Here is a 58,517-nt window from a genome sequence, read left to right on the forward strand (position 1 = left end):
TTGGCGGGAAACTACTGTTTCTTCCCAAACTTCCCCCATCCTTTGAGGATTCAAATGGGGCTTTTCCAAATCCATTCTTCACTCATTCAAGGTCTCATAAGATGGTTCTAACCTAGATCTAGGTTAGATTTAAGGAATGGGAAGCCATCTTACCTTCTTTGCTCAAGAACACCTTCAAAACCCCAAAATCACTTCAAATCCACAATGCTTCTCCAACCTTGTAAATACTTCTTCAAATCCTTCAAGATCAACACATAAATCATTTATTAAACCTTAGATTCATCATTTCAAGGGGGATTTACAAGATCTCAAGAAACCCTACCCAAATCAAGGGTTTTACTTGAGTATGGTGAAAGTTTAAGGAACCCAACCTTTGCTCACCTCTAAACGTAGATCTAGTGTTGGAGATCACTCTTCCAGCGTCAGAATGGGAAGATCAAGCCTCGGTGCCGTTGACATCCATCTCTTCTTCCTCTTCCTTCTCTTCTCCTCTTCTTTCCTTTCTTTTCTCTCTCCACTTTACTCTTCTCACCAACGTCCGAGTGTCATAAATGAGAAAAGAAAAGAAAACCATAAATGTTATTTATACTTCTTAAATAACTAAGTAATTCACATGGGTGGGTCACTCAGGTGGGTGGATGCGCCCACCTGTCCACCCACTTGAGGGCCAAAACTTGGGATTTTTAACAGAATTCGGCCCACGGCACAAATCTCACTCTTGGCATACGATGTAATATACGTATGCACCTTAATATACGGCTACATACCTGCTTTATCCTTACATGGCCTTATGATAGGTGCACGTACACGGCTTGGGTACACCCGTCTCTTCTGGCACTGGCTCGGACTTGTCGGGCCAGTCGGTGTTTAAGGTCACCTTTGCCATCATAGTTCACAAGGAACCCGCTCTAACTCTCTCCGGTTCGGGTCCTGCATGGTTAAACCAGGTCAACCGTGTAATCAGATCGGGTTTAAGAAGTAGGGTATTACACTAAAAATAGCTAATGACCATCAAAACGTGCCAAGCCCAGGAAAAGGGGGCCCATCATAGCCCCATAAGGGCTAGCCTAGGATGAGATACAAACGAAGATTGGATTTTGGAGGTGACCCGAAACCCAAATATCGGCCTCAGCAGAGATAGGCCAAGGAGAGGTGCATTTCAGTTAAAGACAGAGTGGGATGTTCTCTACCTTGAAGGTCAGAAAAGGAACGAGTCCCAATCAGGGAATGCATAGGGCAATCCTTAGAAAAGGGGCCGCTTCAAGATCATCTTCACACATATAGGAAAGGAACAATGGTTGTCCAAGGAACCCATACTTACGAGTGGTATGACCAAGAGTGGATCACATTGACTATTAGCGTACGGCCAGAGATCCTAAGTTCCCTTTTGGTTAGGGACAAGGTATAACTAGGACCCAGAAAAGGAGATGGCAGAGGTAGCAAGCTTCTATCCGGAGGGAAAAGATAGCATGATTAGCTCCCCAAGTCAGTAAAGAACAAGGGAAGAAGAAAGAAGGCACATGAATATCGGTTATAACAACACAGCAGACCGACAAAGGGCTAGAAGACCAACCTAAGGACTAGGATGGAGATCTGCCATGGCACTTAGGGGCAAGGTGTTGACCCCAACCCTAGTACAAAACGGGTGGTCAACTCAGAATTTAACCCCGAGGAGTCCGACCTAAAGAGAGAAAGCAGTGGAAATTTTGAAGAATTTGTTGGTATGATGTTCGGATCAGTGTAAGCCTAAGTACCCATCAACATGGTGTACATACTTCCCAAAGTATTCTAGAATCATCCAGCTCACATAGAAGAACTCAATTCTAATGAAGAGGACCAACTTCCAAAAATTCTAGGGATGGATTTGGCTACTAAAGTGACTGAGAAGATAGAAGTCAGCTAGAGCAGGCCTCTATCCCTATAGCCGACACAAGGGATGACTAAGGCATCGTTTGACCGGCCAACCAAAGAAATGATCCAGCATTTGAAGCCACTCTATGTTACCATAACTATAGATGGAAAGCCTAGCTCGAGGATACCAGTAGACAATGGCATGACGGTCAATATACTATCATCAAAGATGATGGTTGAATTCCAGCGGAATGAAAATGACCTTATCCTAGTGGATGTGGCCATGATAAATTTCTTTAGAGGAGCAAGTTCCCCAAGGGGCATCCTACTAATTGAGATGAAGATTGGAGGTCAAAGCTCTATGACTGCATTCTTCATCATAGATGCGATGGTAAATTACAACGCATTACTGGGGTGTGATTGGATTCATGTTAATAGCTACGTTCCATCCTTATTGCATCAATTCCTCATGTTCTAGAATGAAAGGGGTCAGGTGGAAGTAGTCATGGCCAACAATCGACCCTTTTTAGTTAATGTCAGTTTAGCTGACACCATGTTTTACCACTGGGATGTATCCCCAATTAAGTTCTTGGAACCAGACGAGGAAGGCATGTCGACTATCATGATGGTCAACCGATTTGGTGCGTGGATAGCATTATTAGGAGGCTGCCAGTAGGAAGCTTATGCTTGTAGTAGATGCAACCCAAGATAGAGAGGGAAGCCATTGAGAACACACTCAGGAGGCAAGCAATAGACCAAATCGAACACTGATTGGCAGATGCACCGACAGTCATGGCCAATGAACAGTAATATAGCCTGAGCCTTAAGGTCAGAGACCTACCACAAGCGCCACCAAACATGGAAGAAACATTGGCCAAAGTCGAGGATCCTCTACAGGAGGCAAATCTGGGTATAAAATTAGACAAAAGCATATCTTTGTAAGCAAATTGTTATGACCAAAATTTAAAGAAAAACTTGTAAAACTCCTAATGGCTAATAGAAGTTGTTTTGCTTGGGATTATTCTGGAATGCCAGAATTAGTCCATAGGCTCATAGAGCATCAGTTGCCCATCAAAAGCGGGTAAAGGCCATATAAGCAACCCCCCCAGGTGGATGGCTAAGGAGGTCATCCTGAAAATAAAAGACGAGATTGAGCGATTGCTCAATGTTGGTTTCATAAGAACCACCAAATATGTGGAATGGCTGTCAAATGTGGTCCTAGCTAGAAAAAAGAATGGTAAACTTAGAGTGTGCATTAATTTAGGGATTTGAACAAGGCCACACTTAAAGATGAATACCCAATGCCTGTGGTCGACATTTTGGTGGATTTTGTCTCCAAACACCAGATCCTGACATTCATAGATGGCCATGCAGTTTACAACCAGATATTCAAAGCCGAAGAAGATGTTCCCAAAATGGCATTCCGATGCCCAGGGACATTAGAGACCTATAAATGGGTAGTGATGTCATTTGGCCTTAAGAACGCTGGAGCCACCCATCAAAGGGCCATGGATGTCATAATCCATGACATGATTGGACGTTTCCTAGAGGTATATGTAGACGACGTGGTGGTCAAGTCCCAAAATGAAGACGAACACCTTGACCATCTGGCTAAGGCATTCGACCGGATGAAAATTCATGGTCTAAAAATGAATCCCCTAAAATGCACCTTTGGCATGTCTATAGGTAACGTTCTGGTATTTCTAATGCATTAGAAAGGCATAGAAGTGAATAGGAACAAGACTCGAGCCATAAGAGAGGCTAGACCTCCTCGCAACAAAAAGGAATTGCAAAAATTTCTCAGTCTAGTCAATTTCCTTAGGTGATTTATTCCAACTCTAAGAGAAGAGTGAGATCTTTTTCCCTTTATTAAAACTCAAAAGCAAGGAAGAATTTAGGTGGGGAAAAGACCACCAGGCCGCATTCGAGGAATTAAAGAAATACTTGACCAATCCCCCTGTATTGAAGCCCCAGCGAAAGGGGATCCCATTAAAGTTGTATGTATCATAGTTGGCTTACTAGCACAAGACAATGAACACGATCATGAACAAACCGTGTATTATTTAAGCCGCTCTTTGAATGACACCGAAATAAAGTATACGGCCATAGAGAAGCTATGTTTGTCATTATATTTCTACTGCACCAAGCTACGATACTATTTGATCCCGATGACAGTAAACGTCTTATGTCAGATGAATGTGATTAAGCACATGTTTAATAAACCTATGGTGCAAGGAAGGATTTACAAGTGGGCTATGTCCTTAACTGAGTTTACCTTACAATTTGTTCCTTAGAAGGCCATAAAGGGATAGGCCTTAGCGGACTTTCTAGTTGACCATCCACCGTTGGAAATGTCACAAGAGAATATGATCAGTTTGTGGCCTTGGAGGATATTCTTCGATGGATCAAGAATGGAATAGTCAGCTGGAGCAGGAGTGGTAATCATCTCCCCACATGGCATGGAGACACATCTGGCCTTTCAGTTGTGTTTTAGTTGTTCCAAAAACCAAGCAAAATATGAGGCCCTACTAATTGGCCTAGAAACCCTCATAGGGATGGACGTGCCAGTGGTTGAAGTATTCAGAGACTCCCAATTAGTGGTTAAGCAGATCGCTAGAGAGCATTGGTGTGAGAGCAAGTCAATGGGTGAGTACCTAGCCAAAGCCAAAGCCTAATCAAAAGATTCAAAGCCACATCTCTCAAGTATGTCCCAAAAAGGGAAAACTCAAATGGCTAATAGTCTAGCTCAGGCCACTTTGGGAGCAAAGTTGGGGGGAGGTCAGTGTGAGCAAGTGATAATCCTCCAAAGGAAATTGTTCTCATTAATTATAGAATAAACACCAGTAGAGGTGAATAGCTTGGAAGATTTGAAACCTGACTGGAGAGCACCTTTATTGCAGTTTCTGCAGAATCCCAATAATAAGACTGATCGAAAGACCAGATACCAGGCCTTAGGGTATGTCGCCTTAGAAGGTCAGATTTACAAGAAGGCGGAGGATGGCCTATTGTTGCAATGTGTAAGGGTAAACGAATCCTTACTAATCATGGTTGAAATACATGAAAGGTTCTATGGAGTACATCAGGCAGGCCCAAAAATGCAATGGCTAATCAGACGATATGGTCATCATTGGCCAACTATCTTGGATGATTGTTTGAGATATGCCAAAGGCTGTCAAGCGTGCCAAAGGCATGGATCAATCCAATAGGCTCCAACGGCTGATTTGCACCTTATTGTTGGACTATGGCCATTTAGGGAATGGGCCATGGGCACCATTGGAAAGATATACCCTTCTTCCAGTCAGGGGCATAGTTCCGGCTGGTCCCAACGAACTATTTCACCAAGTGGGTAGAAGCCATTCCCCTTAAGGTGGTAAATCAAACAGATGTGATTAAGTTCTTGAAGCAAGGCACCATTCATAGGTTTACCCTCCCTGAAACCATAAACTGTGACAACGGGAGTATGTTTATAGGGGACCTAGTGCTGGAGTTTGCTAAGGAGCATGGAGTCGTTGTCATCCACTCAACCCCTTATTATGCCCAAGGAAAGGTCAAGCTGAGGCGGGTAACAAGGTTTTAAAATCAAACTTGGCTAAGGTCATTATTGATAATCCTTCTTCCTGGGCCAAGCTGCTATCTGAGGTCCTTTGGGCTTACCAAACTACCAAACAATCAGGAATGGGAACCACACCTTTCTCTTTGACATTCAGTCACGATTCGGTGTTACCCATGGAGATTACCATGAAGTCATTATGGGTTGCACGCCAGCATATCTTAACGGCATTCGAATGCAGTGAGGCTATGCAGACCTTATTGGAGGGCCTAAGTGAAGAACATGTCAAGGCACTAAACTTCATGCAGGCTCAAAAGGCCTTAGTGGTTAAGGCATACGACAAGCGTGTTAGGCCTAAGGAATTTCGAGAAGGTCAATTGGTTTGGAAGGCCATCTTGCCAATTGGGACTAAGATTAGCCCATTTGGTAAATGGTCCCCTACATGGGAAGGACCGTTTGAAATATATCAAACCCTTAAAGGAGGAGCATATATGCTGCTAGATCTGGACTGATAGATTCAGCTAAAACCAATCAATAGGAAATACTTGAAAAAGTACCTCCCAGCTATGTGGGAACCAGTATAGGTAACGAGTGATTCACTCAACCGTCTCAGCATCGACATGTGCAATTTTGACTGACCAAAAAGAAATAAGAGAATGAGGGAGAACGGATTTCATTGCCAAGAACCCAAAAATAGTCCGAAACATGAAGAGAGTGTATTCAAAAAAAAAAAAGGGGGGGGGGAGGAAAAGATGTTCCAAACACACTAAAGGGCATCCCACTTAGATTCCTCTGGCACGCAGGCCTAAAAATTAAATCGGTCAGCCATTTGTGACCAACCAACCTCAAGCCCGTAACTAATCTGAGACAGGGTGTGATTAGCCTTAAATAGGTCCCTTTCCCATGACCTGACTCATGGACCAGAGGCTTGCAAACCCTTAGCCAGAGAGGATGTTTCCTCAAAAAGCCTTAGGAACTCCCCAATGTTAAAGTCCATCAGTTGCATCTTGCTCCTTCTCCCTTTGGAGATGGTTGATCTCTCTATCCACGGTCTTGATCCTTACCTTGGAGGCAGTGGCAGTCGCCCTTAGACCCTCTAGCTTGGCTTGTCCAATGTCTACTTTTGGGGAGGAAACCTTATGCCCATTGAGAAGCTTCTTAATAGATTCTATGATCTCAACCACTTTAGAGATGGAGTTGCCTATCAATCTACTCACATCTTTGAGGTACTTCGCCCATTCCTGTTACTTCACCGAGAGGTTATAATTGGCCAGAAGCTTGTCAGCAACGCACTTTATGTCAACCGTTTTCCCATGCTTCCATATTTCCTTTGTAGATAGGCTAACCAAAGACTGATAAAGGCCCTTTGCCTGTGCAATATAGGAAGGGATAGAGGAAGATTCACCTGAAGCTGTTGTGGAGGACAGAGGTTGAGAAGACAGTAGAACAGTCAGCCGAGAAAGCAAATTGTCAAAATCTGGGAAAGGAGGGAAAGTCTGCACACAAAAAAAAAAAAAAAAAAAAAAAAAAAAAAAAAAAAAAAAATACAGGGGTTAGTTACTCTCTCTTATGAAAATAGAGATCGGTCAGCGAGAAAGTAACTTACTTCTTTAAAGCCCCGGAGGAGATGAAATTATATAACTTACTTCTTTACTTTTAAGGACACCATAAACCTCAAAGGTATAAGTATGATGATGCAAGGGCACAATGGTTTCTTCTTCAGACCTCTGGGATGGGGAGTTGGATATAAGCACTTCGGACCTAGACCGCCTAGATGCCATAGAAGCCAACTTGGTTAGAGTGGCCGCCGGTTGTTTGCCTCTTCTCAAACTTTTCAGGAAGACTTGTTCTTCTGGAGGGTCACTCGTTGGCAGGTCAGATGGTTCCTCGACGAGCTAGGCTTCGTCGGGGGCTTCAAAAGATTCCTGAGCAGTACCAGTAAGAACGGAAGCTAAACAACAATATATGCAGTCAGATAAAGTGAAATCATTGAAAATCAAAGGGAAAAGAGAAATAAATATACCAAGGCTAGGAAAGTACTCGACCACGGTCATGTGGTCTCTTACACTATGCCACTCATGGTCAGTGGCCAATAGACCTGAAAAGGAAACACTTTCCATGGCCTCATAGGATGAGATGTTCACCATGTAAGTGATAGCAAGGTGCATCTGGTCTCCATCGATCGTGTGAACTTGCAATTGAAACAGTCATACTTTATGGGAAGGCCACAGAGTAGCTTACTTGCATTCTCTAGTCACGCCATGTATTCATGGCGCTCAATGTGCCTTAACTTCTTTACGGCCTTCTAATGTTTTTCCTTTGTGGCCTAGGTCATACTTGGTGCGAAAAGTTTTCTCATACTCTATGATGGAGTTGTAAAGAGACTTACTTTTGGAAGACCAAAGGTAGCAGTTCTGATCAGCCTGACGCTGTATTTCAGAAAATGAGGCTGTATTAAAACCGTCACTATTAGCGAAAGTAGTAGAAGCACAGTCAGAGAGATCTGCATCCATATCCCCAACGTAGTAGGACTACCACCAAGATTGAAAGTCGTTAGTCATGGAAGGAGACAACTTGAACTAAAAAGGGATGAATTCAGAAAGAACTAGGGCTTTGACCTCTGTGATTCTCTGAATATCTTCTTCATTGAATAGCATGGGATGGTCAAGTTCTTGGTAAGTTAGGGATTAGTAACAAGGATAGGGAGAGATTAAATAAGGCTGAACTAGCATTCTACGAAGTGAAGATTGTAGCACTCCATGCCGCACATATTCTTCTTGGAATACCGGAGAGTAATTCTAAAATTTAGGTCACAGCAGTTCAGGTAACTAGCCCACAATATAGGCGTGGTCAAAGGATCACGAATAGTAAGGGCCAACCATTCGGGTACATTGTTGAGAGAATGGAAAGGAATGAAAAACTCGTGAGGATAGCCAAGTGGAAGATTGGAGAAAATCAAAATATACCGCACGAGGAGGAGGAGGAGATGGCATGTTCTCGAAGGAATAACCCATGATGGGGGATGTGTTCTGAACTCGAAGAGGGTAAATCTTAGGGAAGTATTCCCTGAGCCACAGTTGAAGAACCCAGAATGGGTCACCTCCACTGGTGAAGTACTCCTTGAGAACCACATTGCACCCATAATACAAGGCAAAAAGGACTAAAGAGGAAAATCCACAGGACGGCCATCAACTATGGCATTGGCCAACTTCAAGAAGGCCTTGGAGATTTTTTCAGCCCTCAAATAGGTCATGCAGAGGCACAGCCAAGAGAGAAAAAATGCCACGTACTCTCGTCTGGAAATGGGGCCAGCCTTTCCTCTATAGGTCATTCTATAGTAGGGTAGGTGCAACGATTAGCAAACTCTAGACTATGATCGTCAGCAAAGCCACTAGTGGCTCCATTGAATTCTTCACCCAAAGGGCTCAGACCCAGCAAGGCCCTATATCCAAGAGAGTGGGACTTAGCATATACCGCAAGGGAAGTGGAAAGTATTGGTAGAGTGTGACCAAAAGAACATGGCTTCCTGAAGAAGGTGACGGTAGGGAGGAATGAAACATTTGATCAGTTTTATGGCATGAAAAATTCCCAGGGAATGCCATTTAGCAGATTTGACCATAGTCATCTATTCTACCCACTAGCTCTAGCCCTCCTAGTAGTGAGTCCAGAAACGGTACAACGCTTTGGGCTTAACCTCATCCCTAACAGGTTCGGATTGTTAGAAGAACAGTTCCTCTCTCCTATGGTGAGGAAAATTTCTGACCTTGAAGATAGGAGAAGGCAGGACAGGACAAGGAACATGAAGGAGTCATAAAAGGTGAGTACCTCAAGCTGGATCAATTAGGCACGAACGGAGTCCCTCGTTTGTGCCAACTGGTCCTCCAGGCGTGGTTCGTCATGTGGGGAAACAAAAAAACCCATGGTACTCTCAAACAAAGGAAGAGGGAGCAATAACAAAAAGAAAATGGCTGAGGATTACAGAAGATGATGAATAGTACCCATGGGTACTATTTGCTTTTAAAGAGAGAATGGTAAAAACCTTGCTAAAACCACACCAACTGAGGGACACGTAGCAACGTGTCCCTTGCAAGAATGGAAGTTGATTGATGTACATACAAACGGAGTAATTATCACCCAAGGTTTAAATTTTTTTTGAAAAAAAGATTAAAAAGCCAAGGGCCTAATCTATGGTAACCTGATCCTAAAAATAGACCTAAACACGTGGGGCATTTAAGGAAGGTCACATGGGAATATGATCAGACAGTACTTTGGCTTCAGAATTTTGTGAGCCGTTACTAAGTGACTGTTGGCCCCTGACATCTACATAATCCACCCACACGTTTTGCCAAAGGATGGCGTCGCATGGTGGATTATGAGGGACAATTTTTTGTGCCAAAATTTGAAATCATATGCCTAATGACGTGATAAAGTGGTCGTACGCAGAAGAGAAACGTAGGTTGAATGTGACGAGAGGTCCTTTACCCATAAGCAACGAGGCACCAGCACGTGAGGGCAGTTGAGGACATGTGCATAAAAAACTACCGTTGTGGGATAGGTGTCATGGGCACATTGGAGCCTAGCTTAACAGGGGAAGTGGGCTGGTGGTGTACATGGAGAGATAGTTAATCCACAAGTTATATAAAGAAAAAAAATCAGCCAAAAGAGGGATTCAGCCAATTACACAACAACCCAATAAAATGCAAATTTCTTATTTCCTTGTCATTTTTTAGAATCAGATATAGACTAGGACTTTTTTTTTTTTTTTCAAATTTCCCTCACAACGTTCATACATTGGACTTTAGTGCTTTGTATTCAAAAATCCTTTGGACAAATATTCTATCGTTCCATGTCCATTGGTGCTTTTTGATCTTTCAAAGTCCCTGGAGCGATCGGGGCAAGAGGAGAACCCAAATCGTTTGATCGAAGTCAGGTTTTACAAGCGAATCCGATCAAGAAGGCTTCTGGCCCACCCAAGCAACCTCCGACATAGTCAATTAACCGTAATGCATTAGGGAAGAATTCCGTGCCAACAAACTCATTGGAAGATTAGTGTGATTGGGAGTTGTTTGTCTACATTAGAGCATAGAGTCAAGATTAGAAGAATGAAGAAAGTTTCCGATCTGGTTGATTTCGCCGATTCAATATCGATTCCTCGTTCCATGGTACAGAGTAGTGCATGTATTACTACAGGGGAGTTCATGATGAGAAGGGAAAGAGTTCAAGTTCTTTTAAGGTATGATACTATAAGAAATAAGGGGTTTAGTGGTGGTAAAAGCTTGATAAGCTCTTTTTTGACAGTTTTTTTCTCCACAAAAAATTTCCTGCTAAATGTGAAATATATATATATATATATGGTAATGTGTGACAGATATCGGCATGTGATGTTGTCGCTCGTATATATATCATTTAAGGTGGGAATTTGTACCACCACTAAAAATAAATCATTCGTGTTGGTAACTTTCCATTGTTAATTTTATTAAATTTATTACTTCAGACAGTAAAGAAATGGCATTTGATAGTCGTTTTACTACCTCTAAATTGTATTATATTAAAAAAAAATACTTTTAATGGGTGTTAAAAAAAAATAAAAACTCCCCACCTTTGGTCCCACATCCTTGAGCCTTATCACCTCTGTTAGCCCTAACCCTAACCCTCACCCCTATCCCCACACCCCTCAATCCCTACCTAACTCTCACTTCCACTCTATCTCTCCTTCTCAACCCCTATCCCATGTTCCCGTAGCAACCCCAAACCCCATACCATTCACCACTACCCCAAGTTACACCATCCCTCCCTCCCTCCCTCTCCTCTCCTCTCCTCTCCTCTCCCATACCCTGCAATCCCACCCTTTGTGCCTATCCTAAACCTCTACATATGGACGAACCCCCACCCTTGCCACCCACCAACCCATGCCACCACTCTAGGCTACACCCTAGTAGCCCCAGCCCCCCACCCCCACTCCCACTGCCTCCTTGCTCTCCCCCCATCTCCCTCTTCTATCCCTTGCCCCCTCGCTATGGACACCGCCCCTGCATTTCACTCCCCATTAGTCACTGTTATGGACATGCCTACATTCTTATAGTTGGTTTTGATAATAAAAAATATGTGAAGGTATTTCACAATTTGCCTTCAAGTATTTTTTTGTAGAGACTTCATATCAAAGATCAAATTTGATGAATGAAAAAAAGAAATGAAGATTAAAGTCATCAAATGATAAAAATAGAAGACCAAGAAGTAAAGAAGTAAAACTCAAGAGAGAGCGGGAGTATGAAATCTCCAAAGGTTAAAGAAACTACCTGAAAGTAATATAAGAAGAATACCAAAGGCCATTTGCAAGATGTTTGATAGAAGCCTTGAAGATCTTAGTTCAATGTAATAGTGCACACACCATTCACAAGCACTACACTCCATCTCATAAGCATGCATTACATATTGCATTTTTTATTTTATATTAACTTAGAATGACTTTAGAAAGTACCTATGACTAAGTATCAAGATCTTAAAATGGTTAGGAACATGTTAGCTATAACATATCTTAGGAAATTGTTGAGAAAATAGAAATGACCATATTCAAGGGAATTTTGGGCAACCTTAAAATAGGTATCAGAAGGTGATATCTTCCGAAGTTCTAGAGATTTGAATTATGAAATTCAATAAACTTGGAATCAGGCCAATCTGATCTCGGACGAGAAAATTATAGCCTAAATACTGATGAAATGTCAGTTTTCCAGCATACAAATCAAAAGTTGGGAGTGAGCAAACCTAATGGCGGTCGACCGGGCTTCAATCAGTACCCTACCAACAGCTCTTTAACCAGTAGTTTTTTTCAGCGGCTCTTTTTGGCGGTCGCTCTTATGGTGGTTGACTAGTAGACCCAAAAAGTGACTGTTTGAGTGAGATTTCTTACCTATTTTTCATCCCTAATCTCACCTATAAATACCTAAAATTCTACTCATTAATAAACAACTAATCGTAACTTTGAAGGAGCATTATTTGAGCATTAGAAGTGAGATTGGACTACACCATCTTTTGATTTCAAGTTTTTTCATTTTTCATTCAAGAGGAACTCAAGGTTCTCTACAAATCTTCATCTACATCTTGGAATTTGCATTGCAAGCATTAAGAAGACTTCAAAGATATATAATTTTATATCATTACATTTCATTTAAGCACCACACAAGAGGTAACTCTAAACCTTTCTATCTCACTTTAATTTGGTTTCGTCTAAGAGTTAGGTTAACTCTAGAATTTGATACATTATTTACACATTGTTCTAGACAGTACTTAAACAAGTGTGTAGGACCCTCTCATCCTTAAGAGATTGTAAGGACTCTCTAATCCTTAAGAGATTGTAAGGACCTCTCATCCATACCAGATTGTAAGGACTCTCTCTTCCTTGAAAAAGATTATAGGGAACCCTCCCATCATTGAAATAGATTGTAAAGGACCCTCTCATCCTTGAAAGAGATTGTAAAGGACACTCTCATCCTATAAAGAGATCCTCTTAGCCTTAAAAGAGTCTATAAAAGTTTTCCTTCCTGTCTACTGTAATGAAAGGAAAAAACTAGTGGAATACCTTAAGTGAAACTTGTAGGGAGCAGACTAGACTCAAATTAAGTCGAATCACTATAAACCTTGGTGTTATGTGATTATACTTAACTTTATTATTCCGCACTTTTAATTTACAGTCGCACTTGAAAACTTTAACCAAAGAATTTTTCAAACTCCACTAGCAAAACCTACTCACCCCTATGCATTCCCCTCCACCATAATCCCTTGTTGTTGCATCTCCCTCCCACTTTTCCCTTACACCACCCACAATCACCATGGCCTCCTCCTCCTCCTCCTCCCTTGTCCCCACCCCCTGTTTTTTCTAACTCATAACCTCCACCTATTCCCCGACCCACGCACCCTACAACTCCCTTCCCATTGGCCTCCCCCTTCCTTGCACCAAAGTAACCCTCAGCTCTTATGCTTTTTCGACCACCTATCATTCCCTCACCCTGCCACCCACAACTCCCTTCCCCTCTAGAGCCCCCACCTCTATGTTGTTCCCACTCCACCACCTCCCCCAGTCTCTCACAGGGACTTCATGTAAAAAAATCCCAACAAATTTTGAGCGGGTTTTATAAAATTACCTTTCATGTTGGTCTACTAAAACCATTGGCAGATAGGAATTTTAGTAGTGGTACCACCTCCAAATGTACGTATCATATACATTTATGTTTTTGCTACCATTATTTTTAAAAATTTTAAAAAGTGTAATTATTATTAGTGCCTATGTTTTAAAAGCCATTAGCTATCAGTATATATAGTATGGAAAAAATTTGGTTGTTCCCCTAGTTGTAGCCAAGTAGCTGCATCTCCCTCTATTCACAGCCAAAGAAATGAAATATTTCACCTCCCTCTTGGGTTTACAAATATCCTCATAGGTTATAGTATTTTCAAAAATACTCTTCAAGATTCTATTTCTTTGGTTGCAAGTAGGGATTGTAGTAGCCATTAGTGGTGTAAAAAATCGTCACTAAAGTATAAATCTACCATTATCTTTTAATTAAAAAAAAAAAAACAGGCATTTAATGGGGATTTTGAGGGGGGGGGGGGACCAACATGTAGAGCTTTTAGTGGTGGTTAAGAAAATCCCACAACTAAAGATGACTTTTTCTATTATACTTTTTTTGGAGAGAGGGTTGAATACACCACAAGCTCTAGGTATACTAGTGGGCAATAGACATAAGCTCCCACTAGGATACCTATGGTGTGACTAAGACGTGCTATCCTAGCAGGAATGGTGTGACATGGGGATAGCCTTGGTAAGGGTATTTTGACTAGAAAAGGGGAGAGAGGCAGCCCGCACTAAGCTCAGCCTTAATCTCCTCAATTTTTAATTAAAGAAAGAGGACTAAATTCCGAGTACAAGTTATAAGGGTATATCTTCATTTATAGTAAAAAGACAAAAATCTCATTGTGGTAATAACAATTTTAAGTAAAGAACACTTAGTGGGTGTACTGCCCCAAAGAGGGGGTTCCATTGAATATTTTTCCTTTTATTGTTAAGTAGTGCGAAATCTTTGTCAACCGCGTGATTATTAATTAATCATTGTTATGTAGCAAATACCAGCAAGTCAAAAAGAATTAGGGAATAGTGCATTATGGATTTATTATTGATTAATCTATCACATCAATTGGACAAACCCTTTATATAATAAGGGTCGCATTTACTTTCTTGTCAAACTAGTCATTTTGCTTTATATTCTTTAACAATCTTTTACTTATACAAGTTTCAGATAGGATTCAGAGAACAAACTAGCTGTTCAAAATCTCAATGGCTTTATGAGTGCCTAAGAATACTTTTATCAGCCACATGACAGCTCCATTCATGCTTGAACTTTGTGAAAATGTTGTCGATGGATGACTATTCATGTGGTAACCTTCGGAATGAAGCATTACCATGGCACAGAAATATTTTAAGGGAGGCAGTGAGTGGCAGTGAACATTTGACAGCTAAGGTGCATGCTAGGGCCCTCTCAGCCGTTAGATCCTCACTGCGGCATAGGTAGGTCATAATTAGGTGTACTCTTATTGCTTAGAGTTAATTAAACCCCTTTAGCCTCAACATTTCCAAAGAAAAAGGGGTTTTCTACAGATTTTTTTTTGGTGGAGGGAAGTAAATCCTATTCAACCTTTTAGTTATATTTGGAATTTCATTTGCCTCCCAAAGAATGAAGAAAACTAAATATAATTTGAATTTTAGAGGAAGGTACCTCTCAAATATCAATTCCATTTCAACCTTCCTATTATAATTAGATATAAACCTCCCCAGATTATATGATGAAAAAAAAAAAGTATTGAGGCTGCAAGTCGGACCCTTTTCAAAGGTTTGAAGTAGGCATTGGACTAGACATGGAGTGTGAAAGAAATCTGAAGTCAGATTATATGATGACAAAAAAAAAGTATTGAGTCCGCTAGTCGGACCCTTTTCAAAGGTTTGAAGTAGGCAATGGACTAAGGGTGGAGTGTGAAAGAAATCTGTAATGATTCTGATAACTTACATAACATTCTTCTAAACATCAACACTAGCTTATGAAGCAGTATTCCTCTATTTTTAAATACCGATAAACCCTTTTTTTTTTTTTAACTCACTTTTGTCTCGGGCAATCTAACAACCTATTGCTTTTGCTTAAAGGTATTGCTTACAATGTCATGGAACAAAAAAATCAACATCTAAAATTCTAGTACTAATAGTGATGTACAAAGTTATCATTTTAACAAATTTTCTTTTCTCTAGAAAAAGATAGCAACTTCTGAGAGTAGTTCCAGTTCACATATGAGAATGTACGAGAATGATTCTAATCCATGGATATAAAATCATTTTTCTCTCTCTTCATTTAATAGATTCCATATCCATGGATCAGGAGTGTACGAGAACATTCTCGTACCTGAACCTGATCCATTCACCCCCGCCCACAAATTTGGAATTAGGGTGGTTCAGTCAAAGCTTGTGGAATTTGCCAAACAGGCCTTAAAAGCCAAGTTATTTTAGTTTAGTGACACAACTACCCCACCATGTGCAGGCCACCACCACCATATATAGTAAAGTGAAAAAGGACGAACCCATTACGCATTTTAATTTTAGGTCTTTCAATTTAAATATATAGGCAGCGACCGATTTAGTTGACATAAGAAGATGCTTCAATCGTTCACACTCTTCACATTTCAGCAACCCATAAAATTACCCAAATGCCATTCTTAACCTCCACTTAGTTGAAGAGCTGCGAGGCCATCCTCTCATGAAATGATAGTCCATGTAAGTGGGAAACCAAAGTTGATCTCTCTCTGTCTCTCTCCTCGTGTCACACACACTGGTTTGTTAATTGTGAAGCATTAACAATGGACATGTATAAATAGAGAGAGTCTTGAGGCAGTGGTTTGCACCTAAATCCCATCTTCTATCTTCTTCATTCTCTGAGAGAGTAGTGAAGAGAGTAACCAATGGCTTCTTATTCCTCCTCATTTATTAGAACCATCACTATCTGTGTGTTTGTGGTCCTGGTTGTTGGGATGGCCTCTGCTCAGCTATCATCTACTTATTATAACAGTTCATGTCCCAACGCCCTCTCAACCATCAAGTCTGCGGTCAATTCTGCAGTGGCCAATGAACGTCGAATGGGCGCTTCCCTTCTTCGTCTACATTTCCATGATTGCTTTGTCAATGCAAGTTCTCTCTCTCTCTCATTTTGACTTTCACTAGCAAGAAATCTGTATTTGTATTTACACAAGTGCGGAATATATTATTGACAACAACTGTGTCTGTGTATCTGTATGTCCCACAGGGTTGCGATGCATCTATTCTGTTGGACGACACAGCAAACTTCACCGGAGAGAAGACGGCAAAACCGAATAACGGATCAGTCCGAGGATTCGATGTGATCGACACCATCAAATCCAAAGTTGAGAGCATCTGCCCTGGTGTTGTCTCCTGTGCTGATATTGTTGCCGTTGCTGCTCGTGACTCTGTTGCCGCTGTAAGTCCCTGACGACCATGTTGAGACAAAATTTAGCTGCTGCCCAGTTGCAGTCAAGTAGTCCTGTGGCACCCAGAGAAATAGAATATAAAAAAGTATTTTGGAAAATAGCATAACTTAGGAAGGTTTTTGTCATCCTAAAAAGAAGTGAATTATTCCATTTCTTTGGCATCAACAGGGGTTGCAGCTACTTGGCTATAACCTGGATAGCAGTCAAATTTGTTTTGACCAGCCATAGCCCATACTAGGGATGTCAATTCTAGGTTTGCACCATTAGCCCCACAGTCACTCGATCGCCTAAAAGCTCGACTCAGCCCGCCACTTTAAGATCCCTTTTAAGACCCCTATCATGGCTTGAATAGTGATATCTGGATCGAAGGTTGGTACCTGACTAATGCCTAGCTATGAGAACTGATTATTTAAACAGACTAGTCATGGAGTGGGGTCTTAAAGTAGGGAGACCGATTAGGCTTGACCATAATCGGCCCAAACCGACTGATTGTAAGGGCATTAATCAATTTGGTTCCAGTGTAGATTGTTTGATTTGGTTCGATGCAAGATTTTTTAGGTAAAATCAAAACAGAATCATATGATAAACAATTTCATACAATAAAATCGAAACCATTTATAAATAGTTTCGGTTTAAACGGTTTTCTTATGTTCCTAATTTTTTTTTTCCAAATAACTTCTTAATTAACCTCAAAATTTTTAAGTGAAATAGATGTAAATTTTAACATTAAATTGAATTGTTATATTGTTATATGCTTTTTTTTTAATAGTTGTTTTATGTAAACTTAAATTTTTTTTTTATTGAAATGTATATAAACTTAACATTGAATGACTTAAACTTACTATGTATAAGTTAATCGCTTTAACGGTCTACTTAAATGATTTACTAACGGTTTAAATTTTAAAATCAAAACCAAATCAAATTATAAAAGGTTTCAATTTTAAAATCAAAACCGAATCATTTATTAAAATGTTTTATGATTTCAATGTAAACGACTCAATTCTATTTCAGTTAAACCATTTCAGGTTCGAATTCACATTCTCAACTGATTGACACCCATAGCAGCTAGGACATATTTATATTATTGGAATAGATTCTAAAGCGAGAAAATAGAGAAGAATGCATACAGTTATTTTTACTTTCCCACTCTCTTTTATACTTATGATGCAAAGTTAATTAATTACTACCTTTTGGCATTGCAGTTGGGTGGCCCTTCCTGGACTGTTCAGCTAGGAAGAAGAGATTCAACCACAGCAAATTTAAGCACTGCAAACAGTGACATACCTGCACCGACCTTGAATCTTAGTGGGCTCATCTCTGCCTTCTCCAATAAAGGTTTAACTGCTAAGGAAATGGTGGCTCTCTCAGGATCTCACACCATAGGCCAAGCTAGGTGCACAAATTTCAGAGCTCGCATCTACAATGAGACCAACATAAATACATCCTTTGCATCATCGCTGAAGTCGAATTGCCCGAGCAACGGCAGTGACAACAATCTCTCCCCCCTTGACGCCATAAGCCCAACTAGCTTTGATAATGCTTATTACAAGGACCTGGTGAGCAAGAAGGGGTTGTTACACTCCGATCAACAGCTCTACAATGGTGGCTCCACAGATTCTCAAGTTACTACCTACAGTAGAAGCTCCTCCAGTTTCTTAACTGATTTTGCAAATGCGATGGTGAAGATGGGAAACCTCAGTCCACTCACGGGGACTAACGGGCAGATCAGAACCAATTGTAGGAAGACCAACTAATACCGATCAGCCCTTCTTGTCCAGCTTTACCTTTCCTTCTTTTTCCTAATCTTATGGTCTTTGTAACTTTTTTCCCCCTTGGTTGTATTACAAGAGTCCAAATCCTCTCCAATACGCTGGACGTCCAACCTGACATCTAGGGCTCGGAGTATCCCAGTACACACCCCTTAATAAAAATAAGAATTTATTAGGCTGGAATTCTAGTTATAAGCATACTAGAGACCCATTTTGTTGTTGAGATGCAGAGAACAGGAAATATAAGATATAGGAAAAGTATCTCTGCTACGTCTAGACTTTTTTTTTTTTTTTTTTTTTTTTTTAAATGAATAAAAAAAAACTGTGTTTGGGTGTAGGCTCAGAGACCCCTTGCACATATGATACAAAATAAGGAAAAGTTGTTACATCCATGACTATAGTGGGCTTCTTCAAAAATCTATCTTAAACCATCTAATTTGGATGAGAATGAGGTGGCTCAACATCCATTGCCCAAAGGAGGGAAAGCACCCTTAGCCAAGAAAATCCTAGGTTCCTGTCCTCAAGGTTTTCCATAGCTATAGACACAACAAAATTTCACCACAGGAAGGGTATTGACAACGTGAAAGGAATCTTCAGAATCTCATCCGAAAATCTCAATTCTGACAATATATATATATATATATAAATATATACACACACACATGTATGTACACCGGATTGCATTTTTCAGAATTGCAATTATCCATTGCAAGGAATTTACTTTGTACAGGTAATTGCTCAATACCCAAGTAGATTCCAAGTTGATATGACAAGTGCTTTTGGGTGCTTATGCATGCGAATTGTCTTAATCCCAAATCTCTCGAATCATTAAACACATAAGGATTTACTTGTTACTACATAATTTACCTTTCTTCTTCTTTAAATCCCTTGTTTCACTCCGATAGTATCATAGATCGAGATGGATGTAGAGGAAATGAACGCATTTCATATATATATATATTTTTTTTTTTAAATGATCATTTTTTCCTGATATCATTAAGCACCCTAACCTTTTCGAAATTGAGCAAAACTTCTAAGATAAGTGCATTTTTATTATGTTAAATTCAAATCCAGATTTTGATCAAAGACCACACCGCAAATATATACTATAACTATGATTTAAAGTGACAGCCAACAATTATGCTTTCACTAAACATTCTAAAAAATGATCAGAAGTGGAAGATCTTACACCAAGTTACTTAATTTTCCTTCCCGTGCTTTGTGAAAAAATTAATTATGAAAATGAATTTCAAACCAGAAAGAAAACGAAATTTCTCATCCTTGTTTTATAGGGATTGAAGGTTAGTATTTTCTGTTCTTTCTTGTTCCGGCTGGGGTTGAACCTGAGTTTGTCTGCTGAATGAGGTTAAGAACGGGAATCCAAAAACGAGTGTTATGTTTTGATGGTGAAATCGCAGGTGTTATTTGTAACGTACCGGCCCCATTAATCTTACACAATATTATCCTCTTTGGCGCATGAGTCTCAAGGCTTAAAAAAGTGTTATACCATGTTAAGGAGACTAAAGGTTATTAACTAGGCCAGTATTCTTTGTGGAAACACCTCATCGATCTCCCAGGCTGGTCTGGTACTTGCCATATTCTTGGGTACCACAATTTCTCCCCTTTCAGCACAGCATCCTCGTTGTGGTCCCACACGCTGTCGGGGTCTACTCTGATACCATTTGTATCGCCCGGCCCTATTAACCTTGCACAATATTGTCCTCTTTAGCCTATGGCCCTTAAGGCTTTAAAACGCGTTGTGCCATGTTAAGGAGGCTAGAGGTTATTAACTAGCTCAGTAATCTCTCCCTCAACGATGTAGGACTAAAGTTTGCGCACCCTCACCGATCTCCCAAACTCCTTGGTACTTGCAGTATTCTTGGTGGGGGCACCTCACCGATCTCCCAAGCAGGTTTGATACTTGGTTTATTCTTGGGGTTGAACCTGAGTTTGTCTACTGAACGAGGTTAAGAATAAGAATTCAAAATCGAGTGTTTCATTTTGATGGTGAAACCGCAGGTGTTATTGCCAATCTTCTACAACCTATTTCTCCAATCTAGATTATTGTGAGGACCGTTTTTGGAGATTTTAATATGACATTAAGATGCTACGGACATGGCACTAGACTGGCTATCAATCAATTCTATCTGATCTGGGATGAATTTAACTTAAACAATAATTACGAAGCTGAAACTCTTTGTTGGGTCTATAAAGACAATGATTGTATGATGTTCACCATGACGTTCTGTGTGGTTGGTCCCAACTGAGAATCCAAGTTTACTTGTATAGGTTTGAATCTGATCTGCAATAGAAAATCTTACTTGTTTCGATTTGAATCTGATCTGTGTTTAAAAATTTTACTTATTTAAGTTTGAATTTGATCTGTGTCTGTGTGAAAATTTTACTTATTTAGGTTTGAATTTGATCTATGCCTGTGAAGAAATAAGGATTAGGATGCTTTGATTTTTTATTTCTATTTAATATTAGGATACTTTGATTTAAAATTTGCTTAAGAATTATATGATCGTTTCTATTGTGAACTATAGAATTCATTCTTTTCATCCTCTCTCTCGTCCAATATCTCCTTCAGTCGATCAGGAAAAATAAATGATTGTTAAGGATAGTTCTCCATGTACTATCACAGATACTAGTGTCTCTCAGTCCAACTGTGTAATCAACTTATGTGCAGTTTATTAGTTTGTTACGATTCATTTCTTGACATCTGTAACAATATATATATATATATATATATATGTAATCGTTCATTATCAATAGATTAACGAAGAGACTACAAGTCTTACGTGGTATCAGACAGTTCTGTGCTTTGAACTGGAAGTTGTTCAAAATGAATTTCAAACTAGAAAAAAAAATGAAATTGCTTATCCTTGTTCTATTAAATGGGATTGGAGGTTATTATTTTCTGTTTCATTTTTCTTCCAATTTTTTTTTTTTCATTTTTCTTTTCACACTTTGCATTCCTCTTCTCAAATGTCGTATGCCGAACCAAACCCACTCCCTCCCTTTCCTTTTGAACAACTTCTAGTTACGACTGGGGTAGAACCTGACTTTGTCTGTCGAATGAGGTTTAGCACAGAAATCCAAAATCGAGTGTTCGATTTTGATGGTAAAACCGTAAGTGTTATCACCAACCTTCTATAATATATTTCTCCAATTCAAATTATTGTGAGGGCAGTTTTTGGGATTTTAATATGACCTTAAGATGCTATGGGCTCAGCACTAGACTAGCCATCAGTCGATTCTATCTGATCAGGGATGAACTTCGCTTAGACAATAATAATTAAGAAGTTAAAGCTCTTTATTGGGTCTATGAGAACAACGATCATATGATATTCACCATGACATTCTGTGTGATTTATCCTAAATGAGAATCCAAATTTACTTGTTTAGATTTGAATCTGATCTATGTCTGAAAATTTTACTTGTTTAAGTTTGAATCTGATCTGTGTTTGAAAAAATTTACTTATTTGCGTTTGAATTTGATCTGTGCTTGTGTGAAAAATTACTTGTTTAGGTTTGAATTTGATCTGTGCTTGTGAAGAAATGAGGATTATGATGCTTTTATTTTTTTATTTATGTTTAAGATTAAGATGCTTTGATTTAAAATTTACTTAAGAATTATATATGATCACTTCTATTGTGAACTATGAAATTCATTCCTTTCACCTTCTCTCTCTTCTAATATCTCCTTCATTCAATCAGAAAAATTAATGATTATTAAGGATAGCTCCCCATGTATTGTCATAGATATTAGTGTCTCTCAATCCAACTTTGTAACTAACTCATATGTAATTAATTAGTTTGTTACGATTCCTTTCTTGACATTTGTAATATTATGTATATATGTAATCGTTCATCATCAATAGAATAACGAAGATAATACAAGTCTTATGTGGTATCAAATGATTCTATGCTCTGAACTGGAAGTTGTTCAAAATGAATTTCAAACTAGGAAGAAAATGTAATTGCTCATCCTTGTTCTATAAAATGGGATTGGAGGTTAATATTTTCTATTCCATCTTTCGTCCAGTTTTTTTTCTTTCATTTACCTTTTCATTCTCTACATTCCTTTCTTCTCAAATTTCCTACACCAAACCGAGACCACCCCCTCGCTATTCTTTTGAAAAACTTCCAGCTCTGACTAGGGTTTAACTTGAGTTTGTCGGTTAGACGAGGTTAAGAATGGGAATCCAAAACTGAGTGTTCCATTTTGATGGTGAAACTGCAAGTGTTATTTTCAATCATCTACAATCTATTTCTCCAATCTGGATTATTGTGAGGATCATTTTTTAAGATTTTAATATGACATTAATAATTATCCAAAAAAATATGACATTTAGATGCTCCGGGCACAGCACCAAACAGGCCATAAGCCGATTCTATCTGATCAATAATCTGAAAGTTGAAGCTCTTTATTGGGTCTATGAGGACAACGATCGCATGATGTTCACCATGACGTTCTGTGTGGTTGGTCCCAACTAAGATTCTAAATTTACATGTTTAGGTTTAAATCTGATCTATATCTGAAAATTTTAATTTTTTACATTTGAATCTGATCTGTGTTTGAAAATTTTACTTATTTAGGTTTGAATTTAATCTGTTTTTGTGAAGAAATGAGGATTAGGATTTTTTTTTTATGTTTAAGATTATGATGCTTTGATTTGAAATTTACTTAAGAATTATATGATCGCTTTGTCGTGAACTATGCAATTCATTCTTTTCATCTTCTCTCTCTTCCAATATCTCCTTTGGTCAATCGAAAAAAATTAATCGTTGTTAATGATAACTCTCCATGTAGTGTCATAGATATATTAGTGTTTTTCAATCCAACTATATAACTAACCCATGTGCAATTAATTAGTTTGTTACGATTTCTTTTTTAACATTTGTAATACTATATATATGTAATCGGTCATCATCTATAGATTAACAAAAATATTACAAGTCTTATATGGTATTAGACGGTTCTATGCTATGAACTGGAAGTTGTTCAAAATGAATTGTAAACCAAGAAGAAAATAAAATTGTTCATCCTTGTTCTATAAAATGGAATTGGAGGTTATTATTTTTTGTTACATCTTTCTTCCAATTTTTTTTCTTTCCTTCTCTTTTTCACTCTTTACATTTCTTTCTTCTCAAATTTCGTACGTTGAACCGAACCCACCCCCTCGCTATCCTTTTGAAAAAGATTCAGCTTCGGCTGGGGTCCAACCTGAGTTTGACTGCCGGACGAGGTTAAGAACGGGAATCCAAAACCGAGTGTTCCATTTTAATGGTGAAACTGTAGGTATTATTGCCAATCTTCTACAACTTATTTCTCCAATCTGAATTATTATGAGGACTATTTTTTAGGATTTTAATAATTAACAAAAAAAAATATAACATTAAGATGCTATAGGCTTGGCACTAGACTAGCCATCAGTCGATTCTATCGAATCTGGGATGAACTTCGTTTAAACAATAATCAGGAAGCTGAAGCTCTTTGTTGGGTTTATAAAGACAATGATCGTATTACGTTCACCATGACGTTCCATGTGGTTAGTCCAAACTGATAATCCAAATTTACTTGTTTAAGTTTGAATCTGATCTGTGTCTGAAAATTTTACTTGTTTAGGTTTAAATCTGATCTTTGTTTGAAAAAATTTACTTGTTTATGTTTGATTTGAATTGTGCTTGTGAAGAAAGGAGGATTAAGATATTTTTATTATTTTATTTATGTTTAAAATTAGGATGCCTTGATTTGAAATTTACTTAAGAATTATATGATTTCTTCTGTGGTGAACTATGGAATTCATTTTTTTCACCTCCTCTCTCTTCCAATATCTCCTTCAGTTTATCAAGAAAATTAATGATTGTTAAGGATAGCTCTCTATGTAGTAGTGTCTATCAGCCCAACAATATAACCAACCAATGTGTAATTAATTAGTTTGTTGCGACTTTTTTTTTTTTACATCTGTAATACTATATATATGTAATCGTTCATCATCAATAGATTAACGAAAATATTACAAGTCTTAAGTGGTATCAGACGGCTCTATGCTCTGAAGTGCAATTGTTAAAAATTAATTTCAAACCAAGAAGAAAATAAAATTTTTCATCCTTGTTCTATAAAATGGAATTTGAAGTTATTATTTTCTATTCTCCCTCTTTCAGTTTTTTTTTTTTTTTTTTTTTTTTTAATACTGTTTAAGTGGACCAAATAATTCGGTTTAATTCAAATTCGGTCCGAATTATTCGCGTTTTATATTCACTTTTGAAAAAATCGCAAATTTTACCGAATTTTATTTTTAATTCGGATTCGGTCAGAATTTTTGATAAAATTCGGAAAAATTCGGTTCGGCCGAATTGATAACACTGGCTCTGATTGGGGTTGTAATGGTGAAATCGTAGGTGTTATTACCAATCTTCTACAACCTATTTCTCCAATCTGGATTATTGTGAGAATCATTTTTTGAGATTTTAATATAACATTAATAATTATCAAAAAAATTAACTATCCAAAAAATAATGACATTAAAATGCTACAGGCACGGCACTAGACTGGCCATCAGTCGATTCTATCTGATCTGGTATGAATTTCACTTAAACAATAATCAAGAAGCTAAAGCTCTTTGTTGGGTCTATGACCGCATGATGTTCACCATGACGTTCCATGTGATTGGTCCCAACTGAAAATCTAAATTTACTTGTTTATGTTTGAATCTGATCTGTGTGTAAAATTTTACTTGTTTAGGTTTAAATCTAATCTGTGTTTGAAAATTTTACTTAGGGTAATTTACAACACCACCCCCTGGAGAATGCCAATATTAGAGGGACACCCCCTCTATTTCACCAAATTAGATTCAGACCCCTTACCGTCAGTCAATGTAACAAAATATACCAAGAATGCTGACATCAGCAGTTCATTCTTTTTCTAAATACTATTTTACCCCTAAAAATAAGAGAGTACGGAAATTACCCTTAAAAGTTTTAGTCCCCAAATCGATGGAAGAAAAAAAACCTAACACACTATTCACTTCATAACTCACTGAGTTGGAGAAGAAGAACGTCTAAGAAGAAGATCGTCAAATTCCAAGATCTTTATGGGTTCACTGTGGAAGGGAATGTCGACGATTTGCACGTTTTGAACGAGGTGAGAGAGAAGGTGAAGTAGCAGGGCCGTGTGTGGTGGGCTTTGGAGGCAAGCAAATGTGCAAATTGGTATCTGCAACCTCATATTTCTTCCAACAGCTTATCAGGAAGGGAATTCCACCTTTTCTATGTCCTAAGGTTTGGTTTTCATTGTTTGGGGCGGCAAAAAAATTGTCAACTGTACCTGAGAGCTATAATGAAGACTTGATCAATGCCGTCGAGTGGAAAGCCACACCTGCTACACGGCAGATCGATCATGTAAGTAATTGGCTTTCTATTTTATTGCAATTGTAAGCCATTGGGAGAGTCTTATTCGTAGGTCTTGGTTGATATTTTCTGATTTTACAATCTTTGTTTCCTTTTATTTTTGACATTTAATTTTGTGTGATCTCTGCGACTTGTGTATTCGTCTTTCTTTCGAGGGACGGGTAAAACCCATTTGCAGTTGAGAATGGGAGATAAGGCACATTTGAAACAATTACTTTTCTTTCCATTCTGAAGCCAATTTTGTAATCCTTGAGGACAACTAGCTACTTTTAGATCTGTAGGTAGGGAAGGAAGGAAGGAGGGAAAGTGATAAAAGAGATAAGGGTGAATCGAGGGTATTTTTGGTATAATATAATAATGATGTTTTATTCATAAAGGCTAAAGTGTCATTTCACAGCATCAATTAACAGAGACTGACGGCAGGGGGTCCAAGTCTAATTTGGTGAAAGAGAGGGGGTGTCCCTATAATATTGGCATTCTCTAGGGGGTGGCGTTGTAAATTACCCTTTTACTTATTTAAGTTTAAATTTGATTTGTGGCTGTGTGAAAAATTACTTGTTTATATTTGAATTTGATCTGTGCCTGTGAAGAAATAAGGATTATGATGCTTTTATTTTTTTTTTTTTTTATGTTTAAGATTAGGATGCTTTGATTTGAAATTTGCTTAATAATTATATGATCGCTTCTATCATGAACTATGGAATTCATTTCTTTCACCCTCTCTCTCTCTATTCCAATATCTCCTTCAGTCGATGAGGAAAAATTAATGATTATTAAGGATAGCTCTCATGTAGTGTTACAGATATTAGTGTCTCTCAGTCTAACTGTGCAATCAATTCATGTGCAATTATTTAGTTTGTTACAATTCATTTCTTAACATCTGTAATACTATATATATATGTAATCATTCATCATCAATAGATTAACGAAGAGATTACAAATCTTACGTGGTATCAGACGGTTCTGTGCTCTGAATTGGAAGTTGTCTAAAATGAATTTTAAACCAGGAAAAAAATGAAATTGCTCATCCTTGTTCTATAAAATGAGGTTGGAGGTTATAATTTTTCTATTCCATCTTTCTTCTATTTTTTTTTTTTTTTTCCATTTTTCTTTTCACTTTCTGCATTCCTTTCTTCTCAAATGTTGTATGTCGAACGAAACACACCCCCTCGCTATCCTTTTAAACAACTTCCAGTTCCGACTGGGGTTGAACCTGAGTTTGTCTGCCGGACGAGGTTAAGAATGGGAATCCAAAAACGAGTGTTTCATTTTTATGGTAAAACCCCAGGTGTTATTGTCAATTTTCTGCAATCTATTTCAAAGGTGAGTACTCGAATTGTCGAATTGAATCAAGTGCTTGGTTCCTCTCGATTGATGAATATGATGGGCAGCCATGATCGGTTGTTTCTGTTAGAAGAAATATTGATTAAGGTGATATCGAAGTTACCTCTGATGACCCTATTGAGATTCATGTGTGTATGTAAACGATAGCGTTATCTCATCTCTGATGATCCTTATTTCTTTCAACTCCACTTTGATCACCACCAAAAATATATCCAAAGTCATGTTGAGCAATGTGATTTGAATAAGATGATGTTCATTATATATCAATACATCCAAAACACATTTGGAGTGATGCATGTTTCAACATATGCATCAATTTGTAGCTCAATTTCAAGTTTCGTGCATTGAATCTAAGTTGAAGGTGATTTCACTACATCAATTTTGTAAGCTATTGTATTCAACAAGTCTAGTGCCTTAAAAAAGCCAAAAAAAATGGGAACATGTTTTAATCGTGTTTAGAATGTAATACTGGTCGTTAGTTGTTTATTCCTATATTATTGGAAAACAAACCACAAAACACATTTAAAATATAAAAAGCGGAGAATGCTAATTTAAACACATTTTTTGCCACCAGAGAATTATCAACTAAGATCCCACCTAGTACCAACTGTACATGAAACAACCACATAGTCTATGGATGGACATTTCATTATGCCATTTGACAGATGGAGTACCACTTGCTTGCTCAAATGGTGCTGAAATCATATGAATAGATAGACCTCAAGGTCTTCTCCTTACAATGGAAAAAATGGAGTGGCAAAAAAGTAAAATAAAGCATTTAAAAAATTTAAGACTACAGAAAAAGAAAAATTTATATTTTTTTTTTACAAATACGATGCATGACAATCAAAGTTCTGAGAATCGATATCGGATCAGATGAATCAGCCGGAGTGGATTGATCAAAGGATGATTCCAATTCTTGACTGATCTCATATCGATAAATCAGTATGGACTGTCTTGGTATAATGGAAAAATAAATAAATAAATATATTGTATTTTTACTAAATGCAATGGTAAATTCATCCGATACAGGCTGATCCTAAACGATATCAGCTAAGACAGATCCGGATTCGATTCCAGAAAATTAATTACTAAATCCCTCATGACAATCTTCTCCCACCATTGGAATTTGGGGCCCATTACAGAGTCCTGAGTCGCTTGGTTCTTGAACTTCCACATAAGATCTTAAGAAGTTACTGCCTCACCCCCATATGAAATGATGAATTTCATCCATGTTGATGTTTTGCCATGACTCTCATTGGTCCTTAAACTAACGCAGAGGCCACACAATAAGATAGCTATCTCTTATCTATTTTTATTAGGGAAAGCCCTCTGAGCTTAGGTATGTTGTGTCTTCTCCCAAGTATTACTATATTATTTTTTAAAAATAATAAAATTAATATTTAAAAAATAGGTAAAGGAAACTAAAGAAGTATGATTCCTATGCCCAGTCATAGGGGAAAGTAAAATGACTGCCTCGACGCCCTACCTCTCATGAAAAACAGAAATCCCTTGGTTGTTGATGCTTCCATGTATGTTCTCCCATTAGCTCTCGTATGGATGTAAGAGCTACCATAACTTTTAGAGAACCCTCTCCCTCAAAAAAAAAATGTGAGAGGATATAGAGATTTGCATGTCCCATGGCAGGCAGCCATAGTGGGAAGAACCCCATCTTGCATATGGAATCATATCCTTCTTTACTGTCTCATAGCTAATATACCTCTTCAGCATTGCCATAGCTAATATACCTCTTCAGCATTGCTAGAACCCACCAATTGGTCTCTTGAGTCCATCTCCATCTTCGTCTCCGTCTCTACCATAAATAGTCATACGACAATCGTACCAAAGCAAATTCTCTTCGGTTTTACATTAAAATCTATGTTACCAAAGGAAATGGATCCTAAAGCGTGAACAGAAGAAATGGGTCTCTAAAAGAAGTTATATCAATTATTAGGGTTTCACCATTGGGTGGTGCCGGTTACCTTCCTTGGTCTTCCCAGAATAAGAGGAGAGAGAAAATGGTAAGAAAATAATAAATAAATAATCTCAGGCAAACCAATTACAAGGTGAAAAAGAGGGATAATTTGGGTATTTAAAAAAAAAAATAAGGGAGAAGGAGATGTAAAAGTTTAAATATAAGAGAGTATCATAAAAAAATAAAATTCAAGCTATATAGAAGAGTTTTAGTACTACACCAGGGAATAAGTATAAATTTATTAAATTCTGTATCCACCTTCTAAGTTCTAACCCAAAATATATATATATATATATATATCCACCTTGCTACGCTTCTCCCCTCCCCTGCCCTAATTAATTTCCAATTCCATTACGGGCTCTCATGTTCCATATATTTTCATTTTTCTTGGGGGATACGTCAATTCTTAAGAGGTGAGTATTTTCTCAATAATGATTTAGTAAACATTTTTTTTTTTTTTTTTTTCTAACGACGGGTATTCAGGCCTTTGGCCTGACTAATCCTGTAGATCCATACTGACCGCACAACCGCATGAATCGGGTCATATCGAGATTGAATGAGAAAGTAAACATATATATAAAATGCTTAATTTAGTTAATTGGTTCCTGTTGATTGATGAATATGGAGGAGGCAGTGGAGGAGAAGAAGATTAAGAGGTGGAGACATTGCCGTCCAAGACCACCGATGATGACGCGCAGCCATGATCGGATGTTTCTGTTAGAAGATGTTCTGATTAAAGTGCTATCGAAGCTATCGAAGCTATCGGTGAAGACACTCTTGAGATTGAGGTGTGTTTAATTTGTAAGCGATGGTGTTATCTCATCTTGAAGGTTGTCCTGATCTTAGGTCTTTTGAATATTATAATGATCTCCAATTAGTAAAGTTGAGAGGGTTGCTATGCTTTTCATGTTCCCAAGATTCCAAAATGGGTATTTGGATGTTTAAAGATTACGACTATCAGAGTGGTAAATGGAATACAATATTGATCTTAACATCCTAGCCCATAGATACAAATGTCTGGTTGAGTATTATGCACCTAGAGACATAGAGGACACAAAGTTGCTACTTGAGTACCGTGAAACAGGTTTAGCTATTACCATCTCCATCCCACAAGTTACCAAGGGATTTATGCATTATATACTAATGCCAGATGTAATGTTCAGTTTCTACGTGGAGAGTTTGTGCTTTTAAAAAATAATTAACCAGGGTATGTACCCTGCTTTTCTAGCTATTATTATTATTATTATTATTATTATTATTATTTTACACTGGATTTATATATAATGAAGAAATAAACTTTTTTTTTCTGTGCATTTAATTTTGAATGGATTTATTGAATTAAGCATTGCAACAGTCTCAAATTTTCCAACTCTTAATTATTCACTTCCTCCAATTTTAGAATTGGATTTCTTATGAAATTATTGTATCTAACAAATGTTAAAAGTCACCTTGCTGCTAGCTATTGAATGGAAGTAATTACTTCTGTAATATGCGGAGAAAATAATATTGAAGCAAAAGCAAAAGGATATTGGAAGGAGGGTTTTCTTTCTTCCAAATAACAATTATTATAAGTTTTAACCTCTAAAAACTACTCAATCCATTAGGAGAGGTGTCAACCGGTTAGTTTCGCTCGGCCTAATCGTCCCCATAATTTAAGACCCTACACCGTGACTGCACCCATAAATTTCTCAAAGGATTACCAAAATCTGATATATTTTTTCATTTTTTATTTTTGGTTTCGGGTGAGTGGCACATTTAATATAATCATGTCAATCGGTTCAGTTTCAGAGGGTTTCCAGTCAATTACCAATCCTGGTCGGTTTCAATCTAGCACCCATCGGTTCACTGCCAAATGCCAAATCTACTGAATGTTAATAAGCTTGGACCCAAAACTGGGTTGTTTAACAGACAGTTATGCCAGTTTCAGTTTCAAACGGTCAGGTCCAACCGGGTAAGCCAGTGAGGTCCATATCTTTACAGTCCTAGATTCAAGTATCATGTTGCAGCAGAACCAAGGAGCAAGTCATAACAGGAGAATCAGCATTGAAGATTGAACCATTCAATTTAGAAATTCAAGTATTAGATTGCTATCACAATTCATTAACAAACTTCACTAATCAAGAATGACATTCAAACAGAGGAAAAGAAAAAAAGGAATATACTGTTCGAACTTGCTGTAAAAAAAGTGAACTGTTTTATTGTGGATGTATACATTAAATATGTCCTCTTTTTTCTGGACAGATTTACAAGATGTCTATAATCACTATATAATCAAAACTATAGAGATGGCAAGAGAAAATCCCAAAAATTGTATGCAAATTGTTCTTATGAGAGTGCATAAGTTGCCCTGAGATAGTCTACAATTTCTGCACTTTCAAACATTTTTACTCCTGTGTTCGGATCTTCTAAATATGGTACCTGTTCACAGTTAAAATTTAAAAGATAAAGGATTCCACATGAAATAATTTATCAATATGGGAATTTAAAAGGTAGACAAAACAGTGTATATAAATTTCATAAACATTAAGAAAAGCAAAACCTGAAAATGTCCTGCTTTCTGATAAAGTATCTGACGTTTTGGGCTGCCACGAGCACAACTGCAAGACAAATTGATATTAGTAAAACAACAACGAACAACATCATTGATCAGTTAACCAAGGACTACTTCGGCATGGGTCCATACTTGACCCCACAACCGTATGGACTGGGTCATATCAGGGTTGAATGAGAACCATTCAACTTTCACCGAAAGCAGTGAAGAGCACTAAATACCCAGTGTGAATGGCCCCAAGGAGATAAGAGGCGTTGAACTCAGAACCACACGCTTCCCAAGGCAAAGGTCCCTTGCCAACTCCGCTACCCCCTTCGGATTGTGAGGAAAAGGAAATTGAGTACATTCTCATGATTCACAAGGTAATAAAAGTCAATGGGCTGATCCCCAACTCATGCCCAACAAGCCTGCTCAACTTCGAGACCTTCCTAATCTGTTCAAATTTCTGTTGGCATTTAAATCACAAAACAGAACTATAAAGCAAAAGGTGGATCAAGTAACGTCGTCAAGTTAGGGTCAGGGGGTCGCAGCTGATCCATTTTGGCCCAAACAGCCCCAAAAAGCATCCATGAAGTATCTATAACATCAGTATGTAAGAAACTAAGAATGCATCAAGCATGTTCAAAGAATCCAGATACAGTTTTTGTCTGCATCATCTCTGAAAGAAGTCTTGCAACCATCAACAACAAAAAAAAACTCAGCCTTATCCAAACTTAATGGGTTCGGCTTATTGCAACCATCAACAATTACCACAAATAGCCCAAGCCACTGTTTCCCCCATTGCCTTTGGAAGCATCACTAGTAATCATTTTTCAAGTTCTTTCAGATGGATATCATAATTTCTTATTATTGTTTTTCTTTTCCTCTCAGATACGCTAATGAAGTATAAGTTGGATATGGTGTCTCTGCTCTAAGTTTGCTCATTTTGCATCCTTTAATCTTGGAGGTCAACAAAATACCTGTGAAGTATGTGCGGTAACTCAAACTCAACCAGAACTTCCCGTACAACTTTGCAGAAGGGCGAGGCCTGAAAAGGCATATTACCATTTCATATCATGACTTCAAAGAAATTATGCTAGCAAAAACTATGTAATAGAATGGGCAGTTCATAAGACTAGAAGTTTAAAACAAATTAGAATTTCAAAATTGGAACTATCGAAAATATTTTCATCATCTAACCTCATAGGCCCATAATTCAAGTGGTTTAGGAGGCATTTTTGAAGGGATGTATGATCCTCCCTGCAAAAATAAATGGGCTCAGGAAAATGTTAGATAAAATTAAAACTAAATTCTGAAAAGCTTTGAATAAAGATGTCCTTATAGTAGTTACTCCAACCAGGGCCAACTTTCAATAAGTTACAACCCTTCCAATACATTTTTCAATGTATTAAATCTTGATATAAATCATGAGTTAAGCTGGATAAAGAATATCCCCCTAAATTAATCAAATAAAGGTACAAAGATGCAGAATTGAAGACATATTCCCAAAGGAAGAGGGCTACCTAAGCCCCACGATTTGGAGGGCTAGAGTAGCCCACGGCTCTTGATTTGAGGAGTTGTTTTGTTTATGTTTATTCCTTGTATTGGTTCAGCTGGTTGAACCAATTGGTCTAGTTTAAGTTGCTTGATCCAATCTAAGTCGCTTGTCTTTATTCTCTTAGACAAGCAATTAGTTTCCTTTTTTATTAGTTTCTATTTTCTTAAAGTAGATTCTTCTTGTAACCAAAGCGACTATCGATTGGGTTGTTTCTATTTTTGAAACTTTCCTAATTAGTGATCAGCTTTTTCTCTACTATTAAAAGCAACTCTTGGGCACCATTTAAGTCCAACGATTTTGATAAAAACTGCTGCTTTGCTGCTTTCTTCTTCCATGGAGAAACTTCTTGTGTTTGATCAAGAGAATGGGGTTAGTGTTTGATCTAGCTGACACCTTGCAGTGAGAAGCCCAGGTGGATCATCTTTGTTCGTTTTCGTGGATTGCTGTTGTTATACAAGTTCTTGAAGATCTATTACTATTTTCCCATTCATTGAAGTCTCAGTTTCAGGTCACTTTGAAAGAGCATGGCAGAGAACAATCAGTCAAGGCTTCCAGGACCCCCTGATTCGATAGGTACAATCATGGAGACGTTCCAGCAGTTGAGTGCAAGTCAAAAGAGTAATGAGGATAGGTTGTTAGCAATGGAGGCTCAGAATCCTACCCTTGCATATGATACTGATTACTCATACTACACCTGAGAATAAGAAGGGAAATCCAACACACTCTATAGCCCAAAGACTTCAGGAGACCTGCTTTAAGAGGTCTATAGAGAGTTCCATAGTGCAGCCTACTTTTGAAGAGCATGCAAGGAACTGATCGACCTACACATAACCAACATACTGGTGATCGTTCACAGAAGGCCAAGCTTGAACTCGAAGAGTACACTAAGCACAACCCCCAGGTGTTCTATGATTGGTTGGCAGTGTTGGAGGATTATTTTGATTGGGTTCATTATTCTGAGGAGAGGAAGATCAAACTAGAACGCATTAAGCTAGTAGGTTCAGCACGTGAGTGGTGGAGAACCCATGAGTGAGACCTTGAAGATCGTGGTAGAGAACCAATTACCTGGGAGGAGATGTAGCAAAACCTAAGTGATAAACACTTCGCACCTACTTTCAAGGCTCGCCTACAGGACCAGTTAAATTCTCTTTGTCAAGGGAATATAACAGTCATAGCACGACAGAGAACAATAAATCAAGGCTTCAAGGACCCCCTGATTTGTTAGATACAGTCATGGAGACGTTCCAGCAGTTGAGTGCAAGTCAAAAGAGTATTGAGGATAGGTTGTTCTTAGCAGTGGAGGCTCAGAATCCTACCCTTGCATATGATACTCATACTACACCTGAGAATAAGAAGGGAAATCCAACGCACTCCATAGCGCAAGGACTTCAAGAGACCTGCTTTAAGAGGTCTATAGAGAGTTCCATAGTGCAGCCTACTTTTAAAGAGCACGCAAGGAACTGATCGACCTACACATAACCAACATACTAGTGATCATTCGCAGAAGGCCAAGCTTGAACTCGAAGAGTACTCTAAGCACAACCCCCAGGTGTTCTATGATTGGTTGTCGGTGTTGAACGATTATTTTGATTTGCTTCGTTATTCTGAGGAGAGGAAGATCATACTAGAATGCATTAAGCTAGTAGGTTCAGCACGTGAGTGGTGGAGAACCCATGACTGAGACCTTGAAGATCGTGGTAGAGAACCAATTACCTGGGAGGAGATGAAGCAAGACCTACATGATAAACACTTCGCACCTACTTTCAAGGCTCGCCGACAGGACCAGTTAAATTCTCTTTGTCCAGGGAATATGACAGTCGCAGCATGGTAGAGAACAATCAATCAAGGCTTCCAGGACCCCCTGATTTGATCGGTACAGTCATGGAGACGTTCCAGCAGCTGAGTGCAAGTCAAAAGAGTACTGAGGATAGGTTGTTAGCAATGGAGGCTCAGAATCCTACCCTTACATATGATACTCATACTACACCTGAGAATAAGAAGGGAAATCCAACACATTCTATAGCCCAAGGACTTCAAAAGACCTGCTTTAAGAGGTCTATAGAGAGTTCCATAGTGCAGCCTATTTTTGAAGAGCACACAAGGAACTGATCGAACCAACATACTGGTGATCATTCATAAAAGGCCAAGCTTGAACTCGAAGAGTACACTAAGCACAACCCCTAGGTGTTCTATGATTGGTTGGCAGTGTTGGATGATTATTTTGATAGGGTTCATTATTCTAAGGAGAGGAAGATCAAACTAGAACGCATTAAGCTAGTAGGTTCAGCACGTGAGTGGTGAAGAACCCATGAGTGAGACCTTGAAGATCGTGGTAGAGAACCAATTACCTGGGAGCAAGGATTGAAGTATTGGTATCGGTCGCCGTATCGATAGATCAAAATTAAGATACGTATCAGAGGGTATCGTATCGTATCAGAGATACGCTAAGATACGCTAAAGATACGCACATAAATAGATATGAAACACCTTTTTAAACACTTGTGTAAAAAAATTGTTAAAAAAGCTATTGATAACATGTATTATGCATAAACACTAAATTGAGGGTATCGCACTAAGAATTCAAGGTTTGTAGTTGTCCCATAAGTGTAAAATCCTTGTTCCCAACCTTGATTTCCACTTTAGTTAGAGAGAAATATGGCTGATAGCAACTTTGGAACAAAAACCCCTCAAAAAATCATGTTTTCTAAAAAAATACCCATCTTGGCCATTATATGACCATAGCGCACTATATCGGTACATACCGATACTCACCGATACATATTGATCGATACATACAGATACGTACAGATCGATACATACAAATACTCACCAATACTTACCGATACATACCGAAACGTATATTTCACCTCTATTTTATATTTTTCATAGAGTATCAGTACGTATTGATAGTGTATTGGTGCATATCGGTATGTATCGTAGGCTATATATAGATACGAAAGGATTTTAAAAATTTCATGTATCGTATCGGTCGGCTAAATTTAAGATACGTATCGGAGGGTATCGTATCGGTATCGGAGATACTTTAAACCATGCCTGGGAGGAGATGAAGCAAGACCTAAGTGATAAACACTTCACACCTACTTTCAAGGCTTGCCTACAAGACCAATTAAATTCTCTTTGTCAAGGGAATATGACAGTCGCTAAGTATATGGAGAAATTCGATTTTCTCTCTTCTCATACCAGCAGTAGAGAGAAGGATGTATAGGTACTATCTCGGTTTCGACTGGGATTATAGCCTGATATCCACAAAGCCACTAGTGTTGCAGATGCATTCAATGTAGAGGATTGTTTTGAGAAAGGTCTTCGTGCAAAGGAGTTAGTAGCACCACTAGAAGAAGGTTTGGTTTTCAAGTTGGGGAGAACAAGAAGAATTTTCCTACAACTAAACCCACTACTTCAGCCCTACATGTGCCTCAGTTCCTCCACATAATGATAACAGGGGGAAGACACCTATGACTAGTGGCGACAAGGTTCAATGTTATTACTGTCAGGAAATTTAAGACTTTGCAAAAACTCGTACAAATCGTCAGAGAGTGAATGTTGGCTGAAATTGAAGGAGCAGTAGAAGCTGTTGAACCTGATATCTTCCCATACTCACTCGATGATGGTGATTTTTGCGGGGATGACTATGATGCAAATGATGCAAATGATGCCAATGATGACGGTACTTATGGTATTCATGTAGTTAGTCATATCCTGGTAGTTGAAACCAAATGAGAGGATTGGCAACATAATTGCATTTTCTACAGCCACATGCAATCAGGAGATCATACCATAGTTTTTAAGGCGGTAAGGCGATGAAGGCGTTTGAGGGTCTTTCGGAACGCCTTAGCGATCAGGCGGGCATAAAGCGTCGCCTTATCAACTAAAGCATTCCTGTGTAATTTTTTTTATAAAACCAATCTATTTGGCTAAAATCCTAGTTGAATCCTATTACTCATATGTTAAATAAATATTAAAGGTTCATATTCATACCAATGTAAGATATTCATTAAGAAAACAAATCAATAAAGTGAATAAACTAAGTTCATCAATCATCAATTATATTAACATATAATATAAATACATAATTATGAAACAAAATTAAAAATATAAAGAAAAGAAGACATAAAAAATACAAGTATTTATTATACTTACCTCTATGATGCCAAAATGAGTGCCTAAGCCCTAAGATCATCCACTATATTTCTACTCCTGTCAAAGAAGAATGAAGCTCACCGGAGCAAAATGGTCGCTTGGATCAGTGGTTCTTCCTTGTTCCTTGATTCATTCTCAAAGCCCTTTCTTAAAACCCTTGACAAAATGCAAACCCTGTTTGTGAATCGTGTTTTTGTTTTGTTTGTTTTTATTTTTTGTGGAGTAAAGTTGATCCCATACATCTCAAGTGTTAACAAAACCATACACCTACCAATAAAAAATCTATATTTGGAATCTTCATAAGTAATTTTAAAAAAAAAAACCCATAAGGCGCCACATCACACAAGGCGGAGCACTGCCTTACCATCTCTAGACCGCATCAGCGCCAAGGCACTACTAAAGCGTCGCCTTACTAGCACCTTAAAAACTATGGATCATACTAATCAAGTGATAGTTGGGTCAATGTTAACTTGGAAGCATTTGTGACAACAGCCAACTTGAACGCCGAGAAGCATCCTCAACTTTATAAAATATCATTGCTGAATGGTAACACTCTAGAGGTAATCAACGATGTTCTGTGCCTTTGAAGCTTCATTCGTATGAGGACGTATGGGATTCCTATGAGGCTCACTAATATTTTATTTGGCTAACCGTGGATGTATGACAATGATGTTATTGTTCAGGGTAAGAAAAATCAATGTGTATTGGAAGGGTCTTCATGCTGTCTTCCATCCAGTGAATGTTCCTTTGAAAATTTGAAATGCGGCAACGTAGATCGTTGAGGACCAACCAAAAAAGCACTGATACTTAGAAGAAAGTGTTGATTATGTCACAGAAGGAGATGTTGGCTATTCCACAGAAGGAGTTTATCCATACAAATCATGATACAAGAATAATTGGCCCTCACTACTCGAGAGGTCACTCCTCAACATGAGATAACACTTTCAAATCCTATTAAAGAATTACTTTCTGATTTCTCTAACTTGACTCCTGATGAGTTAATAGACAAGCTGCCTCCTATGCGGGGTATACAACATGCAATTGACTTGGTACTGTTTCAGTCTAACCAAATCTTCCAGGTTACCATCTCAGTCCTACATAGTATGCAGAGCTCCACAGCAAGTTGATGACCTATTACAAAAGGGTTTATTGAGGAGAGTTTACGTGCTTGTGTCGTACCAGCATTTACTCATGCCAAAGAAATACGTATCATGGAGTATTGGAGTATGTGTGTGTACAGCAGAGTTATCAATAAAATTATCATTAAGTGCAATTTCCTTATACCCCGTCTTGATGACATGTTGGACATTCTGTCCAAATCTAAGGTTTTCTCCAAATTGGACCTTTGGAACAGCTACCATCAGATTCGTATTCGGCCAGGAAACGTATGGGAAGACCTCCTTCAAAACTAAGGATGGATTATTCAAGTGGAAAGTCATGCCTTTCAATCAGATGAATGCAACCTAGTACTTTCATAAGGGTTGTGATCAAGTACTTCGTCCCTTTGTTGGTCAATTTTTGGTTGGTTATTTTGACAATATCTGGATTTGCAGCAAGCATTCAGATAACCATATCGACCACTAAAGACTAGTCTTGAGTTTACTCGACATTGAGAAATTATACATAAATCTCAAGAAATGTTCTTTTATGCTGCCCAAGGTTATATTCCTTGGTTTTTTTGTCTCGACAAGAGGTGTTGAAGCTGATTTGGAAAAGATAAAAAGTTGGGATAAGGCTGAGTTTTTTGTTGTTGTTTGGGAATTACATATTGAATGGTCTATTTCTTAGATATTCTCACAATAGACAATCCAGCAAATTGAATAAGACAGAAGAAACCAAATAAGGTGAATCACCTTCCCCATACGGCCAATCATGGCAAAGCCCTCAGTCAAGGTCTGCAATAAACATACAAGAGTAAGGTTGGAAAAATTCCAAACACACTAATGAACACTCGACTAGATTCAAAGGCACAAAGCCACTGATAGAGAGTTTAAATAAAATCAAGCTTACAGTCAGTAGCCCGAGAGACAACGTCAAGGGGATAGTTCCATCACCTACACATAATCACATAATCATAATTCACAACAACAAAAAAAGGTTAAGAGAGGTTTTGAACATAGAAGGAATAGGCTAAATAAATTGAATTAGTAAAACAAAATTACATCTATTATTAAAACTAAATTATATATATTAGATGGTAACAACATGAGGGTACACACTTGGTATTCCCATTAAAGTAATAATAACACTTTACATAAAAGGATTGCATCTTTTTTAGCTTTAGATTTGCCTTATAGGACTCAGAGATCTCAAAGGCATGTATTTAACTGCAGAATGAAATAAATGGATAAGTATAAGCAAACACACCATATTTTCCAACCAGATACTTGATTATGTCATCTGATTCATACATTGCAACACCTGTGTTGGGATCTACCTACAATTGAAGAAAAGTTTTCAAAACAAGTTAAATCCAATTTGATTTACAAAATCAAATTATGAACTAAAGAAAGAGAAAACATGGTCATGCATGAAAAGTGTACTTGAATCCAATAACGAAATAGAAGATTGGTTAGTTTTTATCATCTGGTTTAGTAACTTACAAGAACTAATCGCTCCAGTGAAATTTCACAAGGTTATATCTCATACAGTTCTATATATAAAGGATAAAATATTTTGAAGAAATTTAACTGAAATTCTGACAGCTGACCCCATTTAATTGGGATAAGACTGAGCTGAGTTGAGTTGGGTTGAGTATCTGAAAAACAGACACATAAGGCTAGCCAGATTAAGAAATAGGTTGAGGACATGAGGCATTGAAGTTTAATAGGGTGAGAGTTGTAAAGCATAGCTAAGGGAAATTAGGTTTAAAGTAAAAAAATCTACCTAGTGTTAGCCATTTTCTCATATTTTTCTTCCAGAATTGTTGAAGTTACTAAAACAAGTAACGTTGTTAAGTAATATTCAGAAATCTTAAATATTTCAGTTTTCAGCTTTGCCCTTGCCCTTGTTCTTCTTTGAGGACAAACCTCCCTCAAAACCTAATCCAAACTTGATTACTCAGAATCTCATCAAGCTTCCAGGTGCTCTTTTTAGTTTGAGGATGGTTGCTTGGCTTCTTCAATTATACCAACTGTTCCCTCAGAGTGGTGATCTTCCTCAAGCTTATTGCAGTCTACAGCTTTCGGAGACAGTTGAGTCTTTAGATCCTCAAAAATCATCTTTGATTCCTCAACTTGCACCTTCAACTCAAGGAACTTCATTTTCTTCCCAGATGTGATTGTTGATTTTTCTGTCGTTCCTTCTCTCAGCCTTTAGCTAATCTAGAGCTGCAATGAGTTTTTGAGAACTCTCTATCTACTATCTAGAAATACAAGTTTGGCTTTACATACTTGGTAGGCAATTCGTTTGGATTATGATTGCTTATTCTTATCAAAGTTTGAAGTAGTGAGGAAGTAACTCATTATGGTAGATATTATCACACCATGTAAGGAAATTGCTTCTTTCCACCCATCTGAGCAACCTTGGGGCGAAAATTTGGACCATTCTTTGGGCAAGGATAGAAAAGAACATCAAGATCCAACACGGCAACAATTTCTCTGACCTGTAATAAAGACCGAAAAGTTTCAGTCTACACACACCACAACAAAAAGGAGACAACCAAAAAAAAAAGACATGCCAGTAATTAAAGGCATTGTTTCAAAATAGAAGATTATTTTTCAGAAAATAAATAGAAACTGCTTAGGGGTTGATTACCTTCCGACAAAATGGACAGCTGTAGTTTCCAATGTCGCCCATGAAAACCCATATTTGAGGAAAGCAACATATGCATTCAGTCTCATTTCATCACAAATACATTAAATTTACAAAAACAAAACCATGTAATAAGAAAAGTGATGTGAAACCAAGCATGCAACAGACTGATACCATCTACCACCAGTGAGAGCTTAAAGTACCTTTCAAATTCATAAATCTCAATAGGACTCTCCGGACGAGGGCCTAATTTTGATGTCTCCTTCAGCTTGAAACCTGTGCATATTAGTAATCAGGAACCAAGTCAGAGGATCTTCCCACCACATCTATGTTTCTGTAGAATGAAATTCAATCACAATTCTCAGTCTTGATTCTTGGAAATATTTCAACAGGGGGAATGCAATAACATTTTAGATACTCTTTTTTTTTCCTTTTCGTTTTGGGTGGGGGGGAGTGATAACCTAGAGGGGGGGTGAATAGGTTATCCTATTCAAATTTAAACATTATCCTAGTGAATTTTAAACATTTTCAATTTATGGTTCCCAAAATGTAATTGCAGAATAAAAATTGCGGAATAGTAAAACACTCACAATTACTCAACACCAACGTTTATAGTGGTTCGACTCAACTCGAGTCTAATCCACTCCCTACAAGTTCCACTTGTAAGGTATTCCACTAGCTTTCCCTTTCAGTACAATAGGTAGGAAAGAAAACCTTTACAAAATCTTGTTTAGGACAAAAGTATCCTTACAATCTCTTTCAAGGTAGAGAGGCACATCTTACAATCCCGTTTTACCGTGGAGAGTCACCTAACTCTTTTTAGGATAAGAGGATCCTTACACAATCCAAATTACAGTCTAGGAGAATGTCAAAAAAATAATAAAATAAAGAAATGGAATATAATGGTTCGAGTTTACCTCGTGCGGTGTGTGCAAAAATGAATATGCAAATGTACGCTTGAATGCACCTTTTGTAGTCTCTCCTAAGAATGAACTGATGAGAGAGACTTTTGCTGAAGTCCTTGAGTTCTTGGAGAATGTGTTTGACTTCAAGAATAACCCCAATAATGATAGCAGTTGATTCTAACAAATGACTTAGATATGATTGCTTAATGCTCTCTTAATTGTTAATTATTAAAGTCATTAGTGGGATATTTATATAGGCAGAGGCTAGGCTTAATTATGGTAATAATATCACCCAATTTGGAAGGAGAATAATTTCTAACGGATAGAAATTTTCTCAACCGGCAATTGCCGCTTCCTAGTCCAGCTGTGTGAAACTAGCTGTTAGACTCATAAATATAGCCGTTATATAGCCGTTGGAGTCTTTGGAGGTCAACCGGCAGTTGCCGCTTCCAACCGGAGGTTGGCGGTTGCTCTTTGTGGGCGAAGTTATATACAGGCATATGATCCGGAATTGATCCGGCTAGCCGGTTCAATTTGTGATTAAATCTGGAAGTTGCCGGTTGGCCGTTGTTTGCATTTTCTGATAAAAAACTCATCACAGAGGCAAAGCGGTAGTTGCCGGTTTCCATCCGGCAGTTGCCAGTTGACCTCTGTTTTGTGTTTTGACTGTCTGGCAGTCACACAAGAAGGTAAAGGTGTCTTGGGCTGTTTTCCATGATTAAGCTGCATGAGTGTAGTGCGTGTGGGAGTGTGTGAATTACAACCTAATCTAGAAGTATCGAACTCTTCAATTTCTTCAATTTCTTCAATTTGAGATCTTCTACTTCTTCAATGCCACTTAGAGCTCTTCAATAGTTCTTCAGATTCTCCATCTTGAGTTCTTCTAATTTGGCAATCCCACTTGCATCTTGGGCTTCATTGAAGTGCTCCTCTACATGGTGCTTCCTCAATGTGATCCTTTACATGACACTTAGAGAGAGAGAGCTGTTAGAGCCCTACTTGTTTGTTATCATCAAAGCCTTGATGGAGAGGGGTATTCCCAACAGGGAGAACATCAGTAATATAAAGACAACTACGGAAATTAATTTACATCAGAACAAGCACCAAAATGATAGAGTAACTCACCAATCAGAAAGTGGCACATATTCATAAATCATGACAGCTGGACTGTTGGGGATAACCATTGCCTAATCAGTTATAGATAAATTCCAAGATGATAACCCATTGGCAACAAAGAAAAGAAACAGACAATTTTCTACCTTAGCAAGTCAGTGAGGTCAAGTAGAGAATAAGCTCTGTCATGGACAGATATGGAACCCCTATACTATAGTTTGTACTTTAAAGAAACAAAGATAGAATGCATTATCCTTAGTTATTGTATCCGTTCTATTCTTTCAAGTTTAGTTTATCAACTCTTTCAAAGTCAAGAAGATTTCTGAAAAAACATTGTTAGGATAATGCATACTTTCATCTGGACTCTATAACTACTATTTTTTATCAGTTGAGAAGTTCAATTAAGTAGATACCAGCATTTTTGTTCTTGTTACCCCTTTTCACCTTAAATCCACTTTATTTTATTTTATTTTATTTTTTACTTTTTTTGAGGGGTGGTTAATAAAGACTGGTCTAAGATAACAGGATCATAGCACCCAAAAAGTGATCAGATTTAAAGGAAACTTCATATTTGAATAAGAGATGATGCACAACAGGGAATATCTTCAACTAACCGTTAAACAAATGATAGAAAAACTGAACAACTTCAAAAATTATTTGATATTGCATGGATAGAATAGAAGAAATAAGATAGAAGAAGAATATGACTTGAAGAGTCTCACCCCAAGCCTAGGCTAGTATCTCACCAACCACCTTAACCTCTCACCAGGAACATAATCTTACTGCAGTCTGGTTTTCAAAAATAAATAAATAGATAAATAAAATAAAATTGTATAAACTCAATTTCATCAAATTGATGTCAAATGCTTATAAGCAGTTCTTTTTATGTAGAGTTTGGGAGGGTTCTAGACCCTTATTCGAACTTCCTTCTAGACTTAATAGCATGTACATTTCCAAGGACTTACATTGGGACTCAAAAACAAGTTATTAAATGAACTTTACGTTTTCAAGGTCTTTCAAAACTAACAATGAAACTAACCTATTGGCATCCCCAAGAACCTATTGACATTTGCAAGACTTGGACTAGATACAACTACCTAAATAAATTGGTATGGACCACCTATCTCTCACATGGGTTGTCAAAATAGGCCATTACAATAGAAACATAAAAAACCAATAAACTCATTAGGCACTTATTTAACCTATAAGACTAGGATTTGGGCATGTTCTGGTGTGAATACTTGTTGAAATTCTCTTGATCTACATCAGTTCTTCCTGGCTTGAAAGCATTTGACTCCGACGAATATAGAAAGGACATGTAACACTCATAAAGGTCTAGGGAGATGCGCTTGAAATCATCTCCATGAATCCATTTAGAGTCATGCCTTGGTCGACCTTTCCATTTGCAAGGAAAGAGTGATAACTGCCACATTTTCATGTCATGGTTAACTTGTTGTCAACGGCATCTTCAATCTAGTCCTGATCCGATGAAGCAAATTGTGGCAATCGACAAGTATGCTCAGTATCACCCTCATCAATGTGATGTTCCTCTTATAGAGTAAAACCAGCAACATCAAAAATATTGCTAATGGGCATATCCAGTGGTAACCCAAGCATGTAGGAATTAGGTCCGATTTTCTTGAGCACCTTAAATAGACCCATCTTCTGAGGGTGCAACTTTGTGTTGATACTGGGTGTAAACCTCTCTGGAGAAATCCATACCATGACTGTGTTGCCTGATTGAAACTTCATGAACCAGCGATGATGATCAGCTGCATCCTTGTACACATCATTACTGATTGCAATGTGTTGGCGAAATCTGTGTGAACATCAATGATTGCCGAATGAACTCATCAGCCTAGACACTAACTCGCACATAAAGAGGGAGAGGTACCAAATCAATAGGCCTCTTGGGCTGAAGACCAAGTACTATCTTAAAAGGTGTGAGACCCATGGTGCAGCTGATTGAACTAGCGAGCAAACTCAGCAATGTCAAGAATCGATGACCAAGTCATCTCGTAATCTCAAACAAGATGCTGTAGAAGATTACCTAAACTTCGATTCACAACTTACATTTTTCCACCAGTTTGTGGGTGAAAAGCCGTAGAAAATTGAACTTTGTGTTTGTCCTTGACCACAGAGTTTTCCAAAAATAACTCATGAACTTAACATCATGATCAGAAACAACTGATTCTAGCAGTCCATGTAGTCGCACCACTTCTTTGAAAAATATGGGTGCAGTATGACTGGCAGTATAAGTATTTCGACAAGGGACGAAGTGATTCATTTTTGAGAACCTATCTACCACCACATAAGAGTCGTGCTTTTCCCTAGTAATGGGCAATCCAAGCGCAAAGTCCACGCTGAAATGCACCCAGGTGCATGTGGTATAGGCAGCGGAGACTACAGTCTTATATTTTGCTTTGTTTCTGTTATCGCTTTTTGGGTATTGTTCACATGAATAGTAACTCATACTGTCCACATGAACAGCAACTCGTGAACAGTAAAATGTCCTCTTCTCTCTCTCTCTCTCTCTTTTTTAGGACTATTCTGCCTCATGTAATGTGTTGCCCTACTATTAATATATTGAGCCTGAAGTCTCTATCAATTTTGAGATCCAAGGTCTGTAGCCACCTCCCCTGTTCTCTCTCTCCTAGTTTCTTGTTCTCTAATTTACATGGTATCAGAGCATGATCTCTAGGGACTGCTGCACTTAGGAATATATCTCTTCTTCTTCTTTTTCTTCTTTCTCATTGGTGATCAGGATCAACAACTTTCAAGGGTTGCTGTGATATTGAAAGAAGGGTGTTTTCACCCCCTTTAGCTCTTTTGAAAGTGACCTTTCTTTTGGTATGTGATCTGATTGACCTGAGGTTATTTGTCAGCCTTATTTCGTCGCTTCTCATGATGTGGTGATCTCCACATTTGTTCTTTTTTTTTTTTCTTTTGGGATCATTTCTAGTGTGTACCAGGCTGGCGGTATCCATTACTGTTAGCGATTTCTTTATTGGCTGCTGTTGAGGCTGGCAATGGCTGAGAATAAAAGATGTCCTGATTGAAGTAGTGTCCTCATCCTCCAACCGGATTACTAAAAATAAACTAGAAGGAGAAATAATTTTCAGCAATGGAAGGAAATTGTTCAATTGGTCCTCATAGGAAGAGATCAACAGGTCATCTAACAGGAACTAAACCCACAGGGGATACAATGTGGGACATCATTGATGTGAGGATTTTGGGACAGATGTTGAACTCCATGGAGAACCACATCATAGATCTGGTCACCCATATTGATACGGTGAAAGATTTGTGGGAATATTTAAATATTTTGTATTTGGGGCTGAACAACCTCTTTCGCATTTATGAACTGTCTCAAGAATTTATTGGGCTTAATTGGAAGGGTCGCCTATCACCCACAATTTTGCTGACTTTAAGAGAATATATGTAGGACTAAATTCACAGCTGATGTCAAGCAGATGCAGAGTCAAAGAGATAATTGGCTGTTATGGGTTTTTTGGGCTGTCTTGGACAGGAATATGATTCAGCCCGGGCTCAGATTCTTGGAGGCGATAAGGTATCCTCTCTCACAGATACCTTCTCTTGTGTCCTACGGGTATCTTGTGAGAGCTCGCATGATGTTGCCAGTTGCCAGTGTAGATGGTTTGCTCTAGTGTTTGAAATAATAACCGTGGAGAAGGAGGTCGTGGCACTGGTAGAGGCCAAGATTCTGGCACTCAAACTTCATCTGACAGTACTGGTTTTGTCCGTACCAATCATCACTGTGGCCAGCCCAGGCATATCAAGCGTTTTTGCTTGAAACTTCATGGCAAACCATCTGAGCAAAAGTTTGTCAATTCAGCTGCTATATCTGAGCCTGCTACGCAATCCCAGCCCACTACACACTCCACCATCTGAGGGAAAGGTAGTGGTGATGACAAATGATGAGTGTGCTTATTATCATCAGTTTCAGATCTCCCAGCCTTCCACTTCTACTTTTGTTCAGACAGGTAATGCCATTGCATGTCTCTCTAGAACTACTGGATACTAGATTACCGATTCAGGTGCTTCCAATCACATGTCAAGTGTCTCAAGTTATTTTTCTTCTCTCTAAACATCTTCTTCCAATGTTACCTTAGCTGATGGTTCTTTAGTTAAGTTTACAGGCACTGATCTTGTTCATCTCAATTCTTTATTGTCATTATTCTCACCTATTTTGTATCTTCCAAATTTTCCATTTAATCTTTATCTGTTAGTCAACTCACCAAGACCTTTAATTGTTTAGTAACCTTTTACCCTGATTAATGTGTGTTTCAAGATCTTACGACGAAGGATACACTTGGTAGAGGATGTGAGTCAGGCGAAGAGGACTCTCCTTCAGTTGCCTGCTCTAGTGTTGCATCTCCTCACCAAGTTCATTGTCATCTCGGTCATCCTTCTCTCGAAAGCCTGAAGAAACTTTGATGGAGGGCCGGTCGGGATAGGGAAGAAAATTCCTAAGATGCTCAGAGTTGCAGGGGATAGGGAGAAATCGCACAAAGAAGGGGGGAAGAAGAATCAAACACACAGCCCTCAAGCTCTCAACACTCACTTAATTCATCTTTTCAATCTCTAATTACTCAATTGGTTACAAGCATATTAATAGGAAATTGAAAAACTCTAATATGGAAAGAAATCCTAAAAGGAAACTAACTCAGAAGGAAAAGAAATCCTAAACCAACTCTAAATAAGAAACTACTATCTCTTACGTATCCTACTTGAAATAAAAGATTACATAATATTCCCAAATAAATAAGATTTAATAAAATCCTACAAAACCAATGACTCAATATGGGTCCGATTCATCTCTGTTGGATACCCAATGGGTATGGATCGCTCCACTGGTGCGTATCTGCCTCAATTCCCCCAATGTTGAAAAAAACTCGTCACGAGTTTTGTAGAAGGGTAACAATAAAAGCTCACGAGTGGGGGTGAATTGCTCTTGTCTACAATGTGAACAAAATCCAAGATATGAAGTGGTGGAGGTGCATTCAAGTCTGGAAAATCATGGGGAGAACAAACTCTTGGTGGTGAACAACTTTTATCGCACTAGTTGCGTCATCACTTGCTCCACAATTTTCTGGGTTTCTTTTACCACTACTGGTTGTGCCACATGTTTGTCCACATCTACTTCACCATCTGAAGATTCTATCATGTTTGACAGCTTATCATAGAAGGTGTCATTGCTACTGGCAAGCTCACGGACACCTGTATGGAGATTACAAAGTTTGGCGCGCAAGGTATAGAGATCATCTCTAATCGAAAGGAGTAGAGCGTATCTATCTACCTCCATGATGTAGCACACACAGTGGCAGATTTGTAATTAAGTTAAAATTCTTAGTGAGTGGCAAAGATGCAATATTGAAGGTTCAAGTAACAATTCACAAAACTTATGGGTAAAGGGTAATATTGGAAGCAAGACAAAACAATGGGATAGAAAAGGATAATGAAGGAAGGGAGGGGTATTTAAGGAAAGAAAAATTAATTAAAGAAAGGCAAGTCGTTGGGTGTGGGGTTTTACCGACAAAGAAGGGGAAAAAAAGGGAAGGTTTCTACCCCCTCGGAGATGGAGAACCAGCAATCTCTGCTCTGTCACCAGGGGAACCAGCGAGCACCACTGCAACAGAGGAGGGATGGAGGCGGCAACTGCAACTGCAATGAAGACTTTGACTGAGCCTTTCTCCTTCGCCTGGAGGAGTAGCTACTCCAAGGCAACTCACGGGAGCCTTCGAACAAGGTATGTAAGTTCTCCTCTTTCTCTTGCTTTCTCTTCTTTTCTTCTGTTCTTTTCTTCTCGCTTCTTTCTTCTTCCTCTTCTTGTTTTCTCTGAAATTCTGTTCTTTCTTCTTCCTCACCTTTTTCTGTCTTCTGTTTTCTGTTTCTGTTTCTGTTTCTGTCTCTGTCTCTATCTCTGTCTCTATCGCTTCTTCTTCTTCTTCTTCTTTCTTCTAATCTTTTTCCATTTTTTCTGGTTCTGTCTATCTCTCTTTCTCTGCTGTGCTGCTTTTTTTTCTTCTTTTTTTTCCACTAGACAGAACCCTAAAACAAGGAAGGGTTTCGAAGGATTCTCTCTTTTTTTTTTCTTTGCTGCTGTTGGAACCCTAGAAAGGGGGCTCAACCGAAGGCAGTTGGGAGAAAGGGGGGTGAGACAGGGGGTTGGGTCGATTCAACAAAATCGATTTTTTTTTTTTATCTTTGTGGAAACCAAAACAGAATGGGAAGGGAAGAAAATCCCTGAGATGCTCAGAGTTGCAGGGGATAGGAAAAATCGCACAAAGAAGGGGGGGAAGAAGAATCACACACACACAACCCTCAGGCTCTCAACACTCAGAACTCAATTCATCATTTCAATCTCTAATTACTCAATCGGTTACAAGCATATTAATAGGAAATTGAAAAACTCTAATATGGAAAGAAATCCTAAAAGGAAACTAACTCAGTAGGAAAAGAAATCCTAAACCAACTCTAAATAAGAAACTACTATCTCCTACGTATCCTAATTGAAATAAAAGATTACGTAATATTCCCAAATAAATAAGATTTAATAAAATCCTACTAGACCAAGGACTCAATATGGGTCCGGTTCATCTCTGGTTGGATACCCAGATGGGTATGGATCGCTCCACGGGTGCGTGTCTGCATCAAACTTTATCCTCCTTTTAATTCTTCCCTAGTTTAGATTGTGAGTCCTATCAATTTGGGAAGCCTCATTGTGTGAGTTATCTTCCTAGAGATAATAAACATGCTTCGCATTCTTTTGCTTTCTTTCATTTAGTATGGGGTCCAGTTGTTTCTCAGTTAGAATTTCAGTACTTCGTTATATTTGTTGATGATTATTCAAGAGTTACATGGATTTATTTAATGAAGAATCATTCTGAATTATTTTCTATCTTCTGTACATTTGTTTCTAAAATCCAAAGTCAATTTGGCTTCCTAATTCGTGTTTTGCGTAGTGACAATGCCAAAGAATATTTTTCTGACCCCTACACTCAGTTTATGGTTCAGCATGGTGATTAATCAGTCTTGTGTTGATAATCCTCAAAAAAATGGAGTTGTCGAATGCAAGAACCAACACTTGATGGAGGTTTACTCGATCTCTTCTCTTTGAGAAGAAGGTTAGTAAATCTTTTTGGGTTGATATTGTCTCAATTGCATGCTACCTTATTAATCACATGCCTTATTATGTGTTACATTGTGCAATTCCTTATTTTGTGTTGCTTCCTTCTGCACCAATATTTTGCCCTACCACTAAAAGTCTTTCGGTGTGTCATACATTTTTCGTTGTATCATCCAATGCCAAACTAACAAAATACTAAGTTTCAACAATTTTCCAACGCATAATTGAGCTTAATAGAAAAATGGTTTCGCTAAGTGGTTCATCTACTTGGCAGGTACCCTTCAAGTAAATAAGGAAAAGGAAAAAAGAAATGAGGATCATAAAGCTCCTTAAAAACAAATTGAAAGAAACAAAGAGCTTCAAGATGGCAACAGAGGAAGAGACTCAAAAATCAAAGTAAAAGGATGCAACATCCAAATGGAAGGCGGTAAAAACCCTTTACACCGCATTTGGAGGAAAGACAAACTCCTCAAAATACTACCATTCATTTTCTATCCAAAGCATCCAAGAAATAGCATGCAAAATATATCCCCCACAAAATGCAGTGCCAACCAAAAGGGGATAGTGAACAGCTCTCTACACCACTATTGGAGCAAAGAGAAACTCCTCATAAATCCTGGTATTCTTTTTTCTACCCTAAAGCTCCAAAAATAGAACATGAAATACATCCTCCACAAAATTTGACCCAAAAGCAACGGAACAAGGATCACCGGATGATTAAATATCCAAATTGTGAAAAGAAAAAGGAAATAAATGGCTAATATCAATGAGCTTTCTCCAAAATGAATGATGCATAGCAGGACCATAGAAAGAAATCAATCTTTATGGAGGTCCATGAGGGAGCAGCGTCAGTCAGAGGACCATAGATAAAATAAGTCAAAAGTTATACGCATATAGAAGAGATTCATTAAGTGGCTAAACAGAAATCTTATTCTGCAATTAAATGTTTTGTCTAAAATGTGGACAATATGAAGCATTTTCAAAGTTTTGGACTTAAGATTTTGTTTGGGGTTAAACTTCAAGTAATCAAACTTAGTACTGTTATCACTGTATAATTTTTCTAATGACTATCACTCAACATCTTATTCCTTCATTCTTCTTCACCTTTTTTTTTTTTTCATGAGATCAGACAAACATCCTTTGTTAACGAAAGGTGTATTTCCCTTCTGTGGTTAATAGTTAATAGAAGCATGATGGCTACAAGTAAAAGTAAGGCACCATATCACCTGCAATTTCAAGTGCATACTCGCCCGGTGGGATTTCAGCAGGAGGCACAAAAGACACAGAATACCTGCCAAGATGAATTTTCCAATACAAGAACTTCAGAAACATGCTTAAAATTACAAGTAATTCTATAGATGAAACATGTATTCACGAGAACAATCTCCACATAATAATGAAAAAAAGGGTAAATAAATTTCAAAAAGATCAGAGGAACAGATACATATAGATAAACAAATGCAAGAACAACCCAACCCACCAGCCTATCAAATTCTAAAACAAGAAAGACTAAAAAAGGAGCAGAATCATATATTCAAGTTATTGGTTTCATCATTTGCCCATTTCGTACTAAATTAACGAATATATCGAGCTTGTTAATCCCAATTAGACATCCAGAGAGAGAGAGAGAGAGAGAGCAGATAGAAATGTAATCGATTGATACCCAGAAACAAAAACTCCGGTCCCGAGACGAAAGATAAGAGCCAAAGAAGCCCCGAAAATGTCTAGAATCTTGTCAGGACGAACTGCCAAGCGCTTCGGTTCTGGAGGCTTGAAATTGGGAGGTGGAGACAAAATCGGAGAGGAGGAGGAAGAAGAAACAGAGGGAGAAGGTATGGCTGTTTCTTGAATTTCCGCTGAGACTCTAGTAGAGAACCTTCCTTTAGGTCTCTTCATAGTCAGAGGTGATCGGGATACAGTCAATGGTCGGAAATTGAGAACCCCTGCCATGTTTCCCGGGTAGTTTGAGACTGAGGTTACTGGGTGAGACTGTGAGAGCAGCAGAGGGTACAAGTACAACTAACTCAAAGATGGAGCTAAAATTCCTCAACTGTTGATATGACCTTATGTCCTTATCCTTTAATTATGCATCAAAACATCTTTAAAAATGATAGGATTATTTACATCAACTTTCCTGGCGATTGCTTATATTACATCCTCCCTTCTAAAAAATTATTTATTACATTTAAACTCAAAAAAGTAACACTATTAGACTAATGTTAGTTTTACAATATAAAAAAATAAAATTACCCTTCAAGGATTCAAAGATAAAGACAGAAATTAGAATAATCATTGATGATTTACAAACCTGAAGAACCAAGCTCATAAGTATGAAGGTCTATTATTGTAAAAATACATAAGAGAACACTTATTCAATGACATAATTCATTATATATTTATACAAAAATACATGATAAGAAAAGGGTAGCGAAAAGAAATGAAAATGAAAAGGTAAGAAATATAAAACATTTTCTCAAGGTAAGGGCCACAACAGCATCATTTTCAACCTGCAAAAAGATGGAGAAATTCCTAAGTAGCATTGTAGAATAAACAAACATTTCAGGTTTAGCCATTCTCTACAAGTACAAAGAAATATTTTCACAGTAAGCAATGTCCGGAATTGCGTTAATATACAAATAAGATTAGAATGTTCAAAGAAATAACAAGAGAAAAAAATGCAATGCATTAGTACCTTCTGAGCTGCCAATGTCTTTGAGTCATCCAATACTTCATTTGTTGTCACGGATTAAACGTTGATCATTATTGGTTGATCAATAAGTATCTACAATTTCTGCTTAATGTCTTGAATTGTTTCAATTGGATCAAACAGCAAAAAGTAGGTTGTCTTATCACGTTTAACTCGAATATACATAGCCTGCAACAAAATAATAAAATATAAGAATGACGAAGCATGAACATACCATTTGGAGATTTCTCTATGAGTGAGAAATGAATCCGACAAACCCCATAAGAGCTTGATACTGATGATGTTCCCCAAATGGGTTATGGAGAAAAAAATGAAAACGAAGAATCAAAAACCATAATCACAATAAGAGACAGTAATTTCAATCTAGATTAAAGAAAAACAGAGAATTCGAATTATACTACTTGAATTGAAATTTCAAAGAAGAAGAAGAAAAGGAAGGGTAATTTTGTCTTTTTGTATTTTAAAACTAACACTAGTTTAATGGTGTTATTTTATTGGGTTTAAATGTAATAAATGATTTTTTAGGGGGGATGTAATATAGACAACGCCATGGGAGGTTGATGTAAATCACCCAAAAGGATATAGATTGAAAAGAGATTTCTTTCACACCAAATAACATTGGAATTTTTAGAATAGCTAGAGATTTCCCTCCTCACCTTAGAAGTAACAAATTCATGCCATCCTCCACATTACATTTCCCTTTTTTTTTATTGTTAAATCCACATTACATTACCAAGGGAATAATTTTTTAGAAGAAAGGGAGAAAAAATAAAAATAAAAATAGAAACTACAACGCTCAGACATTCACTAGCTTATATCTTCATCCATTCATGTAGATAATTAACAGTTCTACCCAAAAAAAATGTACAGTGAATTCAATGCCGACTTGCAATTTCTCCTTAAAGAGTAGGCGTCAAGAGGTCAATAGATCAATTTCTGTCACATAGGTATGTGAGTTTGTATTTAATGTATACCAAATTACCTATATCGAACAGAACTTAATTAATTCGATACAATACTAGTATAAGATTCCTATACCGAGATATTATTTGATACAGTATCGATATGGGACGTGATTTAAAAAACACACCATATCATACTGAGACCATACTAAATTGACACCCTTAAACCAACCCCCCCCCATCTCCCTATCAATCCCCGTAAAGTCTCATTGGGTAGCTCATTAGGGGAAAAGTGTTGATGAGGTATATATATGATTAAGAAGTAAGAAAAATAGACTTTTTTTTTTTTTATTCAAAACAAAGAAACATGAAAGACTAACTAGTATTCATATACATCATATCTAACTTATGAATCGACTGTTTTTTAGCCATGGCTTCTTTGGTTATAGACTTAAGCACCCCTAAATATCTATTGTTAGGTTTAATTAAAAAATTGGGGTAAAATGAATAATTTTCCATCTCTAAATGTAAAGCGGTAGAGGTATTAAAGTTCTATGGCTAGAAGTTAATAAAGATCTGAATTTCTTTCCAAAAACATTCTGATTTCCTTCTAATCACTCCACACCACCTCCATCTTCACGTTCATCTTCCTCACTTTCTTCATTCCTTTGAGAAGCCCTATAGTCGTTGTCTCTCCATTTTCTCCTGTCAACAAGTAATTTGCCTGACATAAGATACATTTTCTTTCGAAAAATAAAACACATTGTCCTCTGTGACACTTGTAATCATAAGGGCGATTCTACTATTGGGGGGAGGGGTAAGGGTGTTGATATGAACAATATTGGATGTCACCTGTATAGTTCTTTTTTTGTTGGGTATTCCATTCGAAATCCAGAAATCAGTCTGTTTGATAATGATAGAGGGATCTAGTTTTTTTTATCACAAAACAGAATTAGGTTTATGTGTTTTTTATATGCAATAGCATACAATCAGCATTACTGAAAAGAATCAATGTAATTCAATCTTAGGTATGTCACCCAAGTTAAAATAATACATAAGAAAGTTAATAAAAGATAAATCTAAAAATTAGTCAGGTTTCAAACCCAAAGGCTTAGCTGCCCAAACTCTTCTAAAAAATTCACATTCAAATAAAAAATGATATAAAAATTCATGTTGGTTGTGGCAAAACAAGGTAGGTCAATGTCCACCATTTTAGTAAGATGTCCTTAGTGGGTATCCCAGCATTGATGAGTCTCCAAAAGAAGAATTTAAACTTGGGGTGGATATTTACTTTTTAGTAAAATCGCCACCATTGTGAGCAAGGAGATGAGCAAGAACACTTGTTTGAGCATCCAGTGAAGCTTGTCAATGAATTGGTTTTGAGAAAATTAGCAGCTAATTTAGTTCTGAAAGACCCTTCCTTAGAAAGGAGACACCACCATTTGTCTGATTGATGGGATATAGTGATTTACAAAATTGAATTAGTTAAATGAAATGGTAAGGAGAATTCAGTAGTCCTACATTCCATTGGTTGTTTATTATGAAGTCATTGAATGAGGTCAATACAAGGGGGAGGGATGTCATTGATGCAGGACAAATCTAAGCCAATTTAGAGGAGAGAGAGAGAGAGAGAGAGCTGAAGGATCATTCCAGAAGTAGGTATTATTGCCAGTACCTATTTTACGGTGAATAATATTCTTCAATGTGGGAAGGATTGTCGCAATACTATTCTTCAATGTTTTTTTATGGGTATAAATTTGAATAAGAAGTTGCATCAGGGTTTAGAAAAAAAAAATAGACCTTATTGTTGTACAAGGGTTTAAGATGAAAAAAAAAAAAAAAAAGGAAAAAGAAGCCTAAAAGGCAATGTGGCCTCTACACCCAGTCACAAAGGAGGCGAAATGAAGGATGAACTCTTCATTTGAAGCTTTGGATTCCATTCATCTTCATTATGCCTAATAACTCTAATCCTTTGGCTTTGGATTTACTTCTTTTTTCTTCTTCTCTTTCTCACGTAAGAATGTCCCCTTGATGAGTTCCTAGGAAGCAGCACATCTCGTTTCTAACCTTACTTATGTTATGAAACTATGGATTGTATATGTGTGTGTTAGGTTCCCGCTGCTGTGCTTGTTAAGTTTTCTGCCTCTGTGAGTTGTAATTTGACTCTATACATGTCCTTTTACTCCATGCGAGTCTTTGCCATGAGTTGTGGTCCAGTCGACGATGGTGATGAAGCCATGGATGATGATGACCATGCAACTCGAGCTCTACTTGTGACCCAACCTGACCCTCTAGTTCCTGCCCCCACATCTCATCCAGTCCCACCCCCTCTCCCGCGGCCATCCCCCCTCCTCTTCATGCAAGTCCTCCTTCTTCAACTACCATCACCGTCCCCTTTCCTGCGTCCGCACCATGACCTCCCTCACCCACTATTTGCTCCAAACCTCCCTCTCCATCTGGTTGCATATGTTTCCTATTTGGATTGAAGCAATGGATACCTTCCTATTTCATCTAAATCTGTGAATGAAGATCTCCCCGACAAGTTGTGCAACCAGATCTTCGATTCCATACTCAATGCCTACCTCAAAGAGGACATCTAACGTAAAGTGCCCTATGAGACCTATACCAAGACCAACATGGTCATGATATTTGGAGAGATCACTACCAAGGCCAACTAAACTATGAGAAGAATGTCCACGATATGTGTTGCATGATTGGATTTGTTTTCGTCAATGTGGGTCTGGATGCTAACAACTACAAGGTCGTGGTCAACTTTGAGCAGCAGAGGCCTAATTTTGCTCAAGGTGTCCACAAAAAGCTCACCAAGTGCCCTGAGTAGATGGGTGCCGATGACCAGGGTCATATGTTCGGTCATTTGGGTTATTTGCCTTTGCCATCGATCTCCCCAACCTCAGCTGCTCCAGGGGCATTTGCTACTACATCGGTGTTATAGGATGCTAGGCCAGGTTCCAACTCTTCCCCATAGTGAGGACCCAACATGGGGCAGATGAAAACTATTGTGTTAGCCAAATACAGAGATGTTGATGGCAAAGTCGTGGACTTGGTCAGCAATGAAGATGAAGTTTTGTTTAGACAAGATCACTGTTGGTTTCTTAGAGTTCTGGTTCTTCTTGGTCTACTAGTTAGCCTGAAAGGCTCTTCTAGTTTTGTTTTCTTTCCTTGTTAAGTGTGAAGAGCTGAGTGTCTTCTCTGTTTGTCTACCTTAAGTCATCGATGTCGGTGAAGATGTTAAGAATGGAGGCCCAGGATTCAATGCAATGCCCCTCACTAGTAAAAATTGTCGACCTTGCGCCTCATTGGGAAAGTAGCCACACTGGGAATTAATGCAATGTCCCTTATTGGTAGCTGGCCATGCGTTAGGCCATATGCAAACTGTGACACTCCCCATCTTCCTATCATTGTTTTAGCTGTTTCTCTGGCATGGGCATGGGTTCACTAAGGAACCAATTGTTTGTTTGGCATGCATTATAAAAAATAGGACTTAATATTTGTATGAAGCTGATGTGCTACTCCACTCCATCAAACTCATTGCTTCAATGCCCACAATGGCTCTATCTCGCTTGAAGGATAAGCTATTTTTGTCTCTGTGCTCTGTTAACTGGGCTTCCAGCTCTTTTCTAGGGTTATTGGCTTTGCCTATGCCCTACCCCAACCAGTTTCATCAATAACATGTACGACAGGACCATATATCTGGTTTCATTCTCCGGTTGATAAGTCATTGTTAGCTCCTTAAATCAAGCATCTTATGGCATTGATTGGGCTACTCACATTTTCATAGACAACATTTTTTTGCTTTCACAACAGTTTCATTCATTTTCTTTCTGATATGCTCCTCAAAATGTGTTTTAAAATTCACTATCTTGTTTAAGAGCTTAAATCTTTTTATTTCTCATGTATGGTGGTTAGTCCCCCCCCCCACGCTACCTAGCCATGCATTCCTACATCTAGGGCACAAGGTCGGTGAAATGACCATCAAGCCCCTGAGCACATTGTCACGACCTGCCCAACATAGGCCCACGGCCTAGCCCACCAAGCCCATGGCTACAAAGGTGTAGTAACTCTAGATATTTTATTATAGATATTTATAGAAGATATTTATAGGAGATATTTTGGGAGAGATTTCTAGAATTCTCCACTAAGGAGGTGGGAAGCTTCTAGTTTCCTCCCCAACCATTGGATGGAGGACATTTGTAAATATTTTAACCATCCATTGTAACTTGGGGTGCCTATAAATAGGTGTTGCCTCATTTGGCAAAGGCACTCACCAAGGACCAACCATT

General features: G+C 38.0%; 2 protein-coding genes across 2 annotated transcripts; one reads left to right on the forward strand and one right to left on the reverse strand.

Moving 5' to 3' along the window:
* Positions 1-16,249: 16,249 nt before the first annotated feature.
* Positions 16,250-18,926, forward strand: LOC122071407 (cationic peroxidase 1-like). The gene is made up of 3 exons (XM_042635751.1): positions 16,250-16,615; positions 16,735-16,926; positions 18,139-18,926. The coding sequence occupies exons 1-3, from the start codon at positions 16,394-16,396 to the stop codon at positions 18,688-18,690; spliced, it is 966 nt and encodes a 321-aa protein (XP_042491685.1). The 5' UTR covers positions 16,250-16,393; the 3' UTR covers positions 18,691-18,926.
* A 12,577-nt stretch (positions 18,927-31,503) lies between these two features.
* On the reverse strand, positions 31,504-52,672 carry LOC122071408. Its single transcript, XM_042635752.1, has 12 exons — positions 52,271-52,672; positions 51,834-51,898; positions 41,643-41,715; positions 41,443-41,461; positions 41,171-41,290; positions 40,054-40,123; positions 39,697-39,740; positions 39,540-39,581; positions 33,171-33,230; positions 32,951-33,018; positions 31,980-32,037; positions 31,504-31,858 (listed from the first exon to the last, which is right to left on the reverse strand). The coding sequence occupies exons 1-12, from the start codon at positions 52,555-52,557 to the stop codon at positions 31,766-31,768; spliced, it is 999 nt and encodes a 332-aa protein (XP_042491686.1). The 5' UTR covers positions 52,558-52,672; the 3' UTR covers positions 31,504-31,765.
* Positions 52,673-58,517: the final 5,845 nt, after the last annotated feature.

Source organism: Macadamia integrifolia, unplaced genomic scaffold (genome assembly GCF_013358625.1).
Source record: "Macadamia integrifolia cultivar HAES 741 unplaced genomic scaffold, SCU_Mint_v3 scaffold_218A, whole genome shotgun sequence".
NCBI lineage: Eukaryota > Viridiplantae > Streptophyta > Magnoliopsida > Proteales > Proteaceae > Macadamia > Macadamia integrifolia.

Coding starts and splice junctions, on each gene's coding strand:
- LOC122071408 (XM_042635752.1), bottom strand. CDS start 52,557: ATGGCAGGGGTTCTCAATTTCCGACCATTGACTGTATCCCGATCACCT. Junction 39,741..40,053: donor GTATCTGGTTGGAAAATATG/GTGTGTTTGCTT, acceptor GATTATGTGTAG/GTGATGGAACTATCCCCTTG. Junction 39,582..39,696: donor TGTCTCTCGGGCTACTGACT/GTAAGCTTGATT, acceptor TGTTTATTGCAG/ACCTTGACTGAGGGCTTTGC.
- LOC122071407 (XM_042635751.1), top strand. CDS start 16,394: ATGGCTTCTTATTCCTCCTCATTTATTAGAACCATCACTATCTGTGTG. Junction 16,616..16,734: donor TCCATGATTGCTTTGTCAAT/GCAAGTTCTCTC, acceptor TATGTCCCACAG/GGTTGCGATGCATCTATTCT. Junction 16,927..18,138: donor CTCGTGACTCTGTTGCCGCT/GTAAGTCCCTGA, acceptor TTGGCATTGCAG/TTGGGTGGCCCTTCCTGGAC.